The following is a 72089-nucleotide window of genomic DNA, read 5'->3' on the forward strand; positions in this document are numbered from 1 at the left end:
GTATCCATTGTACAGATACAGCACAGATTGTTTATCCATTAACCTATTGATGAACATTTGGGTTGTTATCAATTTATTTGCTGTCTCAAATAAAGTTGCAATAAATGTTTATGTGCAGGCAGTTGTGTGTGAATATATTCGCATTTATTTTGGGTAAATGCCTAAAATTTGGATTGTTGGTCATATGGTAAATGTGTGCTTAACTTTTTAAGAAATTGCCAAAGCATGTTTTCAGACAGTTTTAATACATTTACATTTCAAATAGCGATGCACTCAACTTCCAGTTCCTCTGCTTCCTCACATGATTATGGCCAGGATTTTAATTTTAGCCATTTGAATAGGTATCTAGTAGTATTTGTGCTTCTAATTTTCATTTTCCTAATGACTAATGATGCTGAATATCTTTCCATGTTCTTACTATCCGTATATCTTGGTTGGCAAAGCATCTGTTCCAATCTTTTCCCCATTTTTTAATTGGGTTGTTTATTTTCTTACTGAATCTTAAGAGTTCTTTATATTCCAGATATAAATCCATTGTCAGATATACGATTTTCAAATGCTTTCACTGAGTCCGTGGCTTGTGCTCTCCTTTTCCTAATAGTATCTTATAAAAAGCAGAAGTTCATCATTTTAATTTGGCACAATTTATCAATTTGTTATGAATTATTATTTGCATGGTATACCAGTGAACATTGTCTAACCCAAGATCATGAAGATTTTCTCCCATTTTCTTCTGGTTTCATGCTATGACACTTAGATCTAGGTCTCTGATCGAATGATCGAATTTTAAGTCAATTTTTCATATATGTTATGAGGGATAGGTCGAAGTTCCTTTTTTTGTTGTATATAGATATCCAATTCTTCCAGTGCCAAATGTTGCAGATACTATCATTTTGCTACTGAATTGTCTTTTCCATCTGATAAACATTCAAAGTCTGTTAGAAATGGTTGCAGTATTTTACATACCCACCAACAATGTATTAGCACGTTAGCTCTTCTCAAAATTCTGTAATAACAAGACCCTGCAAATTTTGGTATTTTTTTTTTATGATTTTCATTCAGTTCAAAATTCTTTTTTTTAAGATTCTATTTATTTATTCATGAGAGACACAGAGAGAAGGGCAGAGACATACAGAGAGGGAGAAGCAGGATCCCTGTGGGGAACCTGATGTGAAACTTGATCCTGGGACTCCAGGATCACCACCTGAGCCAAAGGCATCTAGATGCTCAGGTTCTGAGCCTCCCAGGCATCCCTCAAAATTCTTTTTAATTTCTATTTTGAATTTTTGCCCCCTTGACTCCTTAGATTATTTAGAAATGGGGTTATTTTATTACTAAATATTTGGGAATTTCCCAATGTCTTTCTATTATTGATTATAAATTTAACTCCATTTTGTTCATAGCATTTACTTTGTATTTTATTAATGCTGTTATATTCATCAAAACTTGATTTATGGCTCCAGGTATGAGATGATTTAGTAAATAGTCAATGTGCACTTGAATGTGTACTCTGATGTTTTTGAATGGACTGTTCTATAAATGTCAACTGGGTCAAGCTGATTGTTAGTGTTGTTCAAGCCTACTATTCTTGCTGATTCCATGTCTGTTTGTTCAATCAATTTTTTTAAAGGGGGTTATAATCTCTGACTTTAACTCTGGATTTTTCTAACTCTCTGAATGGTCCTTTTTGATTTTGCTTTATGTATTTTGAAGTTCTGTTATTAGATACATAATATTGAGGGTTGTTATATCCTATTCATGTATTGACTCCTTTATCATTATAAAATAAATAAATTTCTCTACCCATGGTTATATCCTCTGCCCTAAAATTTACCTTGTGAGCTAGTCATATATCTATACTCTGGTTTTCTTTTGTTTAGTGTTATCAGAATTATAAAAAATTCTTTTGCATTTAACCTATTGTTTTAAATATTAAACCAATTTTCTCAGAGGTAGCACAAAGCTGGGTTTTGCTTTAGTATCCAATGTAAAAAAAAATCTGCCTTTTAATTGGAATGAGTGAGTCATAGTCACTGATCGCAGATATTTGAAATATTGTTAGAATTACCAAAATATGATACAGAGGCATGAAGTGAGAAAATGCAATTGGAAAAATGGCACCAACAGACTTGCTGGACACCAGCTTGCCACAAATCCTCAATTTGCAAAAGACACGCTATCTGCAAAGCAAAGCACAGTAAAGTGAAGTACAATAAAATGAAGTATACCTGTCCTTTCAAGTGACTGCAGGCATTCACATACAGTATAAAACCTAAAATTGTGTTCTTTTGTTTCTCCTTTCTAACCTTTTTGCAATTATTGTCAAAAATATGCAAATGTTCTAAAGCCCAGACTACAATGTTCTTGTATTTGTTTCAACAGTTGATTATTTTTAAGAGACTCAATTTTTTTTTAAATCTCTAACATATTTGCCTGTGTAGTTACCATTTCTAGTGACCTTTACTCTGTTATACACATTCATATTTCCTTCTGGTATCATTTTCTTTCTGCCTGAGGAACTTCCATTTACATTCCTCATAATGCAAGTCTGATAGTAACAACTTCTTTTAGCAATTTTAGGTCTAAAGTAGTCTTTATCTCACTTTTGCCTTCACAATATTTTTCTGGGGATAGCATTCTAGTGTTAAAAACAAAAATCACTAAGTGAATTTTAATGATCTTATTGGCTTCATTCAATGATTCATGTTGGGCAGCCTCCCATCTAGCAAGTAGAAGGGGAGCTCTGAATTGCTGTACAAAATGGAAGACTTTTATAGGCAGAAGGAGACAGGATAAGGATGCTACTGGGAGAGACTGGATTGTTTTAGGCAAGTTCACCTTCCTTTACAGGACGACAGGGTCTAACTGGCAGACCACCTCACTAGTGCTGACCAGGTAACTTCAGACTAACTGGTTAAAATTACATTCCTGGAAGACGTGGGAATTGCAGTCAGGTTAGGTATTAACTCTTGGTTTGGTAACGTGAGTGTAGCACAAGTGACTATTTGGGAACCTTTATCTTTTCTTTAGCATTAGGTTAACATTTTTTTTTTCTTTCAATCTTTTAAGGATGTTATTCCACTATTTTCTTGCTTGGCTTGTTTCTGACAAGAAATCTGTCCTAATCCTTATTTTATTTTCTACTCAACTTAATGTGGCTATTTTTTTTCTAAGTTACTTTTAAGATTTCTTCATCACTGGGTTTGAGAAGTTTGATCCCTGTGTGCCTCAAGGTACTTTTCCTAATGCTTCCTGTTGCCTTTTCAGTCTTTCAGATAAAGTACTTTCAAATGCCTTGAGAGGAGCCTTAGACTACCAGTCTCATTTCTCTGTTTCCCCTTCTCTTTTGAATGTAGCTTTCAAGATTCTAGCTGCCTTGATGACCACGAGCTCCAATTTTTGTCTGCTCATCCTCATGAGACTGTTGAAATTGCTCCCCGGCTTCTGTTTTTTGCTAGGATTTCTGTGGAGCTTCTCAGCCTCACTCCCAACACACTTAGAACCAATAAATCCTGATAGGTGAAAGGCGAACACAATACATTAATTGAAATTAGTTTGGGTAACTCCATAATACACTACTGGATGTGAGTCCTTATTAAATCAACTGTTGAGTAATGAACAGATGGGCTTAATTGTCCTATCCAGAAGGAATAATGCTCGAGGAAAATGGCCATGCTTTTCTAGTGTCCTTGGTAGAATGATCAATATCAAGTTTTTCTGTTTTTTGTTTTTTTTTAATGCCTTCTCAAAGGTAACAATAAAGTCAAATAGCAGAGAATTGAAACCAGAAAGGAACAGCATTCAAGGTGATTGCTTCAAAATCAAATTTACAGCAAGAGGAAATGTCACAATAGATATGTTATCCAATTAGCAAACTCTCTAGATCCTTCTGCATTTCTGAACCACCTTTATATCCAGTGTTTTGAAATATCTCAGGTCATGATGACTGAACTCTCCAAAGGGTTCTTACACCCAGGGGCTCCTCTGAATGTGGTGAGCGGGGTGGGGGGATGGGGAAACAAGGCAGTCCTCTCCACCGGTTCTCAGGGCAATGTGGAAGCTGACACCTCAGGCATTCCTCTCCCCAGAGGGGGCTCTCTGGAGCATTCTTCAAGGGTGATAGATGAGGCAGTCAGCACCTGCAGATCTCTGCTTGTTAGTTGTGCTTCTGCAGTTTCATTCACTCAGTGTCCTTTTCCCTCACCCTGACCTTGAAATATCTCCACAGCCACTGAATTTGCATACATGTATCACCTGGTTACCATAGCAACCACATCAGACAATCAGTACAGACCAATGGGATTCAGTGTCCATTTGTTTATGATACCTTTACCTGGCTTAGGGTTTCTTAATCCTGCCTTGAAATGACAAGCCAGACCACTCTGCTGCAGGGCTGTCTTGTGCAATATAAGATGTTGGCAGCATCCCTGGCCTTTCTCCACTAGAGGCCAGTAGCTCCTTCAAATTGTGGCATCCCAATCATCCCATACATTCCTGAATGTCCCTGGGTCAGGTGGGGGGAGATTTCACTCGCACTTGGGAAACACTGCCCCAGATAGTAGAAACATATGACCCAACTGGATGGAGTTTTGTAGAGTCTAACTCCCTTCCATTTTCACTAGGAACTCATTCTGAACTTCATCTGGTAGCCAAGAGAAACTAGCACATCTCAGCTTGGCCAGTACCCTATGAATACTTAGAAGGAACTCAAAGCTCTTGCCTTGGTATGTTATTCACTGAGACAGCCCCAATGTAAAAGACTTTTAATTCTTTTTCAAAACCAAAAAGTAGTATGTGCCTCTCATAAACAATTTTAAGAAAACTTTAAGGTGGACAAAGGAAAGAATGAAAGATGGTCTTTCTCAAGCATGTGCTTCCCTCCCAAGGTACATCCTTTCACCGTGCTGTGTCCGTCCTTCTGAATTCCTTGTACATCTTAAAATAGCAGGAGGCAGGCTTAGGACAGGTCTTGGCTTTTTCTTTAAGTGTGTTCCTTCTGCTGTTCCATCCACCCGGAATGCTCTGCCTTATAGGTAGCTGCTGGCTAACTCCCAACTCCCTCCTTTACCCTGGCCTTTGAAATGAGCTCCCTATCAGCCTGGCACCTTCCATGTTTGTGGTCCAGCTCAGACCCAGCTCTCTCATGCATGACTTTACTTCCCTCATGGCACCTGAAATTTTATGCTGTGTTTAACTGTCTATTTCACTATCGATCTTTAATGTCTTCCTTTCAAAGGAAAGCTTCTCTGCCTTTTTGTTCACTGTTGCATCTTCAAGACCTGGAATAGCACCAGCCACAACCCAGGCCCTTGGTAGGCATAGCCTTAACGAAAGGATAAAGGGCACATCCTTGATGGCACATGTGTCCCCACTCTCTAATTCTGCACTTGTGACAGATATTACTGATTGCTAATAGCACTCTCCCACTAGCTTCACAGGTGACACCTGGGTTCTAATGCTGGCGGTGCTTTGGAGTGGCTGCTTGGTATAAATATGACACCATCATCCTTTCTCCAAGACCTGGAACTTATCACTTTAGAAACAGATTGACATGATGATAAGATTATTAAGCATATTCCCTTCACTTCCTTTCTCCTTTAGTATTTATAGGGTAAGCCATGAGGCTTTGCCGAGGAGGCCAAGGTCAAGAACATAGGCTCTCTGCTTTTGTTGCACTTCCAGCTTCACAACTTCCTAACTCCCAGATCTTCAGAGAATGGCTTTACCTTTGTGTGCCTCAGTTCCCTCATCTGCAAAGCAAAGGCAATGGCGGTACCAGCTCCATGGGCTTGGCGATGACTGAATGAGATCATGAGCAATAAATCAATGATGAAAGCCTTCAGAGCATGGCCTTGCTTATTATATGTGTGTGTGTTACAATTATCATCTTTACAATTAAAGAATTATTTTAATGCCGAATACCAAGGATCAGTATTTCATTTCAAATAACATCACCCATCTCACCCATACATGGCTGTCCTCTGCTTTTAAGTATGAACACCAGCCATTTCATGGGATAAGCTCTGGAAACGTGAATGTCAAAATTTGTTTTACCAGACTAAGATACACATTTTATACCACGACTCAGCCCACAATTACACACTTTCACACCAAAGCAGAAGGTTCACACTCTCATCACCTGAAAGGGCTCTGATATTTTGCACCCCCTGTGGTATTCTATCCTGTTGTGCTCTAGTCTTTTCTAATTTTTAAAAGCTGACGCCACCCATTACACTTATTTTATGTCAGTAATACCTTGCGACCAGCAGTTTGAAGGGCAGGCTTCTGGCGAGCAGACCAGCTCTGGGGCAATGAGGATTGTCTTCCATATGCATCACTGCAAGCAGACTCTCCCAGCTGAGGAGCAGGTGACAGGCTTTTTAAAGCTGTCACGGGGGTGGAGTTTGGGCAAAGGGCTATCCTCTGAACCACACATCGCAGTCTTCCCAAAGATGACCACAGTATGATGGCATGGGAAACAGAACAAGGACTCTGCACTGCTCTTCGGGATGCCAATCCAGACAGAAAATACTGCCAATCTCCACCAGCTGTCAACTCTCACCTCTAAGGTATGTGAGCCATCCTTGGGTCTATTTGTTACATTTTTTCATTCTCAGTGCTTCAGGATGTCCCTGGTGATGATAAGCCAACCTGCCGCAGTTGCTCTTGCAAACCACGTACAATAATATACATGAACCACTTGACACGATTTCTGACACAGGCAAGTGTCTAATAATGTGGCTTCTTTTTATTGCTATGTATAATAGCAAATTGTGAAAACCTATCCAAAGACTCCTAAGCAGGAGACTCCTTAATCATGTCAAAACTCTAGAGAAAACATTTTTAGCATCAATAATAGGTTTGTGAAGAACTTGTAATAACATTAGGAAATGTTTATATTTAATATTGAGTGAGGGGAACAGAATCCAAAACATATGTCAGTATGAGCACTGTGTGGTTAAAATGCACAAGGAAAATTAAAGAAATGGACTAATATATTCACAGTGAATATACTTGGGTGAATACTTTCCACTACCTTCTACTTGTACTGCAGCTTAGATTTTTCTATACTGAGATTTATTTTATAATAACAGAAGGGGTTCATATTTTTTAATTTTAATTTATATATATATATATATAAATATTTTATTGGAGTTCGATTTGCCAACATATAGTATAACACCCAGTGCAAGGGTTTCATATTTTTAAAAAGACATACGCTCTCTAAAATTTCAATTGCCTATCCACTATCTATACCAGGAAAAATACAGCTCCCTCTGAGAAGACGTTCTTCCCCCAGGGATGGGAATAGGGAGGAAACCCATTAGCCAAACCAGACCCAGAGAAGCTGTCTGCCAACATTCCAGGCCAGATGACAAGGCAGCCAGTTATGACTGGAGAGGAATAGCATGAGCTCTTTCCCGGGAGAGCCAGCAACAAAATATCTACATCAATTTCCATGTGAAACTAAAGATTCTGTAATTACACCTATGAAAGAGGTGAGCGCATCAAAATAATTCGCGGAATAAGCCCCTGCAAAGGAGAAGGGAAAAATGTTATCAAGTGAATGAAGAGGCTTCGGTGAGGGTTTGCCCTTCTCTACTCCCCACTGGCACATTCCCCTCCTGATGGGGCTGACACCTTTGTTCCAATGAGCTTGATGGGTAGAGGGAGCAGATAATGGACCCAAGGCTGTGAAGTCAGGGAAGCAGACAGAAGGGGGCCCCTCTTGCCATATATTTTCCCTAATGAGCCAGGTCCCACCAGTCTGAAGCTATAAAGGGCTGTGTGGTTTGAACTTGCAAGTAAGTATCACCTGCAAACCACAAAACACAGGTGCCCCTTGTAGGGAGTAACCAATCAATGCCCATCATGCACACGTAAAAACCAGGGCCATTGGATTCCGATGCAGTTCACGTTTCTGCGCAATCAACCCAACTTCATTTGCCATCATAAGTAGTTTTGCTCACAGTCCAGTCTCAGTTAAACAAAGGATGTTTTCTGTAGCCAAATTCAGGGTTTCTGCTGCTCTTGAACATGGGAACAGATGCGATTTATGTAGGAGTTCACTGGGTCTGGCTCATGATGTGAAGTAGTATTGATGAGGTCCTCAGAAGAGCCTGGTGTGTATGTGCAAGCATATGTGCATGCATGTATTTGTGTACAAGTATAAGTGTATGTATGCATATAAGTATGCATGTATTTTTGTGTGTTTGTGCGTATGTGCCTTTGTGTGTAAGTAAATGTGCATGTATGTGTAGGTCTGTGTGTATGTGTGTATGTGTGTCTGTGGGTGTTGTGTGGGTAAGTATGTGTGGGGAAGTGTATTATCGTTTCTTTTGTACAAAGTACTGAGGCTCAGAGAGGTTAATTCATAACTGGATGTAGCCATGGAACTAAAATACAACAAAGCCCTGCACTTAGGTCTATTTTATTGTTGTAGCCAGAGGCCCTTTTTCAATAAAGATTTCTCATTGTGGCCAAACAGTCCATTTGGAAGTTTCTGTTGTAAATGGGATTCAAAACTGGCTGTAAAAGTTCCATCATAGATTTCAGAAGAAAACTCTCGGTCAAGTGTCTGAAAGTTGGCAAATCCCTGAGAGAGGCATCCAAATGTTTGGAAGTAAAACACAATGGCTATCACCTCGCTCTATGGCTGTGAAATACGACATTGAATTCCAGATATCACAGTGGGCAGGTCAGCATACTCCTACCAAGAAGAAAGAAACAAAACAAAATTTGCAAAGAAAATGTGATCAGAGACTTTTGCAAGGATTCCCTCTTCTGAGTTTTTTTGTTCTGTTTATACATGATATAAAAGTTTTCCTATGCATAATAAAAACATCAGGTCTCTTTTTTAAAACACGACTATAATACCATTATCATTCTTAAATAAAAAATATGTCGTTAATATCATCAACTACATAGTCAAAGTTGAAATTTCCCACAAACCTGAGCCTATTTTTAAGCATCTAATATATCATGTGTCGATGTTACACATTTTTCTTTCCATAGATGAGCATGGCAGCTTTTCAATCCACTTTCCCTTCCACCAACCTTAGCAAATCCCATAATTACATTCATCTTTGCTGTGCTCTCTGAGGCTGCTCATTCCCTCATGTCAGTGGAGCTTGGTTTTCTGTAGGAGTCAAGCTAAATAACTGGATTATTGAGATAAAACCAAGCTTAGCTTGGTTTAAAAAATGAATTGCGTTACCAGTCTAGTGGAAAGTTCCAGCATTGGACTGGAAGAAATGAAATCAGCATTTCCAGAAAGAAAAGTGAACAGCAAGCCAAGAGCCATAGTGGCAGAGGTGGGATACAGCCACTGGGGCAACAAAGTGAAGGTCAGCATCTTCTTAGCCTGTAGTAGTTTCAGGGCCATGTGGGCTTACTTTATGTCTAATTACCTAATAGATGGATCCATAGATTTTTTAAAAATTTGTTCATGAGAGACACAGAGAGAGAAGCAGAGACATAGACAGAGGGAGAATCAGACTCCCTGCAGGGAGCCTGATACGAGATTCGATCCCAGGATCCCAGGATCACACCCTGAGCCAAAGGCAAGATGCTCAACCACTGAGTCACCCAGGTGCCCTGAGCCAACCATCTTAAACAGAATAGCCCCGTGCCAGTTAGGGTAGTTTTTTTTTTTAATTTTTTTTTATTTTATTTTTTTTCAGTTAGGGTAGTTTTAGTTGTTGTCAGGAGCAACTGTCAAACAAAAGATGAACTTAGGGCAGTCCTCAGCGGAGCAACAGTTACAGGAACTCCTACACCACTTCCAGGATGCCACTTGGTCCACCTGTGGCTTCAGTAAACATTCTTACCTTCCTACCTTGATCCAAATGAAAGCCCCTTAGAAAGAAAAATAAATGGAGAAACATTTCCCAACACTCTCTCTATTCTGTGACTATTTTGGAATCGAAGTGCTTTGACCCTGCCTCAGAAATTGTCCTGTTGTTGCTTGGACAAGTGGTCACCACACACATGCTCTGGCCACCTGGTCCATTTCTGTTTCTGGAACAAACCAAGCCCACTCCTGCCCCAACCTATGCCTTTTCTTGTCCTCTGCCTGGAGCTCCTGCACCCTTTCTCTTTGAGGATGGAGTCCTCATGGCACCTCTTGGGGGTACCTCCCGGACCTCACTTTCCATGGCACCTCCATCCAGAAAGCCAAGCAGCCATCCTGATGACAGTGGCCCTGGATATCCTGAACTTGATTAATTGTCACCTTCCCTAAGTTTTGCCCCCACTTCCTACCTAGCTCAACTCTTAACCAGTCCAAGCGAGTGCCCCAGCTCTAGTGACGCAGCCTGTGGCCTCCCCAGGCCAACAGTCCCCATTCAGGGGACACCTGAAACCTTCCCTTTATTCACTGTAACTTTCTTGCACATTTGCCTGCTATTGGGTCTCTGCCAAATTCAGGTGACAGTGGCTGTCTCCCTTGCTATAGCAAGCTTCGGATAAATAGCACCTGCCTGTTCTCATTAGTATGGGCTTCATTTATCTGCACAGTTGTGTGGGCATGTGATTCAAGGGGGAGTGGAGGGGAAGGAGAAAGTCAGGTATTTATAGAAAGGCAGAAAAGCAGAGTATTTCAATTTACATTTATGAGCATACTTTATCTGTTAGGGCACATGGATTTTCCTCAAGGTGAGAAATTAACCAAGTTGTTTGTAGTTAATATCCCTCTTTGCTAAAGTATTATGTCCACAGTTAGCTTATCCCCAGGAAAAGTTTATTGGAATCCAAATTAAGATTTGGAAAATTAAGTATGACTTTAATCTTTCACCATTCATGAACAGCAGAAGCATCTTAGAATCCTTTCATTGAATTTTCCATTTCTCTTACGGTTTTCTTTCTGTAAGTATGCATTTTAATTGACACATATTTAAAACCAACAAGACTTTGTTATTGTTATTGGCTTATACTGTGAAATTCATTTAGATTTACCCACATACTCACTCTATTTTGTGTTCTTTGCTTCTAAACAAAGAACCTCTTTGCTATCTGTAATTAAGTGAAGATACTTTATAGTTTTTAGTTTGTAGGGGTCTGTTAGCAATTAATTATACCCATTCTTGTCTTTTAGTACATTTCTTCTGCCTTTTCTCTGTTTTTGTTGAGAATAGAATGTAGGGTGAACAGGCACTTTCAGCGATTTAAAGATGCTCTTCCATTGTCTTATGACTTTTATATTTTTATTTAGATTCAACCATTTCTCTTACTGTTGTTCCTTTCCTCTTGGGTTTTAGTGGTCTTACTGTTAGGTACCTACATATGGTCATCATGGTATTTATCCTCCTCAGAGTTATAGAGATTTTCCAATCTGTGTCTCAAGGCCAGTCATCAATTGTTGACGATTATCACTTTAAATACCTCTGTCTCCTTTTCCCTTTCCTCCCCCCTCTGGCACTTGAAGAGACACTCTGAATATTTTTCCATATTATAGATAGCTATTCTGCTTTTCTCTTCCCTTTGTTTTCTCAGTTGCATCAGTTTCTACATTCACAACTGACACAGCTTGCAAGTTATTCATCCCCTCCTTAGCACTGTCCAATACGATGTTTGCTCTCAATTTAATTTTTAGTTCTAGTTTTATTTGATTATAGGTTAAAAATTCCTCTAGCTCTGTGGGAGCACATCACTTTATCATCTCTTTTATTGAATATGTTTATCCCAGTTAAACAAATTTTCCATCTAGACTCTTCAGTATCTATTTCATCTTGGGGTCGATACTGTCTGTTTTTCGTTGCCCTTGCCCTTTTGTGTGTCAGGTGCTTCAACTCCTGAAAGGTGGTGATGGTAGGGGTGCATTACTTTTTTTCTGTTTAAAACTGAGGATGTCAGAGGCTGGGGCATTACCGGTTTGCCTTTACCTCTGGGGTGTCTCAGAGGTCCCCGAACGAAGTTTGAGTTACTTACCAGCCTTTCCTCCTAGCTGTGTCCAGGATTTCAGCTTTAACTGCCCACAGTGGAATACTCCTGAAAGCTCTGGTTTATTCCCCAGTTTCTTAGGTGGCTATTCTATGTTTGGCTTGTCTGCCTCTTGGCCCCATTGCTTACAAATCAGTGACTGTCTCGAGGGGAAGAACAAGTGGCTCTAAGTGTTGTGTTCACTTCTGTCCTCTTTAGTATGTTGGTTCCTAAGCCCTAACAGCCATGATGGCGGTGAAACTTCTTTTCATTCTCCTTGACTCTGTGCCATGACTGAGCACTCCGCCCAGCTCCTTTGCCTGCTGGCGCCCGTGCCAAGCTTGTCTCTCCCTCTCTCCCCACCGCTGTGGTAGCAGATTGCATTTGCAAGGACGCCACAGCAATCTCTTCCATCCCAAGTGCTTTTCTTCCAACGTGATCTTGAAATGCCTTCCACTGAAAGGTGCAGTCTGTGTCTCCTTCCTCTGAACTTGGGTAGACTCTGTGTCTGCTTCTACTGAGGAATGTTGTGCAAAAGAAGGGCCATCATGTGGTTTCAGAGGCTCAGTCACAAAAATCTCATGGACTTCTGGTTGTATTCTATTACATATGTGTGTATATGTGCATATACATACATATGTGTATGCATTATATACCATATATATCCATAGGGATACAGTACTTATGTTTAAATCAGATTTGCCAAGGACTAGTTTATGTATAATACACTCATTTTAAGTGTACATTTCAATAATGTGATGTAGCTTGGCCTTGGAGGGATCTGAATTTCCTTTCCCTTGGATTTCCAGGTCTCCTTTGGTGTTATTTAGGGCAGAGAAAGGACCCCTGAGGATACAGCAATTCACCCTGCAGACTTTGAGGATGGAGTAGAGTTGATCCATGTGTGTGGAGTCCCCACATGTACCACCACTTGCTCTTGGAAATGCTGACCATGCTATGAAGAAGCGTAAGCAACCCACAGTGAGACCTTGTGGAGAAGAAGTGAGACCCCCACACATAGTCAAGGATCAGGTGACACCTTATGAAGTGCCATCCTTGTGACATATCATCTTGACTCTGGGGTCCCTTCCTCCTCTCTCTGAAAGGGCAGAGGTGAGCCCTCTCAGCCAAGACCAGCTTAAGAATTTATGAACAAAATAAATGATCAATCTTATTCTAAGCAATCATGTTTCATGGGGGAGTGGGTGTTGTATAGTGATAGATCACTGGTAAATCAGCAGCTGCCTTGAGAAGAAAGCAGGTAGAGTGCAATGGTCCTAACTGGGGTCTTCCTTTCATGCTCTCCTTCTCTTGAATCTTCGATTTGGGGCAGCTCTTTGATATCTCAGATAGATATTATTTATTGTGTATATTAAGTAGGTCCCTAAATGTTCTCAGTGGGAGAGTTGGTATTCCATAAAGTTGACTCATCTTGCTGGGAGTGGAAGTATTGAGCATTTGTGTTTCCTAAAAGTCCCCCACACTCTCATGTAAGAGTTGGCCTTTTAAGTTTTAAGATAAATCGTCTTAAAGGCATTGCAGTTTTGTTGTTGTTTTTCTTTTGGGTCCATTTTTTTTTTACCAATATACATCGAATTAAATTTCATTTAAAACTATTATTTTTAATTTTGGGTTTGGCCACATGGAACAGCTTTAAAAAGTGGGGAGGTTATAAAAAATGAGTGAGATCTATTTCTATTCTCTGAGTATTTTCATTCTGGTTTGGGTGACAAAGATAACTCACATGAATGGAGCAAAGACTAATACAAAACAATTATATTTGATTTAGTGCACTATTATATCGAGTGCAGAAACATGTTCCAAAAACAGTAAGTACCACATCTACCATAACACACCTTGGAATTGGTCAAAACATAATTGACAACAGCATTAGCAATTACAAACAAAATTTACTAGGAAAACCGAAATTAAAATACATCTACAGGCAACTTAATTTCACTTTTACAATTTTGTTAATGGAGTACATTTGCATATTTTAAACATCTTTGTGACTCTCGCATAAATATAGAAGGATACGCTTTGGACACTGATTATTTTGGTGAAAATGTAAGGTTTACTCAATTTCATGTACCTTTATCTGATCCTAGCTTCAATTCTTGGAATTACTTCAAAGAATCAATTTTCCATTTTGGTTGTAAATACCTTGGCTATTTTGGCTTGCCCCTCCCCTGCACATGGTGAGCATGGCAGCCTGCAAGATGACCCCAGAGGTCTTGCCCCCTGGTATTCAAAGCAATGTGTGATCTTCTCCCCTTTGAAATGAGCTGGCTTTAGTGACTCTCCTCCAGAGAAGAGTATGGCCAAAGTGATGAGCTATATCTCTTCTGAGATTAAGGTGCAAGAAGATTGCAGGTTTCATTTGAGGTGTGTCTTCTTGCCCCCTCTGGAGGAAACTGGCTGTCTTGAGGCATCCCTAGTGGGGAGCGTATGTGGCAGAGAATTCAGACATGTCAAGTGGGGGGCGGGTGGGGGGAGAAGCTTGTGAGTGGAGTTTATGGTCTACAGCCCCATCTATAGGTTGATTGACCTCAGAAGATTCTTTAGGCAGAACCACCAGAAATAAGACACTCCCAGACTCTTAACTCAAGGGGAACACCTGTGTGCCTTGGGACTTGAAATAAACAGGTACTGAGAGCAAATGTTTTCATGGCTACGTATTACAGACAACACCAACCATACCTCTGAAGGAACAGCCGAGTAGGAAACAGCATTACAAGGAATTACAGGCACAATACCGTCCCCTCTTCAGATAACTAGAGTATTATAAGTAGTGACATGTGACATCTTCGTCCACATGTTCGAATTCCTTCCTTTTTGATTTTTTCCTCTTGTTCTCATTGAGAACGTGTCCACACACATAGAAATATTTCTTGCAGGGCTGTCTCCGCAAATGAGACTTTGGGGCTCAAGTGCTACAGCAGGTTGGAAATGAGCTGGAGTCCTAGGGCAGATAAATGACATGGGCTTGTATGAAGACAGGTGTGGAAGCTGATGAGCAACCGAAATGCCAGAACATCAGTGCATTCTGTAGCCTGAGCAAGGGACAAAGAGATGAGAGAGATCCTGTGAGTGACTCAAGTCACCTTTGGACCATCAGGAAAGGATGCCTCAGGAGGGACATGACTGTGAGCGTCAGTGGCCATGGAAGAGCAAGGAGCTCCTGAGCTCTGGTGTTTTTGTACAAGGACCCTCACAGTGAGTGGAGGTGGCCTGTGGAATCCCTGCCTTGCGTTACCAAAACTGCACACCTCTGCCCTCTGGATTTTATTTTTATCCTGTATATTAAATAAAGCACACTGGCAATGCTATTTTGAAAAGCTGGAATCAATAATGATTGTAGACTTTATTACTATGACAAATAGTTGAAAGGTGAGTGTATGAAGTCATTGGCAGTGTGGGAACAGACGAGAGGCTCCCACGATGCAGATGGTAGCCACAAGGTACATTGAGCCAGGCTGTTCACGTTCAGGCTGATTCTTGGATGACCGTAATACTCTCAATGAGTGCTTACAAAGAACTTATGGAATCATCAGCTTTGAAACATGCAGTTCGTGCCATGGTTTGGTGAATGGAAATCTTTGTTCTGAGTTTTTTCCTTCCTCATTGGACTAAAAGACAGCATCTCCTTGCACAGAATAAAACTTCAGCTTTAGAGATTGACTTGTCTAGCTCCCTCTTGGTATAGACATTTTTGGCCAGAGAAAGTCAGCTTTAAGGAAGGTACTCCTATTTTATGTACACTATAATCAAAGGTGGTGAATTAATTCTAACTAGTGAGCATCCATAACTCAATTAAAGCAGAAAGCATATAAAAGATCATTTCAGGAATGAAAGAGAAGACAATATTACTTTTTGAGAAGTAAGATATTGAAAGGGACATATTCAGTTGGTTAGACTGCCCCCCCCAGAAAGATATGTTGTATCTGAGTTAATAACAAAGGTGATTTTTTGCTCTTCTCTGGTTCATCTTTAACAATATTATATTGCTCATTTAGCTGACAAAGATGAGAAGCAGCAGAGAGCAACCAAGTACAGCCCTTTTGAAGTAAATTGAGAATTCCTCCTGATTATGGAAGTCTTTGAAAAAAAAAAAAAGGAAGTCTTTGCTTTTTTAAAAATAGACGTTTTTAAAATATACTGGTAACAAGTACATTATTATTACAATTTTTTTCTGAATCTACTCTTGGGCTCCCTTTGAGTCTGCGGACTCTGAAGTATTCCATTTCTTTTATTTGTTAGAACAAATTGATGCCATTGAGTTGTTAAATTAGTATCAGACATACCTTAATACAATTTAAAACATGAGAGTTTATTGTTTGCCCTGATTATAGAACAAAACCTGAAATAAGAACATAATTTTATATGTATAATGCTTTTATATATACACATACATAAAAAGATATATGTATATATCCTCACACATCCCTAAATATGTATGAATATATGTATAACAGACATACAATCATAGAAATTAGAACAAATAGAAAATTCTACTTTCAATATATTATTAGGTAAAGAAATAGTAGTTCATATGGTATTATGTTTTATGCATAAGTTCATGTATTGCTGAAAATCATGATTACTTTTCACTTTTGAATTTTTCTAAGTTTTGGAAGAGGAGGATAGTTGAGGTTATTGAACAAAATTGAATACTAATCAGTCACATATACATATCTTTATATATGTTAGACTTTTTATTTTAAAATTATTTTATTGCTGTATAAAAAAATAATAAAGCAAAAACAAAATACCATGAACTGAGTGGCTTAAAATCATAAGATTTATTCATTCCCTCTGGGCTGAGTTAGAAGGAAGCATGTTTGTCTTCTGTCTGGCCAGCTACTAGCCAGGCCATTTGAAGCCTGAGAAGTAAACCTGCTCAGTTGCAAAGAAAGAGGCAAAAAAAAAAAAAAAAAAAAAGACAAAAAACAAAATGACAACAACAAAAACCCCTAAATTTCAGGAAGAGCATGTTGTGGCTATTTGTAGTAAACCCAATCTGCCATATTAATAATGCCCATGGCTGTCAGAGTCCATACCTACCACATAAGCACAAATGTTCCATGCTTTAACAGTATTATGTAATGTGTCTACCACAGTGGTCATATAAGGGAGATCTTATTATTGTTCCCATTTCACAGATGAAGGAAGTGAGGTTTGAAGGGGGAAGTGGCATGTCTACCTTGTCCAGGTAGCAGGTGTCAGAGCTGACATCAAGAGCAGAAATGTTCACAAGAAACGATTTTATCCAGGTCAGGAATGAAGAAGAGAAAGTAGGTACATGCATACCCACACTGCCACCTGTATCCTGTTTAAGAAAAGTCTGCTGAATTCCCATCCCGACAGCCTAGAAATCTATGACACTAATTTCCTCAAGGGCTTTCTCCTGACTCCATCAATGAGCCTCATGGGAAGAGAAACACAACACATTTTGACTCAGTTACCAGCCAAGTCTTAACATTTAATGTGTATAAACAACTGTCTTTCCCTCTCCAGGTCATGGAATAGGCCAGTCACTGGAAGTTCAGATGCCTGTTGTAGGGTCACATCTTCCTATTCCACATCACTCTGTGCCCTAGGTTTCACGGATGTGAAAGGATGCATAGGATGGATGAGAGTCATAACCTCCCGCCTCCCCTCGTTGAATGGGTGATATGACCTTTTGTGTTAGCATGCACTTTTTAAAAGCTGTTTGCTGATGCTTTGGCATCTGGAGTCTTGCTGACTGGGGAAGAACTGCCCCTCTCAGGGTACCTAATTCCTAAAGACAGCAAAGGTGTTTCACACCTTACCTATGCAGACTGAAGAATCCAGAACCATACCCCTCTCACCTCTTCTATGGTTGTACTCAGGGTCACCAGTACCCAGCCCTAAACACCCGAAGGTCAGGTACCAGACCCTGAGGGCAGCCCCTGTAGCCAGAGTCCACTGAGATTGTTCGAACTAGCCAAATCTAACCTGGTTTACCTGGCATTGCCTGTCCCTCCCACAGAAACCACAACAAAGGCTCTCCCTGTTAGAAACAATCTTTCAGTGTCATCCATGTCTTCCCTTTTTGGCCTAATCATCCCTCAATAATAATAGTAAAACCTACATCGTACAACACCCATTGCATAGAACCCTCAAGTTAGCAGAGTTGTTCATGTAATTACCTGCTTACTTTCTACAAAGGAAAAAAAAAACAACAACACAGCCATTGAGCTCCAGGCATATACCAGCATAACACTGGATGCTCGTGACATTCAAAGGGTTTATTTCTTTCTTTTGACCCTTGTAGGTCAGAATTTCAGCTGTGATATATTAATTTATTTTTCACCTGCCATGGTGTCAAAATTGCTGACCGGTTTGCTGACAGCCTAGAGGCCTCCACCCAGACGCCTTTTGAAGAGGTCCCCAATTTCAGAAAAGCAATGACTTTGGAGATCAGGCTAGCAGAAAGACATCCCAAAGGTAATAAATGACCCTTGATTCCTCCAGGCACCTGACAGAGGGAGCCCCAAGTCTTGATTTAATAGCTGTGGTTTGCATTTGATGACACCTCTAGCAGCTACACAGATGTCTCAGAATTTAAAAAAAAAAAAAAAAGTTATTGGTAGAAGTGACCTATCCACTGACCTAATTATTCTCTCTCTCTCTCTTTTTTTTTTTTCTAGCCAAAAAAAAAAAAAAATGGTTTCAAAGAATTTCCATTAGGGAGCATGTGACATAATAAACCATGACAAATTTATTTTTCATTTGTGGAGAAAATAAATTAAAATATCAAGTGCCAGTTGCATGACCAGAATTAAGACACGTTTCTCTGTGTGAACCCCTGGGGGGTAAATTGGTTCCTGAAAGATACAATAAATCCATGCTGGCCTCTGAATTCCAGGATAAACATGAACACTTTTCTTCAGAAATTTCATCTCCGAAATTCCATCAGAAAATGACTTTTGCTTCACCTACCAGCGGGAAAATTATAGGTCTCGACTGTCCTCATTTTTACAATGATTTACAACTGCCACGTTAAGTTGCTCTAACTTGTATCTTACTTAGCTAAATGCTGTTGAAGTTAGAATCATATTTATCCCAAGCACTAATAAAATAGAAATATAATTTGTATGAAGTGAGCACTTTCTTAGTTTTCTAAAATTTTCTAGAATAATTTCTTAGAAGTGGAATTTCTGAGTTGAAGATTTTCCACCAACTTTAAGGCCTTTTGACCATTTCTTTCAGGAATGTTGTACTCATTTGCTCAGGGAATACACAGCCTGCTTCTCCACCTGCAGGTGCTCCCGTGGACAAAAGCCTGTTTTTGTTCCTAGCTGACCACCACTTGGTTGTATCTTATCAACACTTGCAACCCCACAGGCTGTAACCTCAGATAATGGCCAACCCAAGTCTGAGTGAGAAGGATCCCCAGGTAGTATTTCAAAGTCAGCCTTTTGGCTGCTGATAAGGAGCTGGAACTCCTCCCAGACTGGAGACTGGAGGCGAGTCACTCTGACACCCTTCCCCACATGTGAGCTGGACAACGTGAACAAATTCTCATGTTCTTCCATTCTACCCAAGTTCTTTCTTTGTACCCTGCCTCCACCCAAGTTCAGTTTAATGAAAGGGGAAGTATAATCCCTAGAGGCAAATTTATTTATCACAGCAAGATAATATCTTTTTAAGGAAGAACATTAAAAAAAAACAAATAAAACATAGACATTTTGAGATATCACAGGTTTGCCAAGTGGGCAAAGAAGAAGAAATGTGGGCAAAGTTGAAGAAGGGGAGGTAATAGTGAAGAAGGTCCAACAATTCAACTCCCTAAAAACACTGCAGTTAAAGTACAACATCCAGGGTCATCTGGGTGGCTGAGTGGTTGAGCATCTGCCTTTGGCTCAGGGCGTGATCCTGGGGTCCTGGGATTGAGTCCCAATCGGGCTCCCCGTGGGGAGCCTGCCTCTCCCTCTGCCTATGTCTCTGCCTCTCTCTCAATGTCTCTCATGAATAAATAAAAAAATAAAATCTTTTAAAAAAAAGTATAATACCCACATAGAATTGTACCCATATCACTGTTGCACACTGAACAAATGTTTACAAATGCACATATCTTATAACTTGCACTTGTATCAAGAAACAAGACACAAGCAGCACCCAGAACCCCTTTCATGTACATCCTTCCTCTAACTACATCCGCTTTACCCCACCCCACCCCACCCTCAGGGGCGGCTACTCTAATACAGACTAGCTTTGCCTGTGTCTGTATATAAATGAACCCACCAGGATGCATGTGTTTTTGGCTCTGTCTTCTTTCACTAAACATTGTATCGTGTCTCTTAATTTTATCCATATTCTTAGATGTAATTTTAGATTGTCCATTCTTATTGTTGGATGGTGTGCTTTTATATCACATGAAGTATATAAAATCTTATATAATATACAGTGTAGTTTATATAATATATATATTGTAGTATATATTATTGCATAGTATAATGTACATATATGTACACGTGGGGCAATGTACCTACATATATGTATATACACATATATGCACATATACATTATGTATATAGTATAATATATTTCATATTATAGTATAAAATGTATACATATACATATACCACAAGTACCTTACTAATTGGGTATTTGCTTAGTTTCCAGTTTCTGGTTATTACAGATATTTCTGTTTTGAGCTTTTGTACTTGGCCAAAATAGTCATAAAATCCTATCGGGCATATATTTAGGGATGTGATTGCTGGGAGATGGGGTGCACATATGTTTAGCATTGCCAGACACTAGCTTTAGTAGATAGTACTGAACAATTTTACAAAGTGGCTGTACCAACTTCAATTCATCTTTTTAATTTTCTTTTTCCAATCATTTGCTTGGGTAAACTTATTGTCTATTAGATTTTATTACTTTGTCTTGGGTATATGGATTTTCTGGCATACAGTTTTTCCCTGTTTCTTTCCTTTTTAAAAAAAAATTCATTGGGTACTGAATTCTGTTCTTAAAGGAAATGCAATATTCTTTATAGTATACCTATTTGGAGCCAAATTACCTGGGTTCAAATCCTAGCTTGACTCGTACTACCTGGATGACATTGGGCAAGCTACTTGGCCTCTTTGTGCCACAGAGTTTTGATCTCTAAAGATGAGATGGTAATAGCTTTTATCACATACTTTGTTGTAATAATGGAATGGGTTTTTATCATGAAGCTACTGAAGAGTCAATGCATCATGTACTTTTTTGTAAGCATTTGTGGCTATGATTTCTTGAAGGAGTCTGGAGAGGAGTGTTCTAAATGGCAAAGCCAATGAGATTTTTGAATAGTAGAAAAAGGTGAAAAAAAGCAGAGGGTTTTTAAAGAATTTTACAATGCACTTTGAAAATATTTTCCTGTGCCAAGCACAGAGTGGTGTTCGAGAAAGAACCTAAGCATGATGTGAAGAATTTCATTGCCGGGCTTGTCTGTCCAGATGACCTTAGAGAAACCTCTTCCCCTCTCGTGTCCTCCTGGTGTCACACATCCTGTGCAAACACTGACAGGTGCCTATGGAGGGTGAGGCTGGGATGCTGCACATGGCCCCTGCAGCTCCCATCAGGCCCTATTTGGAGGTGAGGATGTGGCAGTCCTTTCCCCCACCCCTGTGCCCTTAGGTTACAGATATGGTTAGGTGCTTAACCAAGCCTTTCCCTCTTTTTCTTGTTTTTGTTAAATATTGAGACGAATGTCCTCCTCTCCAAGCAGGTGGGCCTGGGCCTTAGCAGGTGACTTGCCACAGGCTTCCATGCCCCCTGCTCAGAGTTCTGTGGACAAATAAAACACAACCTGGATACAGAAGAGCTTGCAAGATGGTGGCTTATACTTGGGTTTTAAATTGATTTTTAAGTGTTTTACCCTGTTGAGATGTTGCCATTTCTAGTCATCAGTTAAAAACAAAAGCAGGTATGAAACTGAGCTATAAAGTGGTGGTGTCCCGGAGGCAAGGTTGGAAGCGCCTTGCGGGCAGATGACTTAAGGGAGCTGCGGGCACAGGTGAGGGAAAGGCTGCCCCTGCCAGCCTTCTGCATTCATACTTCATTCAGATTGCCTGTTGTGTGGGGATAATTTGTTTCAAAATTAATCGAGGATCGAAGCAGTCAAACCAGTGTATAATTTTAAGGTTTAAAATACAAGGAAGAGGGTCCTTGATTATGGGGGCTTTGTGGTAGGTGCTGGAGAGAAGTCAGAATGAAAGGAAGGGACTAGCATTCACGGTGCTCAGGGAGAGACGTCAGGGACCCAGAAGAGTGTGTAATCCGTTCATCTCCCTGTGAATTATCTGTATGTTGATTTGATCTTACAGCTCATTTCAAATGTCTGTTTAATTTTCCCAATGACGGCAAAATAAAGCATCTCTGGGGGAAATGCTAAGGGTTAGCTAAGAAGCCATGGGCATTTGCTTAGGGGTCCTTACTGGTGGTCAAATGCATAGTCCCAAATACTTATGGAAATATTAACAAATCAATCTTTATTTGCTACTGGCATGGGATGTGAAGGCCCAGAGCTATGGGAGATTTTCCTTTGGCTTTCATCCCCCCGCAAAGAAAAATTTCACCATCTGTAGACTCTCTATCACTAATTATATTAATATTTGTAATCGTAATATTTGTACCATCATTACTTAATTATGGTTTATTAATTATGTTATATTTAGTACGCATACTACAAAATACGCATACTAAATTTATATACACAACAGGTAATAACATAATTTATACAACTTATATTATATATTATTTATTTATATTATAATTTATATTATATGTTATTACCTATTAGATACATAAATTTAGTATACATACTACATATTATGCATATTAAATCTAACCATGTTAATTAATAGTATAAATATTAATATAACTATATTAATATTATTTAGTATGCATATATTATATACATACTATATAGTATGTATACTAAATTTATATATATGTGTGTAATAACAAGTAATATAAATTATAATATAAATATATAATATAAATTTTATATGTATTATATATAAATTTAATATACACACTGCATAGTATGCATATTAAATATATATTTATATGCATTTATACTTATATACAGTATGCATATTAAATAAATATGCATATAGTGTAGCATGCACATATATATTCCATGTAAGCAAGTTCCATGAAATATCTGGGCCCTACTTGAACTCAATAAAATTTTATTGATGCTCTGTGTATTTACATCCTGCCAGGCCCAGCAACTGTGTGCCCTGCATCTGTCTGAAAGTCAGCCTGCAGGGAGGGGTCTCTGGCAGCACGCCTGCGGAGAGGGAGGGTGTGGAGAGGTGCAGGAGGTGTGTGCCCCAGACACATCGAGTGTCCCATCATCTCTGCTGGCTGCATCATTGGCACCTGGGAAAGAGACAGGAGGGCCGGTGCCCAAGCTAGCTGCCCCCTCCTCCTATTCTCTCCAGGGTCCTCTGCCCCAGCACCCTTCGTTGTTGAAACCGGAGGTGGCCAGAGGCAGTATTTACAGCTAATCGGGACAGCTGCCTCGGTGACAAGAATTACAGCTCTCTCCCGTCTGCTCGGTAGGCCAGCCCGATTCGTGGGCCTAGAGCAGGTGCTGTCTAAAATTTACATCTTTCCTTTCAACTTTATTCAAAGTCTGCTCTTCCTCCACGGGAAAGTGAAAGTCCACTTTCTCACCTCCTTCCTGTTTGCCTCCTTTCTTTTCCTGATCCCCCCGCATCCTGGTGTCTCCTTCCAGCACCTGGAGGATCAGGTCAGAGGCTTCTCAGGAGCTCAGGGGTCAACTCCTGACCTGACATCCATTATGATGATGACTACCACATGGTGCTCTAACCTCCTTCCTGATCGTAGCCTGAACCTGAGCTTTTCTCAGGTATCTGTATTCAAAACAGAATCTTCCACAAGGATCCTCAAGATTGTTCCTGTGTGAGGTCTCCCCTCTCAGCCGTGACAGGTTATTTCTGAAAATATTTGACATAAGACATTTTTTGTTAATTTCCCTGTCAACACAACTGGCACACTCGGAGGCTGTTAGCGAGAGAAAACAAAACAAAACAAAATAAAACAAAAGAATGCCAGACATTTTGTGTTTACTGTGTATTTCCCCATGTGGACTTTCTGAAGCCCCAGATCCCATCTCCACTGACTATTTTTTTTTAAGTGGTGGAGGCTTGTGACTAACTTGAATACTCTGAATTTCCAAATATTTTCCCATTTCATTTCCCACATATTACGAACCAGTAATCACACTCCAGGACATTTTTTTTCCATAGGGAAAAGTGTCCTCACAAAAACCTGCACACCATTGTGTAGAACAGCATTTTTGGTGTAGGCATAAAGTGGAAACAACCACAAATCTCTTCCAGCAGGCGGATGATTGAATGCACTGTGGTGCATGCAGACCGTGGAATACAACTCGGCAGTAAAGAAGAATACACTATCCATACACAGGATAATTTTGATGAATCTCAAGGACATTATGCTGAGTTTAAAACAGTCCATCCCAAAATATGCCATTTGCATGATTTCATTCATAATACAACAGAAAACTATACACACAGATTCTACTATTGTCAATGTATCATTATTGTGTAAAATATAACCCTTGGGGAAAACTGGATGAAATGTACTTGGCTATGTTAGTAACTTCTTGTGATCTATAAAAAATAAAATTAGAAAAATTGTTATAGTCAGTTCATTAAGTCACAAGTAACCAAACAACTTGGCAAGAATGATTATTTCCATTAATACCTGCTATTTACTGGGGGCTGATATTGTAGGCAGTAAAAAAGAACACACTATCCATACACATGATATTGTAGGCACTTCACCCGTGCACATTGTCACAGTAAACTAGGACTGTAAGTACTGTTATTACCATCCTAACCTTACAGATAAGGAAATTGTTGCCCAGAAATATAAATTATTTGTCTAAAAACAACTAGAAGACAGGATACTGACAAGACAAAAACTCAGAAATATCTGTCCATGCTCTATATGTTATCAAATCAGTGTGCAATTTTCCAAAGAATTCCATCAGTTTGGTCTGTATAACTTTAAGTCCTTACATATGACTTGATTCTAAGCATCACTCCAAACCATAATTCCAAAAGACTACAGTATATCAAAATTTAAAAAAGAGGCAGAGTAATTCAATCACATAGGAAAAAAAAAACACACGCCTGTATTTTCTTCTGGATTGTTGTTCTATTTTCTCAGCAAAGGGAGTGGCTGGTGACTACTAGTGACAAAATCTGCTATTTAAATAGAGTATGGTTGTACCTACAAGCTGAAAGAAAAATACATGCCTCTTTGTACAGCCTCTAAATGATAGCGTTGTATAAATACATAAAGACACGGCGAAGCCTACAGAATGTTACAGGAGCCACCTGATCTTTGACTTCTAGTCTTTGTCTTCTGATCACCCTGAATGCACGTCACAGACCTGCATATGTGAGTGTTCACAAGAAATACGTGTCAGACACGCTAGGTGACTGGTCCGTGGTCACATGGCAGGTGGGTGGTGAGGACAGAGAAACCCCAGAGATTTCCTCCACATAATTAGGAAGAGGTATCTGTCCACCTCTCTTCCTTTGGAATGGTGAGTCGCTGGATCCAACACCATCCAAAACTCGACAGTGCTTCCACGGTGGGTGAGCCTCTATGGCAGTCCGAGGGAAAGCCCAGATGGCTGCTTCAGGGGAGGCCTACCAGGGAATGGGCTCTGGTGGGGTAGAGTCCCTAAGTAGCAGGGTTTGGTCCTTAATTGTTTCCAAGTAGAGCCTTCTAGCCCTCTAGCGATACTGGGGAGAAGCCCTGGATGTGAAATGAAGTAAGCTGGTTCAAGTCTGCTCTGCTACCTGGGCAATTCTTTTCTTCTCTTTTCTTTTTTTAATAAGGAACTCTGAAAAAGGACAGATATTTTGATCCTCCAAATTCACCCACTAAGAACTCCTATTTTTCCGTAGCATCTTCCCTTGAATTTTGGAAAGGTGAGTCCCTAGCAAAGAAAACACTTACATGAATGTAGAATAATTGTCATCATCATCATAACAGTGCCGCTTCTTTTGGGGCAGGGGTGGGGGGACACCAGAATCGATACAACTGCACATGTTCCTACGCCCCTGAGAAGGACTAGATCATCTGGTGGTGTTATGAGATGAATGTACTCAAAGTAGCTGTTGAGCCTGTCAAAGTCAATCTGAAAATATCTATAAGAACCTGCAAAATCTGACTTTTCTAGCTAAAGGAGATGTTTGAACATGCAAGCAAGGCATTTATTTACAGAACGCCCAGGCCTGTCCATGTACAGTCTCCTCAAGGTAGTCAGCGCTGAAGGGTGGTCCACAGATGGGCGGCTCACCCGGGGTGGGGGGGTCAGGAAGGGGGTTTCCTCCCTCTTCGATCCCAGAGAAAAGCATGGGCTCCCCGATGCCTTCCATCAATGGCTGAGCTCTGATCACTTAACTCCACCTGGGACCAGATGGAAAAGCATCCATTTCTATCACATCCAGCAAAAACATCACTGTCCTTTCATTGGTATTTTAAGATTGACTCAAGTACAGGGAAAGACAAAAATAAAAAGATGTTGAAGATTTGAAGTCAAAAGACAGAGGGGTGAGGAATGGTTCCCCCGCAAACGCTATGTGATGGTGGCCCTCGGGCAGGGCGCAGGTGTGCTTGCAGACCTAGAAAACGTGTTATTTTTATTTTTCATTGAAATGTTTTGGACATTGACACAGGAGACACTGTATACAGAATTCTGTATTTCTGGTTTCTTTTGAAATCTTCTTTAGAGGATCTGTCGATCCCAGGCCTGACTTCCCACAGCGAAGGACTCCAGGTCCCTGCTTCTCCCCACCTCCAGGTCCCTGGACTTGCTTACAGTTCAGTCATCTCTGCTGCATTACCTGTCCGACTCCAGCAGCGTAGGTGTACTGATTATAAATATATTCACCCAGCACATATTATCTGTCGTGCAATGAGAATTTAGAAAAAATCTTTTCCTTCAAAGATTTTTCTCAAATTTCTGAAGATCAACAGCTTCATTGCAGTGACTGTTTCTGAAAGAAAAGAAAGTAGCCACATGCACTGCAGCAAGTCGGCCATCCGGGAAGCCCCCGGCCCCTCGTCCTGCATTCTCCCCATCCTCTGACCCGGCCACCCTGCTCCGCTCAGCGCACCTGTGTCTGATGAGCACAGCATGTCTCTCTGTAGTTTAAGACAGCAGTAACCTGAGCTGTGTTTCGATGGCCATTTCCTTTGACAGAACCACGGGGACTCACGAGATTAGCCAGACATGGTTAATGACCTCAAATAGCAAACAGTGCAATAGGAAAGACATCGCTAAATATGCTGGAAGTTAAATATTGATTGCAAACCTGGAAGAGGGATAAAGAAAAACATTTACAAGAACACAGTGTTATTTCCAGATGGGCAAATCAGAGAAAGCTTAGTGCAAATCTGCACAGGACACAGACTCTTAAATCCACACAGAACCTGGAGGGGTTGTGGGGTGGATTTGGAAACAAACGAACAGAAGGGTAAGCCAAACAAAATGTTCTTTTGAACATTATATAAATGACACAGAGGGCCCAAGATCACTCCAAGGTCTAAGATGGCTGCTGAAGCTCCAGCTCTTACACTTGCATTCCAGGCAGCAGGAAAATAGAACCCGTTGGTTCATGACTCCCAGTTGAATGATCTCCCTTCAAGCAGCCTTTCTGGAAGTCCCAGATAACACCTCCGTCTCCACCCCGCTGTCCAGGTGTCTCTGCATTTCCCGTGGGCTCGCCCCCCGCAGGGTACGTGTTGAGCAGCACCCGGGAGTCCCGTCCAGCCTCTCAAGTAGTAAGATGATGGACTGAATATTTGCTCCCTGTATGAATATTTGTGATGTGAACAATATCTCCACGTTCAGCAACCAGTGCAGCCATAGGGTGTCTGGGTGAAAGGATCTGTTTCTGAGATGGGGTGTGGACACTCCTGGGGACCCACGTCCTTATCAGCTTCACTATCGTGGTCAGAATAGGCGGGGCTGTGCTCTGGTAGCCCCCCTACCTCCAGAAGCCTTACTGCAAAGGCTTGCTCCTCGGTGTGCGACGTCCCCATCAGGCATTGGGAGAGGGCCGTGGGCCACGGTGGCCCTGCCCAGGACCCAGGCTGTCCCAGCAGATGTCACATTCATCCTGATGGGGAGACAGAACATAGGGAAGAAGGCGTGGGTCACTTTTGTGCTCACTTCCTCGGCCGCCAGGTTCACCAATCCTGTGAACGCACTGATTTTAAGTTTAGGCCCAAGAGGGCAACCCCACCGTGTGCCCAGAGGAAGACGGCTGGCGGGACGTGCCCCACAGACAAGCACAGAGAGTGGCCTCCAGCAGCACACTGCCTGGAGCCGAGTCTCCACCTCCTCTCGTGGCCTGAGTGGGGGGGCCGGCCTGTGATGGCTAAGTGGCACCTCTGGCGGTGTGGCTGCCCTGACAAAGTTATACATAGAAAGACGGCACCCTGAGTTTATTGTCAGGATCCCCATCCTCTGCACGCTGTGCAGCTCAAGTTGGCACATGAAGTCACACTGGCTTTGAGTCTAATGAGGGCACCAGCCATTGTCTCCTGGGCAGTGGTTCTCTGGGAAGGCCAGAAGGTCAGGTGGCCATGAGCAGGGGGTCAAGGCCCTCATATCAAAGAATGTAGATTGGGGTCTTTCATTGCATGGGTTTGAAACAGTGACTGGAAAGGGCTCATGGCATCCATGAGTGTCTGGATGCAAACTTGTGAGATGTGGCCCATGAAGGAAGAAAACAATGGGGATTCCTGCCACATACAGCCATCCTACTAGAAACCAGCCCCACTGAAATTTCGGGAGCCCTGGGCGACCCACTTCACCCAGCACCTCGCTCTGACTTATCAGCAGTAGAAAGTGGTGAGAGCTGATAGCTCAGGCCTGACATCCTACCCTACAATTAAATACAACACAAAGGGAGTATGAAGATGTGATCATTCCACCAGTGGGAGTGAAAGGCGAGCCTCACCATCCCGGGGCTGCTCTCCTTCAGGGAGGGCTCCTCCTAGAACTCTCTGAGCTGCTTGTAGCCTCAGGACGTGCAGGAGACAGTAACAAATGCACCTAGTTATAAAGCTGGCTGTGCCCCCCATTCTGCTCTTCCCAAGTCTACACAACCAGGATACTTGGCCCAAGGGGACCTCATAGTCATCTGTATCCCCTCAAGAGAAGTGTTTGCTGGGTTCTATGCGGGCTTGACTTGGGAGCAACAGCAGGCTCCCAGAGAGGAGGATTCCTTTCTACATCTCCAGGAGCCTTCCTTCACTCTCTCATGGGTTCCTTGGGTTTGGGGTAGACCAGCTGCCTGTAAATCAGGTGCTTCACATCTATTGATGCCTCATACTGTTCCTTCACGTCTAAAATGTCCCATCCTTCTCCCTCTCCCTCTCTCTCCCTCCCCCCCTCCTTCTGCCCCTTCCCCTGTTCATGTTCTCTAAGACAAACAAATAAAATCTTTAAAATGTCCCATCCTTTTTAAAAACTTTGAAGCACATATTGTATATTAAATTTCTTTTCTCAGAGAAGATGTGTAAGATCAAATGGGCAGCTTGAATTTGTGAAATTAAAGTTGGATTCCAAATAAGTCAGAGATTTTGTAAAGGAATCCAGAAAGTCCCGATTAGCTTGGTTGCTCTTTTTTTGGTGACCTACTCTTGGGGTCTGAAGCACTCCTTGTTTCTTTTCTTTTAAATAGAGTCTTTTTTTTCCCCTCCTATAAGAGCTATAGTCACAACCCACACAGAACACTGACCAACCCACATGTCAGTCCCTCTTTCCTGGGCTCCTGTGGTCTCTTTGAAAATCATCAAACAGGATGAGGAAAACAGATGGATATCTGTTTTTAATGTATTTCTTTCTCTGCTCTCATCCTTAATCTATTTCCAAATTAGAGAGAGACACTCTTCCTGTCCTACACTTTGAAAATATTATTTTAGGGCATTTGTAGGCACCTGTCTTAAAAAGCTACCTGCTTCCATTTCTACAAAGTAAAACATTCTTTTAACGTGTGTCTGCACATACTGAAGAAACCCAAAAGTGACCCTAACGTTCAGCAAGCAACCCTCAAAATCATAGGTAGGCAAGTCACACTCCTGTTTGACAAAATTGTGGATAAAGTGTGCAGGATTTTCAGCAGATAATGACTATTTTCTTTGGTGAGAATATATAAGCTGAACGGAATTTGTCAAAAATCTACATGTATGTGTTGGGTGAATATGCAGGTAGTTGAACAAAATCTAGTTTGTATTTAGGTGAAATGAACAAATCTTTTGTTTTATAATGTGTGGGGCTTTATTAAATTCCTCACGACAATCAAAACATTTTGAAAGTCTCTTTTTCTTCAGGGCAAACTACCCAAGAGCTAGAGGGGACAAACTTTTGTTGTACCACACATTGCCTGATATACTATGGAAAGGATGGTCATTGTTAAAAACTGCTAGAATCAGCTCTACAGGTAAGGAGATCTGTTATCCAAGTTGCCCTGTTTGTTTGCCATAGGACATCTTAGTTACAACCTTAAAATAGGAGATGTAGCTTCATCTAGTTTTCTAGACCAATAAAGGAATGACATATTTTGTGTGTGTATGCACACACACGCACTCACGTGCACATGTGTATGCACATGGTATCCCAACCTAAATCAGGGTTCACCATTTTCAAGTGAGCATTGGTGACTTTCTGGGAGGCAAAATGACTTTTGTTGCATTTAGAGGTATTTCTGGATTTATGTGTGTTTTCACATACACTTCTCTACCATGGCCAACCCCAAATGATTTTCTGCATATTGTGCAGTATTGTTTATTATTATTACTATTAATTTCCTCTGTAATCTAGTGGTATGCATGCATCTGTTTTTCCCTGAAACAACCCAATCCTCCAGCCTCCCTCTTCAGTGATGCTTGATTCATGCTGGTGCTGGTACTGTAATCACTCTCATTTGTATTATTTGAAATCATAACACAAGGTCACCATATTCAAATATTAAATATTAAAAACTGAACTAGCACTATCTTGACAGAAGGCACAGATTTCAGAGACAGACTAATGATGTCCATGATTATTAGAACACACTTGTATGGCACGCTTGGGTCCCAGATCTCAGAATGATGTGGCAAGAGATGCCCTATTATCCTGAACCACAATTGCTGTTGCCAACACCACTGGTCAGGGCAGGAGCAGCTCCTGCAGGAGGTAGACAATCTATACCACTTCCATTTGACACTGAGGACAACACTGCTATCAGTCCCTATTTTTAGGGTGCCCTATGGGTTTTGAACCTTTGCCCACTTTCCACACTGGTCACCAAAAACCAAGGCTTTTTGTGTCCTGGGGAAGGAGTTTTTGGGATGTGGTATTTTGAGTGCTAAAACTGGGACAAAACTGGGCGAATTGAGATGTTGGTCACCCTAGGAGCTACAAAATAGAAAAGACCTGCCCAACTCACATCAGACCCTGTTGGGAAATAAGTCTTTATTGTGTCAAGCCATTGAGACTCAGGATTGGTGCTGAGAAAGCGGGCGATGTCCCCCTGACTAATGCCGAATACTTCTTCCCACTGCCTGTCTCCAAACCCAGCAGCTCATGTAGACATGCTGTTAATCAGACAGCACAACCCAGCAACAGGGACTTCATGCTTAAGCCAAAGAGTGATATCAAATAAAGAAAGTTCAAGTTCCAAATTAAGTCTGCGTACCTTCTGAGTGCCAATCCCCGCACCGGGGGCAGGAGAAGTGGCACTCCCCAGGCTAGCTGCGCTGGACTATGTGCACAGAAGATAAGCGGGTTTAATAAATCAAGAAGAACTTTCACCAAAGGTGGCTGTGCCATGAATTAAAGTGGTCCCGGCAGCTTGACATTTCACATGTCTTAAATTAGGAATAACGGGTTCTTCTCTGGTCGTCTACACAATAGATAATATGAAATATTAGATCTGAAATGTGTTTCATACATGACTTAATTCTAATTTCTATAATTTAGTTCAAGCATTTATTGAGTGGCTTCTGTGTTCCAGAGACACAGGTAAGGGGTTTAGAGGTAAATTATACACTGTCTCTTTTCTGAAACCATGTGTGCGGATGTGCTTGTGGGCATGTGTTATGGTAAAATTCACATAACATAAAGCTAACTACAACTTTCAAATGAACAATCCGGTGGCTTTTAGTATTCTCACAATGTTGTGCATCCATCACCTCTACCTGGTTCCCAGATATTTTAATCACTTCAAAGGCAACTCCTTACCCATTCAGCAATCACTCCCCATCCTGCCCACCACCCAACCCCTCCCACCCACTAATCTACTTTCTATCTTTATAGATTTCCCTATTCTGGATATTTCATATAAATAGAATCATACAGTATGTGATCCTTTTTGCATCATGATTGTGAGGTTCATCCTTCTGTACTATGCATTCAAGCAAAAATTTGCAACCAAATATTCATAACAGCACTATTCACATAAGCCAGAAGATAGAGACAGGCCAAATGTCCATAAGCTGATGAACAATCAAATAAAATGTAGTGTATTCATACCATGAATATACTAAAATACCAATATTATTAATATACAAAGAGTTTTAACAAATGAAAAATCTCTTCGTGTCTCAAAGTGACTATACTTAATAATAATGTATTGTGTGCTTGAAAGTTCCAAGAGATATTTAGTGCTCTCACCACATACACACAAAAAATGAAAAATGGAAAGTATGAAGTTGATTGATGTGTTCATTAACTTGACAGCAACATTTCTATCACACATGCATGTATATCAAAACATTAAGTTGTATGCCTTTAACATACATACATACATACATACATACATACATACTTTTTCTCAGTTTTATGCCAGTTGAGCTGGAAAAGAAAGCCCTAAAATTAGGAGGTTAATGTGCATTTTTTAAAAAAAAGCTACTTGCATTTTTCTACATTACATTGATTCATTTTTGTTTGTAGCCTTTATTCTACAAAGCGGCAGAGGCATTGTCAAACTCAAGTTGGGGTGTTCTCAGGCAGCCCAGGATCCAGGGACAGCGCTCTGTCCTGTAGGGCATGGCCTGCATGGAGCTGGAAGTAACCTCAGGTGCCTGGTGCCCTCATCTATTTCCTGAAATCTCCAGGCACCGCTGCTGTTTGGGACCTCGTCCACAGGCACCTCTGGTGCAGAGGATGGCGGAGGCTCCTGGCAGCACGCGGGTGAGAGGAGTCCCCGAGCTGCCCCAGGAGCACCCCCAGAGAGCTGCGTGGGCATCTGCACCCCACTGCTCCTGGGCTGTGCTGGATGGGCCAGCTGAACTCTGGCCATCCTCCACCCAGGTCCCCAGTGCACACAAGTGCAGGAGCCCTTTATTCCTGGACTCCCGAGCTAGGTGATATTTTGAGCACGTCTCACTTCCTCTCCTGGGTGCTCAGAGCCAGTGAAAGAGGGCAGGTGGGGAGACAGGAAGCAGCGAGCTGACTTTTCCCAGGGACACAGAGTGGCTTCTCAGTAATCCATTATTTTCCCATTTTTACTTCTCCCCAGGCAACGAGTGCCTCCTGTTCTGGCTTAAATGAGAGAAAATCATGTGATAGACTAGAAAAATAAATCACCAGGAACAAACAGAAATAAATGACTACATCACTGTGTAATCCCATTTTAATAAACATAAAAAAATAGGGGATGCGTGTTTATTTAATAGTGTTTTCTATCCTAAGAGAAAACTAATAAGCCAGAAAGGAGAACCCACACATATGACTATACAACATTTTCAAACTTCTGTTTATTAAAGTGCATTATAAATATACTTAAAGGCAAAAGAAAACTGGAGAAATACTTACAATAGAGAAGACAAGGCATTTGCATCCTTAATATATAAAGAGCATTTATAAATCAACCAATATAAATGCAAACGCTTTAATAAAAACTGGATCAAGGATACGAACAAGCAAATCATAAATGAAAATAAGAGGATATAGGAAATATATATTTGAGGAAAATATGTATTTGAAAAATCTATTAATAATAAAAATTCAACTTCATCATTAATAAAAAGAGAGCAAAAATCTGCAAGATGTCTCACTGATCAGTCTAGCAAAGAACTTTTAAATACAATCTCTTTTGCTGGTAGAGCATATTGAAATGGGCACTTCCTTAGTAGAAACGTTTTAAAGAACAATTTTGTGATATGGATTCAAAGTCTTATAATGGAACTTCCTATTTGACCCCCAACTTCACTCCTTGATATTTATTTCAAGCCAATAATCAGAGTTGTAAAAACTATAAGGGCTTCTTTATGGTGTAAAGCATTCCCCATTTCAGGAAAGCTTTCAGCAGTGATAGCAGGTGATCGTTAGCCATACTAATGGCATTTTTATGTATAGGAAAAAGGCTACACCAAATGAGCTGAGGATCACGACAAGTCTTAAATTTTATCATTTAACTACTTGATCATCAGAACAGAATAAGTGGAGAAGCCTTAATAAAAATAGTGATGATCACGGTGGTCACAATGGCGATGAGGGTAATGATGATGATGGTAATGGTAATGACAGGGATAGTAATGATGGTGATGATGGTGGTGGGGGTGATGGTGATGGTGATGGTGATAATGATGACAGTGATGGCGATGATGATGATAGTGGTGATAGTGGTGATAATGGTAACAGTAATGATGGTAGTGGTGATGATGGTGGTGACGGTGGTGATGGTAGTGATGATGGTGGTGGTGGTGATTATGACACAAAAGATGGTGACTGTAATAGTGGTGATGATGATGGTGACAGTAAATGAGAAACTTTGTGGGTGAGTCTATAAAATGTGATGATGATGATGCTGACGAATGATGAGGATGGTAACTTATATTCACTGAATACTGATTTTTTTGCCAGACATCACAGGTCGAAACATTTTATGTGAATTAAACCTCATGTAAGCTCTTAGCAGCCTGGTAAGTAGGCTTTATTACTTTCCTCATTGTACACAAGAAAAGCACAGAGGGTTGAGATATCTCTGCCTTTGGAAGAGAAAGATGGAGAACCTGGGTCCCTGGCTGCTGAGCTCTGGCTGTTTCACATCAGAGAACCACGTGCTTCTAAAACGTTCAGTCCATGTTGTGTTGAATTTCTGATGCCTGCAGATGATTCCAATTTCTTACTTATAGGGTAGATTTCAAATATGGTAAAATAGTTCATTGTGAACTGGATCGCAGGTCTGTTTAAGACACCACTTTCCTAGGCCGTCTTCCCTCCAGGGTCCCACAGCCCCTCTCCTGTGCCAGGCAGCTTTCAGTCAGCTCTTCTGGAAATACTGGAAAGAACCCAAGTGTTCAGCAATAAGGACTGGTAAAATAAATACAAGCACAATTTGTAACAATAGCCACAATTATTGAGCACTTACTAGGATAGGCACTATGAAAAGCATAGCCATTCCTTATAGAAATTCATCATTATTACCCAAATGTATGCATGGGTGCAATAATCCTTAGCTCTGCAAACAATATTTAAGTATTTTAATTGACATGATAAGATGCTTTATTTGGCAGATATTGCTGCAAAAATGCTGCATAAGCTTCAATCCCCAAAGATTGATGCCTCAAGCTCTCACTTGCCTAGTTTACAAGCCTCCGTGTTAACAGTGACCAAGTGCTGTTGGTCCTACCTCACTCCCACATGCTGCTTATTTTATTTGGGCCAGAAGCTGTGTAGGACCTGCTTTTCTCTTGGCGGATGGCAGAGGTACACAAAGGCTGGTCACACTAACCAGTACACTTAAAGCTTTTGTTCATGTTGGCATCACTACCATCTCATGCGTGGGACTGAAACATGTCATGTAATGAAGCCCCAAGTCAATGACTAGCAGGAGGTACCCCAAAGTCACAGGGAATAGAGGCCATGATGTGTATTTTTATTTGTGGGAGGGAGTGAAAAATTGAGAACAGTAGGGTAGTCTACCACAGATGTTTACAACATCATTTTAAAGAACTAAATGTGCATTGGGTTTAATGCCTTCTGTATCAGAGAAGGATAAACATTATATGGTCTCATTCATTTGGGGAATATAAAAAATAGTGAAAGGGAATAAAGGGGAAAGGAGAGAAAATGAGTGGGAAATATCAGAGAGGGAGACAGAACATAAGAGACTCCTAACTGAGAAATGAACAAGGGGTGGTGGAAAGGGAGGTGGGCAGGGGGTGGGGGTGACTGGGTGACGGGCACTGAGGGGGGCACTTGATGGGATGAGCACTGGGTGTTATGCTATATGTTGGCAAATTGAACTCCAATAAAATTTTTAAAAAATAATCCTTTCTGTGTACATGATCCATCTACCTGATGTATACGTATATGCACATATTGGAGTAAGGCTTAGAGTAGAAATATATGAGTGCTAAATATTATCTCAGGAAGGATGAGTGTTCTGATTCTATTTTTAGGTAATCTATATTTTCAGGGTTTTTTGTTTTGTTTTGTTTTGTTTTGTTTTGTTTGTTTGTTGGCAATGAAGCTAGATGAGTGACATTTTATTTTTCAAAGAGGACTACGTCATGGGTCAGAGTCTGTGCCCTGGATGGCACAGCATCTGTGCCTCTCCTTTGCTCCTGACGACCCATGCATATCCAGGGCAGGAGGGTGGGCTCCTAGACTGTCTTCTCCTTCTAGCCTTGGAGGAGCCCTTCTGTGGGGCTGTCCTTGGCCTGCCTAGCCCTCAGGGTCTCCGTGCTCCAGGGCAGAGTGGAGTCCAGCAACCCAGGGCCTGGCCTGGTTCCAAAGCCCCCGCACTCACTCAGGTCTGTGAGGTTTTCATTGCCCTTTCCTGGAGCAGGGACAGTCAAAGTCAGGCTTCTCCTTATTTCTTGGGTGAGGGAACCTCTTTAAGTCTTTGGTTCATTTAAATGCAAATATTAACAAGATGAGTTATTGCAGGTTCCTGCAGCAAGCAGCAGGCAGTCATATCAGACATGGGATTCGAGTGCAGTGGTTTCAAATCCAGCATGGTATCCCTGCCAGTCCCTGCATGCTCTGCTGGACAAGTGAGTCATTTGCTTAAAAACAAAGACAGTGGCACAAGAGAGAAGCGATTCCTGGGAGTTGACATACTTGCACGGAGGGCAGGCACTCGGAAAGCCCTCTCGTCCTCAGCAGCCCTCTCCCGAGGCAGCCTCTGTACAGATGCCTGGCCGGCTGCCCTGGGGCCAGTGCTAACGGTGTGCTCTGATGAGCCAGGCAGGATTTCTCAGTCACATCAGGGAGTGTTCAGCACAAGCAGGGAGAGCGTGGATCCCACATAAGCCATTGAACAATTCTGCTGGGCATCTGCCAGGGGCCCAGCAAACAGGCCCCCAGAGTGCCCAGGACTCCAGGTGAGCAGCCTTGGCTCAGCAAGCAGTGCGCTTGGAATGACTGGCGGGAGCTCTCGGTCATTAGCAACACAGTCAATGAAAAACTAAATCACGATGTGGACCAAAGCAAAAGAGAAAACAAGAAAATCCAAATCAAGTGAGTCTGTCAGCCCCTCCAGAACTGCCAGCCTCAGAGATCTGTGTTCAAACTGTTCTCCCTGCACGCTCAGTTATTCAGTCAATGAACAGACACGTGTCAAGTGCACAAGGTGTGACAGTGGATGTGGGCCCCTCGAGGCCAGGAGGGGAGTTAATCCGTGCTAAGAGCCCTGCTGCTCAGGCATGGGAGCACGGGCGGGGTGGGGGGAGCGGGGGACTGGAGCCAGGACGGGCACATCTGGACACTGGGAGGGAAGGTTGGTGTTTGCCTCCATCGTGGAGAGGGCAGGGAGCAGGTGGGTCCTCCCTGGACCCTCCTTGGGGTGCAGGGGGATTGGGAGGTGGGCAGAGGGGAAGGCAGGGGGCTGCAGAGGGGTGTGTTCCCATCCTCTATCCAAGCAGCAGAGGCCAGCAGGACGGGGGGCCCGTCCGAGGTACATCAGAGGAGCAGGTGCCCAGGTGCGTGGGATGAGAACAATGACAGCTCTAAGCCCCGTCTGACTCATTGTGTCACAGGTTCCCGGACACAATCTCCTCAGCCCTGCAGCGGCATCAGAGTCCCCAGGGCTGGTGTCTCCGTGTCCCTATAGTTACCAGTTGCATTAAGGTCGGGGCCGAGGGTAGGGGTCGTGTGGCATCACTGGTCAAAGAGACACAGGTATGGAGGCCGGGAGGAAGAGGGCAGCGCTGAAGCCCCCAGGGTGACTTCTAGGGGCCGTGGAGGGTGTTGCGGTCCAGAGGCCCCGGAGGAATTCTTTCTTTAGGAAGTTCTTTCTTTCGAGGAGTTGCATTTGAAGTTAGAACAGCAGCCAGACATTGGATGTCATCAAACACTGGGCTGGAAAAGCCAGCTTTGGGGGCCTGTTTCTCCCAGAGCTGAGGCAGCAGTTCTCTTCTCTCCGGCGCCAGAAGCAGCGGGGGTCTTACACGGAAGCCCCGACGCAGGGGCCATCCTATCCCTGAGCACCAGAACCGCATGCAGCCCTGTGGGGCGACGGCTGGGGCAGCCAAGGGAGAGGGAGCCCCTGTCTGTTGTCCCTTCAGACCACCCAGCCCCGTGTGAAGGGCCCAAGGGAGGGCAAGCCAGACTGGGGAGGCGTAAGCCACCAGGGGCTCAGGGACGCCTGCGGGGCAGGCCCGGGAGGGCCCCGCACTGGCTCCGAATCGTGCTAGTGCCGAGGCCCGGCTCCTGCCCTCCTGGTGTCTGCGCTGACCGCTGCGATGGGGATGGGTCCCCGCTCACGGTCACCCTCCCCCTGAGGACCAGTGCTCGAGAGGAGACAGGAGATCATTTGCCAAGAGGGAGAGGGCTGGAAGCCCACTGCCGTTCCTTCTGCCACTCCTGCTCCTCCCCACTACCCGGGCTGCCCTTCATTCCTGCAGGAGGGCACAGGACCAGGCCCCCGGGCCGCGGCAGTGGCAGTGGTGGCGGCGGCTGTGGGCCTCTCCCGCAGGGCGTCCTGAAAGGCGCTGAAGGAAGAGGACACTTTGCCGGCTGCTGGCCTCAGATGTCTTGTCTCAGTTACATGAGACTTAGAAAAAGAAAAGGTTGTTTCTTCGCAGTTCTCTGGTCTCACTGAGTGTGGCCAGGTCCAGAAACAGCAGGGTCAGAGTCTGAGTCAGTTCGTGACCTCTGGACCCTGTCTGCTGTCGCTCCAGGGCCTCCTCCACAGACACCCCTTACCCCGTGGCAGCCGGACTCTGGGGCTGTGCACTTGCAGTTCACCTTCCCCATAAGAATTGCTATCACTTTTTATTTCCTAAGCCTGGAAAATAAAAACTATTTGGACATAAATTTGATTGTTTTGTCTCTCCCACACAAAACAAAAACAATTTAAAGGCAATGTAAACAACATATATTTGTTGTTCAAAAGTAAATAAAGTTCTTTCCCTAATAGCTTTTCAGTTCGAAACAATGTTTTAGTGGACCAGAAGAAGGCAAAAAAAAAAAAAAAAATCAATGGAAAGGAATAGCAGGTGCCTCCCTGACTTCTGTTTTTCTGGTACACTGAGGTAACTCAAAGTCGAAGTTACCCAAAATAGCTGCTGGTGCTCCAGTCATTACATCCACATTCCAGGTATCAAGAAAAGGTTGGAGGCAGGAGAACCAAATGGGTCACACTTCGCACCTGCATCTGCTCCATTTAGGGAGCCTTCCCAGAACTCTCGCTTAACATTTCCCTTATTCACCACTTAATAACAGGGTATATTTGATTACGAGAGATGTTGGGCATAGTATACCTGAATAAGACTTTTTTTTTTTTTTTTTTTTTTTTTTTTTTTTTACTTTAAAGAAGAAACAGAGTGGGTATCAGGTGGACAGCATTCTCCGCCTCCCCTCTCTCTGTCTTGCACACTAAAGGGCTTCCTTCCCCTGGGATTTATACTGGTATCTGCCATACACATGTGGATGGACACACAGATGCTCCAGAAATTCACTCAGTCACACGTCTTGGCTTCATTCTGTTTGACTGACTTAGGTGATGTGCTCCTACTTGGACCAACGACAGTTGCCATGGGAATGACAAGTCTTAGTCTTATCCAACTAAGGACGTGAGCCTGGGGCTGGAGATGGAGTGGGCTTCCTCTAAACGCTGCAGCTGTGAGGAACAGGAGGCACCTTAATAACACGAGGGCTCTTTTAGGAAGGAGACAGGGGCTCAGGGATGGAGGGCAGGCACCTGACAGTGTCCACTCCGGAGCCCATGCCTGGTACAGTGCCTGGTGTTCAGAGGATGCTCTGCAGGCAGAGGATGAAAGAATTAAGTCACCACCTCCTCTTACCTTTTAGCGCCCTATTCTTCTTCCGTGTCCGTTCCTCCCTCCCTGAGCTGACCACTGTGGAGCCTGGCACGCAGGGCCCACGGCCACCTGGCTGCCAACTCACACGTGCCCGAGGGTTAACTAGAAAGACGCCGTGCTATCCCATCCAGCTGGAGGAAAACAAAATTTCTGGCACAGCACAGGGGGTGGGCAGTGGGCACCTGCCTGGCATTGCTGAAAACACACTCACGGCTGGGCTCCTGTTTCGTTTCCCATTGCTCACTGTCTGGAATGGAAGAATGACGAGTTTCCAGAACGATCTATTCCAGTCCCACATAAACTCCTCAGATTGTATTCTAGAAGGATCAGTCTTCCTGTGGGCAGATAAACACCGATAGCAGTGAGAAATACGCATCTGAATTCATCGTGTGTGTAAGTGTATGTGTGTGTAAGGATGCATAGTACTCAATCATATGTTAAGAACTGTCACACTTTCCAGTTTAACCCATTGTGAAATGTTGGAAGCAAGTTCAGCCTACAGAAGTCATACTTTTAAATATCAATCTCCATGCAAGAGCTAATAGTCATGGTCTAGTCATTACATATTATAAACATAGTTTTGAAAGCTCATGAAGAAACCCCCTTAATGTTATATATCCTAATAACTAGAAAGCAATATTTCCTTTTTTTTCTTTTGATGAGAAAAAAAATGCCTCAGAGGTATCTCTTTTATAATACAGTGCCATTTTTCTGCACCATTTGTTTGAAATATCTGTTCCTATCATCAAAGATCTTTTTGGAACTGTTTGTGCTCCCACCTCAAATATTTATGGTTTTCAGGCTTGAGATGACTTATTTCTATTTGCTTTTAATTTCCTCATGCAATGTTTCAAATGGCACCGCAAGTTGTTATGAATGGTTTCGAGTTAAATTATGTAGAGGTGCCACAGTGCTTCCGATTGCCTGCATTTGATGAAGTTATTAAAACAGCGGAAATATAAATTACCATAGCAACAAAAGCATAAATTCACAGCCTGTTTCATAATCTTGGGCCTGAAGGAAATTGTATAGGTCTTAACAGCTTAGGCATGATGCAACATGAACACTTAGACACTGAGTCATGTGGGGCTCAGAAATCCATCAGAGTCAACGAATATTGAATCCACGCAGTAGTCAGCAGTGACTAGCCTGGATCATTTCTTTTTTACTTTCCATGGGTCGGAGAGCCCATGGTGTACACAGGAATCCCCCCCCTCCCCCCCACACAGACACAGGGTATGTCCCTGTGTCCACCGGAAGCAAGCACTTCCTGAGATCGGATCGAACGGTCAAGAAAAGTAGCCTCCCCCGAAGAAAAGTGTGTTCCCTCTCACTTGTGCATTCCACGTGCTTGCCCTATAAGCGGTGACATCCTTGTCTCCAAAGTAGCAAATGCATATCAAGGAGAGGAAAACATGTAAGAAAAGAAAATAATGGGGATCAAGACATTACAAGTCCCATAAATCTATGCCTAGAAAATGCTCAAGACATCAGGATAGTGTGGGTTATCTTGTCTTTGACGGACAAGGCGTGTAATTTGCTTGTTGTCTCACTTGATAATAACCCAGAGATTAAAAAAAAAAAAAAAGCAAGGTGTCACCTATGTCCTTACACGCTATTTGATAAGCTTGACTGCTGTCAGCTGAGTAAGTGCGCCTTTGATCGGGTGTTCTGTGCTGCCCCTGGAGGCAGCAGGAAGCAGAGGATGAGATCGATTTCGTCCGGATTCTTTTTTCCAGCTCTTGAGAATTTTTCTAGAGTAATCTCTGACTTTGATCTATTGGTGTTTCTGGACAGAGTTCATGTTATAAAATTGCCACGTGAATAGGAATGTGTCTTCCCTAGAGTCCATATTACATCAGTAAGATGACTATACTGTATCTGGGGCCTGGGAACTGAGCAGGTTGCTACAACACAATAGGCTGAGGACCCTAAAACACATCAAGTGTCTTGAATCTTCATGGCAGGATTTCAGAAAGCTAAAGGAAGATCACCATACTCTTCACAATCTTTAGAAGAAAAAAAATGTAAACTGGCATGCTGTGTAAAGGGCTAATTCATTCACCCTGTAAATCTTTACGGAGCACCTAGTGAATAACAGTGTTGCTGCAGGCACAGGTAGCAACCATGAACCAAAGGCACCAGGCCTTTTCCTCAGCATGTTGGCTTCCTGCTGGGGGCAGGGAGGGCTGCAGTTGGGGGGCTGCAGAAGCCTCCAGAAGGGAGCTCAGTGAGAAGCTATGGCAATAATCGTGGCAAGAGATATGAAGGTGTCTTAGACAAGGTTATTAGTTGAGGATGTAGGTAGTTCACTTCTAGATACATTTAGAAGGCAAAGCAATGGTCTTTTCTGATGGAGGTAGCTTGTAAGTTAGTGAGAGGAATCAAGGAAATCAAGGGATTTTAGCCGGACTCACTGAATGACTCGGTGTCATGGGCAAGGTGCAGAAGACCTTCTTGAGGAGTGGGCAGGAGGTGGGGCATTTGATCTGGGACGTATGTACCTTCAGCACATGTTAGGGATATGAGTGTGGGCGCCCAGTGTTCTCCTGCAGGCTCCACTCGCTCGTCTTTGGTAAATGGCCTTATACTAAATCGAGTCAGCATTTACTGAGTGCTCTGTATGCAGCACACTGTGTACCCAGCACTTCATATTTCTTTTCCACATTTAATTATCACAAGCAACTTATAAGGACATTCACATCATCATCCCCATCTCATATATGAGAAAACTGAAATTTAAAAAAGATTTGAAACACCCTGCCCAGGGATTGGAATGGAAAACCTCTTGAAGATGCTCCCTTTGACAGAACATGTTCATCTGTGTCAAGAGAACTCATAAACTAGGAAGCATCACATCCTCCAATCCGGACAGAGCCCTACTGCCACCTATAAGCTTCACAGGAGGCCGCACTATATTCCTCTCCAAAACTCCTGCAGCACTGATGCTAAACACTTGCTTATTTGATACAGGTCCCCTACTGGAAATTTTCTTGGCAAAGAGTGAGTTTGGAAGCCTACTTGGAAGGAGGGAATACTCTGCAGGAGCAGGTGTCCTATTATTAATTAATAAATGAAGCATCCCGGCTCCCCAGAGTCAGGAGGTAAACATGTCATCTCCGTCACCTCTATACCAGCAGCAAACCTGGGCAGCAGGAAACCAGATGCTGCCTAGTGAAACATGGTCTGGAAGCCCAGACCCTGAGGGGGATCACTCTCATATCAAGGAGCTTTAAAATAATCAGTTCACATTGTTTTAAAGTGCAAGAGAAGTGGATCTTTCCAGACCAAACCAAAAACCTATATTTTTACCCATAATATGACCCTGAACGACTGGAAGAATTCAGAAGAGCCAGAAGGGTCCAGAAGAACTTCTTACCAGTGAAGAAAAGAAAATAAGGTCAACACATATTTGATGGCTTTCTTGACCATTCTGCAAATCAACCAGATATTGAGCTGGAGAGAAACAAAACTACTCCATGAACACCTTTCACTGCCTGTTAGTCAGTTCTGACCTGCACATCTGGCCTTCAGGCACGTGTACAAACGTGATGCAAGTGTGTCCCAAGGGAGCCGGATGGCACATCTTGATGCAGGAACCCTGCCTATGCAGACGACGTCTTCCGTCCAGTCCACACAGCCTTGGCCAGCAAGCAACCCTCCACAGAGACTTTGCTTTCCTACTGGGAGACGTAGGGGTTTTTTGGCCTTAAAAGATCTGCACTGCTCCTTCCCTCACCCCCTGTGAGCTTACCAAGACCCTGTGCCTGAATCAGGTTCCTGCATGGCAAGAAATGACTCTCCCTCAGTACTCAAGATTTAGCTTCCAGGGTTCTTTCTTCTGTAGCATCATCTGCTTTCGTGAACTAAAGCATAGGAAGGCAGAATCGGGAGTTGAGGTTGACTGGCAACAGGACATAACTGGGAGACCAAGAGACGTGGTGTCCTGATGAAGAACAGAGGCTTAATCCCCCCACCTACGAATTTGGAATAATAAGAAGAAGAATAGCACATCTCACAGGTGTATTGTCATAATTGAGTGCAGTGAAAAAAACGAGAAGAGGTCAGCGTCATGTGTGGAATTTAAATACCATTCCATAAATGGTTTCATTATCACCACCATCATCATCATCATCCAGAAAGAACTCCATAATAAATAAAAGGATTGGCCACACCAACAGCACCAGGTTCCTGGCCTAGCATGGCACTTTTAGGGAATCAAAAAGAATGAACATCTCAAAGAAGACCCTTGTACATGAGCTTGGCTTTCAGAACCAGTGACCCAGTCAGCCCAAAGGTTGGCCAGCTATGGAAGGTAAAGTGCCATGTGTTGTTTTTGTTTGACCAATCCCTCTACCCCCTTGTCCTGGGAATGGAACGCTGCTTTCCTGGGAGCCATCTCTTCTCTACTTTGAGTCTTTGTTGTTAGGAGTCCTGACCTTCTGGCTCTGAGCCCAAGGTTCTGCTAGTCAATGTGTTCCATCCCCCTGCCCCTCCTGACTGGTCCTGGAAGAGCCCTATGACTCAAGATGGATAGGCCTGTGAGTCTCAACCCTGGGATTTTTGCTTGAGTCACCAAACTGATTTGGAAGTGGATACTACTTAGAGAGTGTGAGTAGAGAAATCAGGAGTAGATCAGGAACCGGATCTCCCTTAGGTTGTGCCTGAGAGTTCCTTAACACACCTGCTCTGATATTTGCAGCGTCTGAGTATTAACTGTCTAATGCCACGGGCACTTCCAGACCCCTCTCCTAATTACCCACGCTCTGATTTACTTTTTATGGGTAATAGGCATATCAATTGCTCCTGCTTAGGATTGTTTTCACCAAGCACTTTACATTATTTATCAGATTCTATGAAAAAAATACAGTTTTCATTAACTAACTGCTATTCCAAGTGCTCCTTGTCATGCATTAACATATGGGCAGGCTTTAGATTTCAGACTCGTAAATGCCAACAACAGATGACCTGGTTAGGAGAGCTAGTTTTCCCATGAAGGAGAAACCATTCGATAACAATAAACACAGAGCAGCAGATGAGCTCCAACAATGAAACCATTTGTTCTTAAGTTACTGAATCTGAGACCATGGCGATGGTATTATTACTCTCCAGAGACAGGCGGGTGTGAAGGTGTTCAAGCCTTCTGTTCCAAGGAAGCAGAGTTTTGGGGCATTTGAATACTTGCCAGATGAAAGCCAACAGCTTTCAGATAAAAGGCATTGCGGAGTGTGTCCTGCTTCAGCAAGAATCCCGAAAATCAAGCCATCATGGGATTGTTCCATGAGGAAGGGGTCATTCAGAGCCCCCATGTCCACATTAGTAAAAGTGTCGAATCCTGCAGGACACGAAGTAGTGGTTTCATGCATTAGCAGTGAGCGACTTACTGCTGGAGCAATCTGTGGGCTCAAATCCTGGGGCTGCCACCTACTTTGTATGTCATCAGGGAAAACTCTTCATATGGGAGATGGGGTGATAATGCCACCCACCTCCAGGGGCTCTTGTGAGGATTAGATGGGCTCACACTGCAAAGTGTTTGCAAGTGTGTGGGTACTGGCCGTCACTGGTCTCACCTCCATTATGCAGTTGCCGCGTGCCGGTGCGCCCCCCGCCCCCTAAACTGGGGCCTCTGGGATCAGCAGCTGTGTCAGGTTTCTGGTTCTGTCTACTGCACCAGGGATTCTGCTTGGCCCAAAATTGATCCTCAGAAAACATCTGTCAGGGTCATGAATTTTCGAATGCAGGCGGCCTTGCTACAGATTACGCTTTGTCACACTAGGCAGTTGATCTCAGAAAAAAGATGTAATACGCTTAGAAGGCTCCTGACCTGGCAGTTGCCACCTTGCCTTCTGGTCTTGGTCAGCTCACCCGCTTCTAGGGATATATTTCTCACCTGTGAAGTGCAAGGATTTCATTGGATTATCTTGGAAATCCTTTCAGATAAGTTAACACAGGGTTACTCCATGCAATGGCTTAGTGACTTTCAGCCCTATAGCACATGGCAGTCTCCTGGAGACCTTTTAAAGATCAGACTCCAGCCACCGCTGCATACTGTGTGGTTGTGGCTGTGCAACAGTAGGGGAAAGGCAAAACTATGGAGATAGTAAAGAGATCAGCGGTTTCCAGGGCCCAGGGTGGGGGGTGGCGGGGTGAACAGTGGAGCACAGGTGATTTCCATATGATATGGTCATGGTGGATACAGGATATAATGCATCTGTCAAAACCCCCTAGGACTTTGCAGCACAAACAGTGATCTCTGATGAGAACCCTGGGCTTTAGTTGGTAATAGTATGTCAGTATCAGTTCATCAGTCACAACAAATGTACCACACTAAGACAAGATGCTAATAACAGGACCAGTTGTGTAGGGGAGGAGATAATACATAGGAACCTTCTGTGCTTTCCCCTCAATTCTTCCTTAAGTGCAAAACTGCTCTCAGATTAGATCTATAAATTTTAAAAATATCTACTCCCTCTCTTCACCTCTAGGTATCCTGATTTGATTGAACTGGGGTGATCCTGGACATCTGTATTTTAGAGTTCCTCACATGATTCTGATGGGCAGTGGTGGTGGAGGAAAACCTTTCTAGAGTGAAGAGTCAACAGGATTGATGGAGGTAGACACAAGGGTGATGAGGCACAGGGCAAACATCTCTAGACACCCCAAGTCTCAAAACCCCGACACGCCCTACTTGCATGCTGGTCTGTTTGGCAGCCTGGGTATATCACTGAATGCACCCCAGACTCCAACTCTCATTGCCTTGATTTTCTGTGAGCTCTTGGAGAGCAGTGTGACTTCTCGTGGCCCCTCTGATGTCTGGCATGTGCTAGGAGAAGGCAGGTCACAGTCCTGACCTCTTGATTGTCTTCACTGAGATACGTAGGGGAGAAGCCTGACCTAACCCCAACTTGACCCCAGGTAGAGTGACCGGTGCACCCAGTGGTGTCCTGGCAAATGTATTCTACAATCTTGCCTTCTTATACCTCAAGGCTCCACAATATGGCTTTAATTCTCTTTTTTAAGATTCACAAAACTCACTGAGCTTTTGTCTTTCAGCTACTCTTCCCTTCACATCTCCCGGGTGGCAAAGGGGAAAAATTCGGCACCAGACTTCCACACCTTTCCCTTATCTGATATATTTGGAGAAGCATGTCCCAGTCTAATTTGCAGGAGGAAATTGAAAATGCATCTTTCTCACCTCAAGGGATGATATTCAGGAGCTTTGGAGAATCTTTAACTAATTAGAGAGATAGAAGCAGATTAATGGGTCTGCAAAACAGAACCTCCATCCCACCTCGAACGGCCTTTTCCAGGGTGTGCAAATTGGTACTTGTTGGATCCAGCTGGGGAAAGAGGTATCTGACCATCTTGACATTCCCGTGACTGTGTATGGAGAGGAGTGGGGTATCCCAGACGGTCTGCCACGTTTTCTTGCCCTTTGAGATATGGCACAGTCTCTCCTGGCAAGTGCAGAATCTGATGAGAATTTACCACTTTATGGACAAGCGAAAATGACACTTTATTGAGGAGCTCACCTATACACCCAGGAGGGAAATATGCCCTCACTCTAGAAATGCAAATCTACCTTGAATTGTACAATATACAGGGGTCACAAGCGTTAGCTCTAGTCATCAGGCTTGACATCCTCTTTAAAAGGAATAAGAGGGGCACCTGGGTGGCTCAGTGGTTGAGCGTCTGCCTTTGGTTCAGGTCATGATCCTGGGGTCCTGGGATCGAGTCCCGTACTTGGCTCCCCACAGGGAGCCTACTTCTTCCTCTGCCTGTGTCTCTGCCTCTCTCTCTGTGTCTCTCATGAATAAATAAATAAAACCTTAAAAAATAAATTAATGCAATGAGAGATAGACAGACCTACATGACTGGCACCTCTCCTGCCCAGACACAGGCAGGGGCTGAGGATAGTAGAAGTCTCCACCTGTGTTCCCGGCCAGGGGAGAGATGCTCTGCTCAACCTCACACACGGGACCCAGAAAGTACCGAAGAAGGCATCCAGGGACACAGAGCTTGACTGCCACACCATTTGGAGAAAAAAAAAAATCCAACTATACTCTATATGAGTTTCTCTGGCAAGATGCACTGATGGTAAAAGTGATCCTGTAAGTGAATAAATCGAAGAATGTGTCCCAGTTGTGTCAAAAGTGAAATGTTCGTATTTGCTCCAGGTGAGGCATAGAGTTTAACTGTTGACACATCTGCCTGAGGAACGAGGATATCTGCAGTTAGATTTATTAATACATTTATGAACAAATGATGAATCTGAATTGTCTGTCCTTTAGATCCACATTTCACAGAAGGGCAAGCCTGCATTTAGAGGCCATGTCATGGGGCATTAAAATATGTCTCTCAAATCTAAGAGCAATGGTGAGAAGCAGAAAGAGGCAAGAAAATCAGCAAAGAAAAGTCTCAGGATCATGAGGCTATCTCTTCAGATGTTCTTGCATGTGGAATAAGCTGATTAGAGTTTCACAAGCAACTGGGAGTTGTAAAACACAGTTGAGGAGGGTGTGATCATTAAGAATGAGATAAAGCCTCCATTGGGCACTCATTTTCTATCTTCTGAATGTGCTTTCACCTACTCCTTCTGGCCACAGTTGATTTGGAGGTTCTTAGGCATACACCGGCGTGCATGGAGGCAGACACAAGCACATCTATCTACATGTAAGTGTGTGTGTGTGTATTCTGTGGATGCAAAATAATGGGTGTGTGTTACAGAAATAAGTAAACAAGTATAATGGGAAATGTGACCTCCCTCTGACCCTCTCACTAGTAAATAGGGACATCTTGACCTGGGGTAGGGACATATGGCATCCCTACCCTGAAACCATAGCCAGGACCTGAATCCAGCTTCTCCACTGCCCTCCGACCATGGTTTGAAAATTAAATTATAAAATGTATGCAGAAACATAGTTGTCCCTGGCACATCATATATGCTCAGTGAATGGTATCTAAGGAAACATGCTCAAGGCACTTACATGAAAAGATGTTCATTAGCATATAAGAGTGAAATTTTAGAAACAATCAGGTATCCATCAATCAAATGATTAAATAATCCTATGGTATAGCTGTTCTATAGCAATTATCCCAGAGATTCCAAATAATGAAGTAGGTATCTTTACACTCATGTTAAGTGACAAAAGGCATACATTGTCAACAAAGCTATAGATTAATATAGTGTACATTATTAAAGACTACGAACCATAATCGTCTATTCTAGCATATATATTTATGTATAATATATGCTGGGCAGCCCTGGTGGCGCAGCAGTTTAGCGTTGCTTGCAGCCCGGGGTGTGATTCTGGAGACCTGGGATTGAGTCCCGTGTTGGGCTTCCTGCATGGAGCCTGCTTCTCCCTCTGTCTGCGTCTCTGCCTCTCTCTCTCTCTCTCTCTGAATGAATAAATAAGTCTTTTAAAAAAAAAAAATATATATATATATACTCATCTGTACTTTTTGTATGTAAATTTACATGCCTATTAACTGTGATAACAGTGATGGTTAACAGAAAAATACTTATAGGACAACATGAGGATAAAGAGGACTTCTGCGTGTGTGTGTGTTCATTTTTCACAGCTGGATTTCAATCACATATTGCCTGTTTACTTAACAGACCTAGTTTTCAGCTCTGGCACTGATTAGTTGGAAGACCCTGGAAAAATTACACAACTCTGACCTTTATAGGTGGGGGTAATGTAAATGAGAGATGCGGGAATCATGAGGATCCCAGATGACTCTATGGAAAGCATCAACACAAAGGCACCATGGATGAGGTGCATGTGGAGGGACCAGAGTGCCTATTGCTCCTTGTGATTACTTGTTTGTCTGATTTTAATACTGCATTAAGTTTGCGCCCCTTTCTTAAAATGTTGAGAATTAAATGGACCAATACATATCAAATGTTAATAGAGAGCCTGACACAGTCCGTAAATACTCACTCATGGAAGCTACTGTAAAAAGCTTTCTTGTTTTGTGGCGGTTACATGAATGCCTTGTAGACTATTTGAGGAGAACACGTATTTACTCTAGAGATGTTTTGCAAGGTCACTTAAAGATATTAATATTTAAAATGTTATTAATCATTTTATATTGATATTAATATTTAAAATGTCTGCCAATGATACTTTGCAGCTCTGTAAACACCAATCCTAAAACAAGAATCGTGTATCATAGCCCAGAGCTGCCAGAAATTTCAGGCTTTGTTTCTTATTGCTACCCATGAGTTTATATTTATTATTTGCTTGCTTTTATTTTTATTTGGCCATGTTACGAATGCTAGGTGGTACATCTCATTTTAATTTTTGCAAACTCCAAAGAAACTCATAGGTAAAATAATGCAGTAGAGTAATTCATCGCTGTCATAACAATGAATGGTGTGTCAGTAATAATAGCTCATTAAAACACGGACATCATGTGAATTATTGAATTCATAAGTGTATTTCAATGTGTTTCTCTCCTTTTGAGAAGACATTTTAGAATGTTATTATTATCAGATGGGAGTGGGGAGGCAGTTTTGTTCCCAAAGGGACAATGGGTAAGTCTCCTATGTCCCAAGATGTCTCTTTTGTCACAGTGTAGTAAGGGCTGTTACTGGCTTCTAGGAGTTCAAGGCCAAGGATGCTGCTAAACACCCCACACAATACAGGGCAGACCCACACAGCACAGAATTATCTGTCCCCAAATGTCAAGAGTACTGATGTAGAGAACTCCTGTTATAGGGATAATTCTGCTCAAACAAAAGTTAACAATCCCCAATCTTGAGCATGAGAAAGTCTACTCTTCACATACAGTGAAAAGGCAGACATGAGCAAGCACTAGTAAGTCTCTGCTCTGCCTCAGAGGACTTGGGGGTCCCAGTATTCCATTAAGAGAACAAATAAGCACACAAGAGGGCAGCCTGTCCCGCCTGAGGGTTCCCCTGTTGGAGCCTCTGCCCGGGGAACCTCCTCACCTTCCTCCTCACACCCCACCTGTCTGGACATAGAGTGTGCAGCTCAGCCTTGAAAAGCTTACTCTTCAGAGCTGAGCCCCACCCAGGTGGGGGCATTAGAACAGGGAGGCCCCATCCAGGATCTCACACCTCCCCCACTGCACTTTCTCAATTTCCATACATTTCTCTTTTAGGGTTTCTGGGAAACACCTTTTTCGGGGGTGGTACTCGAAACAGACTTTGAAACCATTGCTATAGGGAAAGGCTCGTAGGGTTGGAATCCCACATTGACAAGGTGGTAAAGGGAGTCTTAGCCTCCAGTGTCTCCAGAGCCCAGGTGGTCCTATAAATGAGAACGAGGCCTCTCAGGCTGGGAAAAACGGAGATTCAGGCCTCCCCGGGGGCAGGAGCTGTTTGTTCTCACCACATGCGGTCCTGCAGGTCTTCCAACATTTAAAGAGAATCCAGGACTCCATGTTTTATGATAAGAAACCTCATATCTCTTCAATTGTGACAACACAACCAAACATTTTTGAAACCGCTTCTAAGAATCAAAGAGAACACAACAAAACAAAATGAAAAATAAAATAGAGTGAGCCACCAAGCAAACTAAGGCCCATATGTCTGGCACAGAAGTGGCCACAGAAGACCAGTTTGCAGTGCTTGCCTGACCCTCTGTCCCTTGACCACCCTCCGTAAAAAATGGGATTACACGTTTAGTAGCTAGATTTACAGAACTCACAGCACAACATGCAACACTATCTTCCATACAGACCCTGGTGATTACTCCATGCTTTTCCCATGGATTTGTCTCCATTGAGTGGGATTCACTGAAAACAAAATGTTCTTCGATTTTGTTTGGATTCAATGCTGTATCTTCCTGCTCAAGAAATTAAACAAACAAAAAGACCATGGTTGGAGGAATAGCCCACACCTTTCTTCTTCTCTTCCCTAGCAATGACAACCTGAGCCTCCCAGGGAGCAGGGATTTTCCTATATTTTTTATTGCAGGACTTCATCTGCAGCTGAGCAGGAAATCAACACTCATACCTGGGCAAGAAGCAAGGGAAAAACCGTCTTCACTGTTGCCAACTTGAAGGACCTAGAAGTTACCTGAAGTGTCAAGTGAGCCAAGAATTACAACCAGCAGGCACGTGAACAATACTGTCTTTCTCTTATCTGAGCCATATAATCTAGAAGCCACTTGACCCTTTAAAACAGAAGAGGAAGTGGAAGTTCGTAATTTTGATCAGAATATGGCCCGATTCAAAATAATCCACAATGGAGCTCATTCCAGCATTGCACAAGGAGAGCATTTCCCACTTGGCATCTTATATTTCTGGCATCAGTAATTTCCATTCTTCTTGTTCTGAATTCCACAGAGACAGAGGGAGGAGGGAGGGAGACGGGGGAGAAAGAAGACATAAATTTATAAAGAAAGAAGAAATTGAGAAAGAACTCTTGTCTAGTGGAGTTGAATAATCAGATTTTTCTTTGACTGTGATTCCACTCAAGAGTAAAGCTCTAATGGGGCCCAGGGCTGGCACTTTTCTAACTGCTGGGAGTTGCACAATAAACAGCTAACCTAATGTATATGTGTTGGGGTAGAAAGCTAATATGATACAAAAAAAAAAAAAAATCCTAAGTGCCCAGAAAACACATAAAGCAAAATAAGACTTTTAGTAGGTTGCCACTGGTGGTGGGTGTTCTAATTCTAACAGTCCCTGTTAGAAACTCTGAGAAGCTGACCTCTGAAAGCAAGATTTAAGGGAGGAAAAGAGAGAGCCAGGTTTCGGGGTGGCAGGAGTGTGCCAGAGAGCAGCCAAGGTGGAGGCCCTGAAGCAGATGTGTGGGGTGTGACTGAGGACTTGGTCTCTGAAGAGCCCGAACACTGCTGGCCTTGGGGGAGGGCACAAGGAGGCAGAAGTAGGACAGGACAGGCCTTGCTGTCTGCATCTGGGTCCTGTTCTGGCTGCAAAGCTCTAGCAGGGCATGGATGCTGCTCCTGGGCACCGCTGAGACCCTGGGTCCCCTGCCAACCGTTCCCCTCTGCTTCTGGGCTCAGGGCTCAGGGTTTATTAAAGAGCTCCATGATGCGGTGCTCCCTTCGCAGATGATGTCATTCTGAAGGCGTCTTTCCTGCTTCCTGCACACGGAGATTTGTATTCACTCCTCTGCTCCTCCGCATGCTGGGTTTTGTATCACGGTGGCAGGAGGAGGAGAAAGCCTGCACTGTGAGTTCCTCTCTTCTCTGGGCCCAGGAGCGGCCCGCGCCGTCCTCGGGGGCAGGTGCTCCCGCCCGGGCGTGGGCAGATCCCGCTTCCTGGGCATCCAGGCCTCGCTCCCGCCCACACGACGAGTCAGTCACCTCCTCCCACCTGTGACTCACGTGTGGCTTCCGAATGGGCCCCAAGACCTGCTCCACCAACGGGGCTTCCTTCCCAGAGCCGCTCTGCTCTGCCCGGATCTCAGACCACAGCCCCCGGGGGCGTCTGAAACCAAGACTCCCTTTCCTGGACCTGGAATGTGGCTTTGCAGCCCATTAACAACCCCGGGGCCCTGACAGCCAGGGAGCAGGTGAGCCACGCCTGCAGGGAGGGGGAGCTGGGGCGGGGACTGCCGGGGCCTTGGGACCACTTGGCATTCTTTTTTTTAAGACTAGTTTTTTAGAGAGGTTTTAGATTCACCACAAAATTGGGATGAAGGTACAGAGATTTCCCATGTTTCCCTGTCCTACGTGCATGCACTGCCTCCCCAACCATCAACATTCCACAACAGGTGGGACCTTTGTTAAAATGACGGACCTACATTGACAGGTCATCATCATCCAAAGTCCGTAGCTGACATTATGGTTCACTCTTGGTGTCGTATATTCTGTGGGTGTGAACACACACATAATGCCATGTAGCCACCACTGTGGTCTCATATAGAATATTTTCACTGCCCTAAAAATCCTCTGGGCTCTGTCTGTTGATCCCTACTTACTCACTAACCCCTGGCAACTGCTGATGTCCTTACTGCCTCCATAGTTTTACTTTTTCCAGAATGTTCTAGAGTTGGAATGATACAGTATGCTGCCTTTCCAGCTTGGCTTCTTTAGCTCAGTAATATGCTTTTAAGATTCCTCTGTGTCTTTTCATGGCTTGATCGCTCATTTGCATTTGGAGCAGAATAATATTCTATTGCTGGATGGACCACGGTTTATCCATCTGCCTACTGAAGAACATCTTGGTTGCTTCTGGGTTCAGGCAATTATGAATAAAACTGCTATAAACAACTGGGTGCAGTGTTTCGTGCAGATGTAAGTTTTCATCTTCTTTGCATAAATACCAAGGAGTGTGCTGCGGGATCATGTGATAAGAGAATGTTTGGTTTTATAAGAAGCTGCCCATCTACCAAAGTGGCTGCACCCTCTTGTGTGCACCAGCAGTGAAGGAGGGTGCCGGTTGTCTGCATCCACGCCAGTATTTGGTAATGGCCAGTGTCCCAGATTTTGGCCATTTTCACAGGTGTGTAGTGGCATCTCCTTGTTTTAATGTGCATTTCCCTGGTGACACATCTTTTCATGTGGCTTATTTGCCACCTGCATATCTTCTTTGGCGAGATGTCTCTCAATATCTTTGTCCGACTTTTTCACTGGATTGTTTTCTTATTGCAGATTTTAAGAGTTCTTTATATATTTTGGGTAAAAATGCTTTATGTGTCTTTTGCCAATATTTTCACCTTTGTGGCTTCTTTTCTCATTCTTTTGATAGTATCTTTTGCAGAACATTTTTTTTTTTTTAATTTTGAAGTCCGGCTTACCAATTCTTTCCTCCTGGGATTGTGCTTTTGGTTTGTATCTAAAAAGTCAATATCTAACCTAAGTTCATCTAGATTCTCTTCTCCTAGAAGGGGTTTCCCAAGGTGCTCTCGTCTCAGGAAATCATAGCCCTGTTGATCTAACATCAGTACGACCTTCAAACACATCCTGACGGTGGATTTGCTCAGTCTCAGCCACTGGACCCTGGTGTGGGCAGCACTTCCCCATGGGATTCTTGCCACCATCTCCTACGGTGACCCCCAGGGTTCACCTTTGCTCTTCCACACCTCTTCTTAAAAAAGAGCAAGAATTTTTTTAAAAAATGTAACTCAGGAGGTGTTGCTATTTGGCTCAGTATCCTGCAAGAGCTTCTCAATGCACTTGGAATCAAATCCAGGGTCCTTTTGGTAGCCCATAGGACCCTCAGTGACAGGCACCTCTGCCTCTCTGAACTCCTCTTCCACTGCTGTTCCCCACTCCTCGTGCAGCAGCCACACCAGCCACGTGCACCAAGTACCTGGTCCCAGCCCCACACCAGCCTGTGCACATGCTTATCTCTTCCTGGAGCCTCCCCCACTCTTGCATCCCCCTCCTCTCCTTCCACCCTCCCTCCCCACCCCCCCTTCTTTCTTATGTCCCTTTCCCTTTCTCTCCTGGGGGTGTGCACATATTCCTTCAAAAAATGGTCATAACATTCTTTTAGAAATAAACAAAAAAAAAAAAAACAAGGCTTCCCTTCTTTCTAGGCCCCAAGGACAATATTTGGCTTCACTCTCAGACCATAATGAAGCAGGGAAGGGGGCATTGTTTGAGCTTCACAGTCATTTCTCTGGAGCCCAAAGAATTGGAACATAGAACTAGAATTTGGGTGAAGGCTGCACTATGCTAAAGAGGAATTAATAAGGAGTTCTGTTAGACCCCAAGGAGGATTGTGGCAGATGGACTATTTCTAACGGCTTTAATTGGGGTTGATATAGGAGACGCTGCAAGATAGGCCTAGACCAGCCAGATTATGGCCGGGTGGTGGGATGCAGAGGGCATACCTGAACTTGAGCTCTAAGCTCTGATCCATGGTGCATGGTGCTCGGTGCATTGCCTCTTACATCTGAGACTCAGTTTCCCTATCTGTACAATGGGGTGTATCTGGACAATAGAGCATTTCTTACAAGGCTGTTGCAATGATTGAATAGGATACTGACTGCAAATGTCTTAGTATCTTGTCCAGTGCATGACAGACATTAAGTCAGTTATTATTATTACAATTACTACTACACCAGGGGCACCTGCGTGGCTCAGTCGGTTGAGTGTCAGTCTTCGGCTCAGGGTGTGATCCCAGGATCCTGGGATCAAGGCCTGCATCAGGATCCCTGTAGGGAGCCTGCTTCTCCCTCTGCCTGTGTCTCTGCCTCTCTCTCTGTCTCTCATGAATAAATAAATAAATAAAATATTTTATTTATTTTTTTATTTTATTTTTTAAATTTTTTTAATTTTTTTTTATTTATTTATGATAGTCACAGAGAGAGAGAGAGAGGCAGAGACACAGGCAGAGGGAGAAGCAGGCTCCATGCACCGGGAGCCCGACATGGGATTCGATCCCGGGTCTCCAGGATCGTGCCCCGGGCCAAAGGCAGGCGCCAAACCGCTGCGCCACCCAGGGATCCCTAAATAAAATATTTTAAAAATTATTACTATGCTATCATTATTGACAAACCTCACAAGGTAAATACGTGCCAAATCTAAGATGAACTCAGATTCTCTTACTTTCAGCCCATTTTCTTTTCCTGTTCTAGGACTGAAAGATCAAGCCAATGAAATTGACATTCTTTGAGTTTCCAATCACGCATTTATAAACTATCGTGTTTGGCAGAGAGCAAGAATTAAGAAATGAAAAAATTAAGCAGATAGTTGGGAAGCAACACTGCCACCAGTTTCTGCCCTTTGTACAGAAGCTACCTGGGTTCCGTTTGGAGGGCAGTGTCATTTCAGAGCTGCTGATGGAGGCTCCGAGAAGTTTTGACCCACTTGGGGTCTGTTGGAGCTGCTATACATAAGTCGGCCAATCCCCTGGGTTTTGGGTGTGCTTTTCTATGATATATCTCTGAGAAGCACACAGGAACCATCGGAGCCCATATAAATGATCCCATATGTGTGGTGCTGACAGACAAGTCCAGGGGGCCATCGCCTCAGCTGGTGAAAGTTGCAGTTGAGCAGGTGGTGAGCCTGGTCATCATTAGACAGGTGGCTGGGAAGCGGTAGATGGAAGACGCATGCCTTGGCGGTGGCGGAGCTGACTGCTCTCCTGTAGCATTGCACTGCTAGGAAACTTCCTGAAAAAGAGAGAAAAGGCAACACTTGTAAAAATGCCTTAAGAACAGCAGCATTGAGCACATATATTACCCATTGGTGGACTATTTCTCTATGTGCTTACCTACCTACGGCTTTGACATTGTAGACTCAAGACAACCCATGACCCAACCCCTAGCCCAGAAGAGTTTATCATGATGACATTTGGAGTTTTACAGTGGATTTTCATGGTTTTACATGTCCCCAGTGTGGTTGGCATGGCCCTTCCCACAGATGTGTGCGTGAGAGTGTGTGCACCCCGGTGGGAGAAATGCACACTTATTCTCAGATCTGAAAACAAACATAGATCCTGGGAAAGTATTATCTGCAGCTGGGCTCCCCCTCCCTTCTCTCTGCTCACCAAAATCACATGGGATGAGATGGAACAAAAATCCGCAATCATCTTATGCGACAGGGTGAAGGTTGGAATGTGAAGCTGGAATGTCCTGTTGCATAAAACAGATGCAATTGTAACGCTCACCAAAGATCCCCAAATCAGCCTCTTCTGAAATTGTCAGCACATTAAATACCATGCAGACGTCCACCCCAGGTGTTTCCCTGGAGAAAATACGAGAAGAAATTCTCATATCACCATCCCTCCTTAAATTCCCAGAAGACTCTCAAGGAAACAAAAATCTGCCTCCTGAATTTAGTCAGCAGATTAGTATTTGGTGAGTGCATTTTCCCAAACTCTCGTATCGATGAGTTTCCAGGGGAAGGGAACATCTTCCAGGAGGGAAGGGGACAGTGAATGGATGTTTTGATGTGGAAAATGGGAAAGAAGATGTTCCAGATACTCTCAACTGATTTCTTTGGAAGGTTACTTATTATTTTGCAGTGCTGATGGCCTTTTGCTTTGGGTAGTGTGGGTTATGTTTCTGAGCAACACTTTAGAATGCAAGGGAAGGACATTTCTCATGGAGGGAGTGATGAGTTCTAATCTTGACTCTCAAAATGTCTGTATTTGGTGGTAGAAAGAACCTACCTCGTGTGTTGCTGCATTTAACTGGGTCCAATCCAGTGGTTGGCAAGTTTCCTCTAGCAAATATACAGCTAAAACGATACAGCAGTGATTGACATCTCAACTTTCCAAGAGTGGGCTGCAGGATCCTGTGGGTAAAGCATGTCTTTCTACTGGAAAAAGGAGAAGAAAATCCCTTTCATTCTGATGACGAATTCGGTCACTTACATACATGCCTGGGGCACAATTTGGAAAGCACAAGATGCCTTTCATGCAACAACATCTGGGCAACAGTCTGTGGCAGTTGCTGATATAAATAATTCCAGGGTCACTGTTAATTGATTCCAGGGTCACTCCTGAAATGCATACGCCAAGTTGCAGGACAGGATGATGTGCAGTGCACAGTGAGAGTGGCGTAGACAAGTATTCCCGTTCACCCTCGTGGCTTGTAAGGAAGAGATGACCCAGGCTCTTCCTGATTCATCAGCGAAGCAACTCTATGTGGATATTTATCAGAACTGTGGGCACTGGGCGCTTCATCTTCCAGATGAGGATGAAGACACTACGATGTTAGTCTGACAATGACTTGTTTCTCCAATGGTCTGTTTCCAATGGAAGCTTCTGAGTTGACAGCTATATAGCTGAAATGACTCAATCCGAGATGTGCCATCACCACCGGGGTGTCGGGAGTTATTGTGAGGGTGGGACTCAAGAGTTCACTTTGGTCTCCTGGCCATTCAGAAAATCATCATGTCATCGTGTCGAAAGCTTCACCCGCATGCATAAGTGACTTAATTGTCAGCACTAAGTCACACCCAATTTGTGTATGTCTTCTTCATTTTCCTGTGTAGAAACAGGAATCAAATATGCATAACCCTAGATATTTCTCGACCACTGAAAATCTTATATTTCTGGTTGCTTGTTTCCCCACTCCACCCTTCCCCCAGAATAGATTCACAACCTTCATACATAGATGCTTGTTGAAAGTATTCTTCACTGAGTTTCACACAGGGTTAAGGAATCCACTCATGACATGACTAACATTTTGTTTAATGCCTCTCTTGCTCCCTGGTTGTAAAATCAATGAGGGTTTTTTTGGTTTTGTTTTGTGTCCTGGAAAGAGAGAGTTGGAAATTTTTTTTTATTGGGCAAAATTCCTGCCCTTAGGCAACTGACATTTCTGAGGGGGAGAGGTAGTCAGCAGATAATGCATAATTAAGTATGTAATATCTCAGGTGATGGCATATACTAAGAAGAAAAACAGAAAAAATGAAAAACAGTATGTGAACAGAGAAAAAGTCACTTAGAATCTGATGCAGAAGTAAAGCCCACAGGTAGGTGAGAGATTAAGTTCTGTATCCATCCAGGAGGGAGAGGGCAGAAAGAGTAGCTCCTGCAAAGGTCCTGAGGCTGGACATGTCAGGTAGCTGCAAAGCACAGCTCAGAGGAATGCTGAGCAGGAGCAGGAATGCTGGGTGAATGGGAACTGTTTGAGGACTGACGAGGGTGTGGTGCCTTTAGGGGCCTTTGTAAGAAGGTTGGCTTTTACTCTGAGAAGATGTGAGGCCACTACCCCTTGCCAGAGCGGAGGAGCCTGGGATCTGAGTTACAGACGCCGTAGCAGTGCTGTCTCCCTCCCATGGCTTTGGAATGACCAGGGCACTGTCACTGGCCTTTCATGGTCCCACCTACACTCCTGTTTTTCTGGGTCCAGACCCACACTATCAATTTACACTCCCTGCCTGGTCTCTGTAGCCCTTCACTTTGACAGTCCCAGGGCCAGTGCAAAAGGGTGGGTGTGCAAGAGGCAGTGCTCTCTGGGAGCGAAGGGACACGTTACCTGTGGGTGGTCACTTCACAGAGCCCCCCTCCGTCCCCACTAGTGCACTTTACAACTCAGAAGAACTCTGAATTTCAGTGTTACCACTTTAAAAGGAAATACAGGACAGGCAAAACAAAAGTCATGAGCAAAAGGTAAGCATTTTTATTTGCTTTGGTCTTGAGCCATGGGAATATCAACCCACAGGACATGAAAGAAATGGGTAACAAGACCCACTGTTCTTTAGAAGTGTCCTGGTGCCACTGCTGATACAAGTTGAAGATGTACTAACCATGTTTCACAGATGAGAGAAAGCTGAACACCAGGCACTCCCACCTTTACCCTCCAGTACTGACCTTGGCTTTGCAACCCTCTCCCCTGGCCGCGTTTGTTCAAGTTTGACAGCACTGTGTCAGCCAGCTCATCAGGACCGGGCGCTGAGCATCCTGTGTGTGCCAAGCACCGAGCTCAGAGCCCATTTCCTACCAAGCAGTACCACTGGTGGGACCCACTCTGGAGGTTTGCAGTGGCCGCTTGGTGGTGATGATCCTGACCTCGCTGGCCCTCTTCCCATCCAAAACCTCCAGCTTCTCAAGTTCTCTTAATGTGACCTGATTGAATCTCTATCCCTGGATATTGTTCTCTGGCTTTTTATTACTTTTCTTACCTCTGAGATTGACTGTAACAACCTCTTGCTTTATGTGGTTCAGCCACACTGCCTTCCTCTGACCTTCAAACGTGCCTACTCATTCCTGCTGGACGATCCCTTGGATGGAGGGTGGCTCTGAAGCAGAATGGATGTGTCTGGCACACGGATCTAATAAGGACTGCTTGCCGCATGCTTACCAGTGCTTGGGAAAATGCACATGGACATGGAGGCATCTGCACATTTAGTGACAGGGGACAAGCAGTGCCAGTTTGTCCGCACCTGTTTGGCTTGAGCCAAACCGAAATCCCCCCCTTCCCGGGAGCCTGCTCAACCTGAGTTAATTGGGACGGATAGTCACTCTGCATTTAAAACTCCCAACGAGCTCACCAGGTGGGAGCCAGTTGTGTCCCATGTTACAGATGAGGTCTATAGAGGTTACAGAGGTTACACGATTCACCTGATGCCCCTGCATCACCCCGGTCGCAGAATGTACAATACAGTGTAGTCTCCAAATCCTCCCACCAGACTGTCTAACCGGCCCCCACTGCCCAGCAGATTCTCTCCATTAATTGTTCAGAACTTAGCTTGGCCATGGATGTTTTTAAAGAGTGGCTCTAACGTGTGACCCAGCCACCGAGGGCCAGTGGCAGAGTTAAGAGCACAGAGGGGAGCTCACCTGTTCGGTGGACATCCCCTTGTTGACTTTATACAACTTGGCAAGTTACTTAACCTCTTGTGCCTCAGTTTCTGCATCTGGAAAAGAAGGGTCACTATAGCACCTGCCCCTTGTGTTTTTCAGAGAACAAAATATGTAGGCATTTGTGAAACTCTTAGGGCGTGCTGGACAAATAGTAAGTGATGTGCAAGAGTACCTATTATAAGATAATAATCTTGAAAATGAGAAAAGTAATGTAATATAAAGATTCAAATGGCAGAAGACCTGTATTATTCATTTTCAAACAAAATGTTATTAAAGTTTAAAACATTGTCACGGACTCCAATAGCCCTTTCTCCCTCAGCACTTTGCACAGGACGCTTGCCCTGCTGGGAAGAGATGGGAGCCTCGGCTGGGGCTGCTGCTCTCATTAATTTTAATACAGACACGACTACCTTCTCATCCAAAATGTGAAACATAGATTTTAATTCAGTTCCACGGATTCCTGCAGGACTGATTTGACACACTGGAAAATATATCAATTAGGCGTATTTCCCAGGAGGAGAGACCAAGCCCTCCACTGGGTCCAGGGTAGAGGAGCCCTGGCTTAGAAAATGACCAAGGGACGACGGTGCTCCCTGCACCCCTCTCACCGGGAGGCACTGCCCGCAGTCTGGGAGGCCTGCTGCAGGTGGGGGAAGATGGGCTCCGAGGCCTTGGTGACTATCCGTCTAGTTGCACATGGCACCGCGTAGCCGGCTCCTTCGGATGGAGCATGGCACTCTGCCTTGGCGCCCAAGCCCATGGACCCTGAGCTCCTTTGTGGGGTTCTGCCCACAATAAAACTGCTTGCGTTCTCTTCATGCTTAGGGTCTTTCGTTTCATTTCTTCAGCAGCGAAAATTCAGATTTTGACGAAGGTCTGCAGGACAGAGTTCACCTTAAAACCCGTTTCAAAAGAGGCAATACTGGTGAATGCAGTGACCTTATTAAAATAATTGTGTTTTAGAAGAGACTGGACTAGTCCAGCTATCCAGCTTTTTACTTTCTCTTATTGTTGGGTTTCGGGTTTTGTGTGTATGTGCTTATGTGTGTATTTTTGGTTTTATTCCTAAGTGAGTCCTCTGTTTGTTAGGGGCTGAGTGGCTAGACATGGCTGGAGCCTGGGGAGTAGAAAAATACAAAATTCAGGCATTTTTGAAAACATGCTTAGGTATTTCAGTATGAGGTTGTGGAGTCTCATGCCTGGTACCAACAGCAGCCACGCTGCACCAAATGGCCTTAGCATGCACTGCTGCTCTGCTCTGGGTCCACACTTCCAATCAGGCTTACAATGCTGATTTTTGCTTTCTAGTATTATTTTCTGCATAATTATCTAGAATTTTCCTCAAAGAAATGAAACCTTCCCTTGTCTTTCTTTTTAATCTGTAAATTAAGAGTATTAATAGGATGGTGGTGTTGCATCTGATTCTGTTGATTATATTCTGAATTCACTGGAAAGGCACAAATAAGACATAGTAAAAATCACTCTTGGAGACCACATCAATGGTCCTGCTATCATCAAGGTCGTGGCTCTTAGAAACTCAAGCTTAAGATGTAACAAACTTATGCTCTCCCTTTCTTCATTGGAGCTGAGCGTGGGGGCTGGGGGAGGGGCGAGGAAAATTTTGGGAATCTGTCTTTCTCCAAGACAATGTACTTTTTTAAAAAAAGAGTTTATTTATTTATTTATTTATTTATTTATTTATTTATTTATTTATTTATGAGAGACACACACACACACAGAGGCAGAGACACGGGCAGAGGGAGAAGCAGGCTCCATGCAGGGAGCCCGACGTGGGACTAGATCCCAGGTGTCCAGGATCACACCCTGGGCTGAAGGCGGCGCTAAACTGCTAAGCCATCTGGGCTGCCCAGACAATGTACTTAAATTGTCTAGTTAAACGTGTATCTATGCCATGTCACCTTTCTACCCTAGAGGATTTCTAAAAGGACCACAATTATTATAATAATGCATATATCAATATCTTGGAAATGTAAGCTTTCACTACTATTGGATCACCTGGCTCACTGCTTTCCACCAGGGCCCCCAAATATTTCAGATGAGTTCCCTTGTCCTCTCTGGCATTGTCCATCTCTTCCAAGTCTCCATATCTTTGAACTTACCTTCCATCTTCCTTCCCACCCAGCCTCATCCTAAGGACTTGCAGAGATCTTCCCCAGAAAGATTCCTCCCCCCCATTCTTGCCCTGGGACCATCTCGCTCCTCCTGGCACTAGGTACACCTGTATCTCATCCCCTCTCCGAGGATATGGGCTGTGGCTCCTTTACTTAATGGTGTCCTCCAGGGTCTCTAGTGTAGGCTGGGGTACACAGTAAGGGTTAAAAGCCCAGGCTAGGGATGCCTGGGTGGCTCAGTGGTTGAGCATCTGCCTTCAGCTCTGGTCATGATCCTGGGGTCGTGGGATTGAGTCCTGCATCGAGCTCCCCGCAGGGAGTCTGCTTCTTCTACTGCCTGTGTCTCTGCCTCTTTCTGTGTATCTCTCATGAATAAATAAAATCTTTAAAAAAAATTTAAAAACCCAGGCTAATTATATAATTGATTAACTATCTCCTTGTCAAATGTACATTAATTGCTTCCCTCTCTAAGAGTATTGCTGATGTTGGATAGTGTCTATATAGTTACTTAACAAATTGAGTATCTGTGAAGTATCTTTAGTGTCTCTGTTGTTGCCATTTACGATGATGATGATGATGATGATGATGACGACGACCACAATGGTGATGATGTGTGTGTGCCTTGTTTACTAAATGACACTAAATGTTTTTGCAGATTTGCATATGACAGCTCAAGCCTTTTGGAACACATCTCTAGAAGCAGCCCCATGAGTAGAAAAAGCTCCGTGAAGTTCATGCCTGCTGGGCATCTCCCTGTGACCCACCACCTGCAGCCCCAAAACTAACTAAGCTGCCCCTGAGTTTGGGCATACCTCCTAGGATTAAAGCAGTTGTATCATTCATATTTTAAAGACTGTTTGGTCATAGTCTTACCTACAAATGGTAGTCTCTGGGCATCTGCGTATTTTCTGATGCTGAGTTGGTGCCAGAGGCCCAACTTGCCTCCCAAGTGCTGCCATTTTTCTCCATTTACTTGGAAACAACCTCAGTATGTTGGTACTTTGTTGAAACAAGCAATATTACCTGTTATGTCAACATCACAAACACAGCCGAAGTGGATTTGGTGAACCAGGAATTGTTAGCAGGAGCAAGAGACAAACATGGATATTTACTAACTAGCATGGTCTGTCTTGTCCAGAGTACTTCTTGAGTTTGGAGGCTAGGCATGGCTCCTGGTTTTTACAAACCTGTTTCTGAAGACAAATACCTGTGTTAGTTAAGACAGTTGCTGCCATTGAGCTTCTGGGAAGCTAGTTCTACACATTGTGGCCTGGACAACTGTTGCAGCATCAGGGTGATATCTCTCATCAATTTCTTCATGAATGTCATTCTTTCTGAATGTGCTCACTAGCATGGCAGCTGCTTGAGTGGCCATATGGCTGAAGGAATCAATATGGTGAATACCTTGACCTCTCCATAGAGACAACTCAGCTCCTTTTTTTTTTTTTTTTTTTAACTCTGCTCCTTCTTGAAAAACCTCCATCATTTGGTTTCGAGACCTTGGTCACTTCTGGTTCTTGTCCTAACTCACTGCTCGCTTCTCAGACCCCCACCCTGGATCTTCCATATCCCCTGTTGCTTTCCAAATTGGAAAGCCCCAGATCTCCATCCTTGGACTCTGTCTCTACCTACACTGATTCCTTGGAGGATCCCTTCCAGTCCAAGGTGCTTCAGATAACCTTTTCTGGCTGGTAATGGATAAATTCACTTCCAGCTAATGTCTTTATTATGCATTCCAAACTCTATGTCCAATTGTTAATTGGTGGTCTCCTCTTGGGTGCTAGCGGACAGCTCACACTTAATGCCCAAGATTGAGTTCTAGGTTCCTCCCACCCAAACCACCCCAACTCTCGTTTTCCTTGTGTCAATGTATATTCACTTCATTTATCTTGCAACTCAAGGAAGAAAAAAACATAGGTCCTTTCTCTCCCTCTCTCTCTCTCTCTCTCTCTCTCTCATTTCAAATGCAATGCATGAGATTTTACTAGATGTTTTACTAGATGTTTTCTCGAAAATATGCGCAGAACCTAAACAGCTTCCAAACTCCTCTACTCACATACCATCTCTCATCTTCATCACCTTATCTCTCCTCTGGCTTGAGACAATCTCCTATCTGGTCTGCCACATACCACCTCTTTTAAAAGCCTTGCTCCTGCTTCAGCCCTTTATGAATATAGCACCTAGATTAATGTTTTGAAAATGTAAGTCAACCATGTTACTCCTCTACTCAAAATCCTGTAATGCCTGAAATTTTATTATGAGTGAAAGGCGAGGTCCCTACAGTGACCCACGAGGCTGGAAGACCTGTCTGCCAACCTCTCTGAGCTCAATCCTTCCCAGCCTCCCTGGGATCTCTGGGCACCAGTCATACTAGCCCTGTTGCTCAGGGCCTGGATTGCCTGGATTCTTGGACTTTTGGCCACTTTCGGTAAACCATCTGTGGGCAGGAATGATGAATTCTTGTGTTCTGGTATTTTGCTCCCATGAAGCCAAATGCATGACTCATAGGCATTCACAGACTTGACGAGTCATTGACATCATTAAACTGATATTTAAAAATCTACAAGTCATCAGCTGTTCTCACAGATTGTGACAACAACCTGCATTTCATTACTCATCCCTGTGCAAGATCAGAAGACGAAGACAGGCAACATCTATTGACACATTGGGAATAGTGGGCCTTCCTGCAAAGCTTCTCATGTGCCTTATCCTTCCTATAGTTAAACTTAGCCCAGAGCCATAACTTATGTTCCTGTGACATGGAGGTGTCTTAGAACCAATCTTTATCATCAATAGCCTAAATCCCCAGTGCCCAGCTGTGAAGGACATGAGAATCAGCACAATGAAAGCCACTTATCACACACGGGTGGGATGTTGCCTTCTGCCTATGACAAATGGCCCCAGCACAGCGCACCTTGCAGTGTGTTTGTTTACTTCCTCCCTAAAGATTTCTGCCATGGTTAGCATGCCTCATCATGGGAGCAAGTCTCAATAGTGTGGAGGCACCAGGCTACCCTGACATATATCCTCATCCCAACAAAAAGTCTTGTATTGCAAATATTTCTATGGTTGGGCTGTAATTCTCATCCCAAGCTACACATTTGAACCACCTGAAAAGAGCTTGTTAGCTAATGTTGTTTGAATAACACAGATGGCCAGGTCTCATTCCTAGCAGGGGGTCTAAGTTTCAGAGGGGAGGGGCTAGGTTTCAGTATTTCTTGAAACTCCTGAACTGGAGCCGTGGTGGTAAAGCACTGGATAGACCAAGTTAAGAGAAAACAAAACACAAACAAGAAACCCAGAGTTAGGTGGATTTGGTTTGTAGGCATGATGTCTGTTTCAGAGCTCACTCACTGTGTTACCTCAAACATCAATAATTCTGTAAAACAGCCTACACTCATCAATCTCTGGACCCTGTGCCCATCTGAAAATTATAGAGAAGGTCAGCTAAGAGCTGCCAGGCTCCAGAAGGCCAGGTCTTCCTCTTCATGGGACATTGTCCAGGTGTGCCAGCTTAGCAGAGGCTGCAGGTGTGCACGCTCCTGTCCACTCGGATGCTTTCCCCAGTGTGTGCAAGGCAGCATGTGCAGAGTAGTGTGCACAGGGCAGAGGCAAGCATGAAGCTGACTGCCCGATTTTAAACAACAAAAGGGCTCTGATCGCCAGGCAGTAGATTTACTTCAGAGAAATCTCCCCTTCCTCTAGGGGCAGGTGTAGTTTCTCGGTTCCTCTCCAGCATGGAAGCCAACTGTGTTCCATGAATAATCAGCCCAAATTTGGCCAAATGTTGCCAAGAAGACTTTGTGTGGTGTGATAAAAGTGCTAGTTGCCCCATTTCTAACAACCGCACCACTGACTCTCTCCCTCTTTCTCTCTGTCTGCATCTCTGTCTGTCTGCTCCAGGACATCATGTTCCTGGATGCCATTTCCACGTGTGAATCATTGGTTGCAGTGAGATAGTAGGTGAATATGAGAGAACTTTCCTCTTTACCTTCTGGCTGAGCACTACTCCCCCGCCCCACACACACTTTGTTGAACATATTAGATCTACTTTGATTTTTTTTTTTAAAGACACATCTCTGGGGTGCCTGGCTGGCTCAGTTGGTAGAGTACCTGACTCTCGATCTTGGGGTCATGAGTTCATGCCCCATGTTGGGTGCTGAGTTTACTTAAAAAATAAATTAAATGTTTAAAGAATGTAAAACTTTACATGTTAAAAAAAAAACAGAGAGAGAGAGAGAAGACCCATTTCCAACTAACATTTCCATAAAGAAAGAAAGAAAAAGAAAGAAATAAAGAAAGAAAGGAAGGAAGGAAAGAAGGAAGGAAGGAAGAAAAAGAAAGAAAGAAAGAAGAAAGAAAGAAAGAAAGAAAGAAAGAAAGAAAGAAAGAAAGAAAGAAAGAAAGAAAGAAAGAAAGAGAAAGATAGATGACTTATGGGAAAAGATCCCTTCTGTAGAAAGCTAAAAATAGGAATTGCCAAAAAAAGTAGCTTTTGGGCACAAGAAAGACTATGAGTTTAGGATCCACATTCCCTGAGTCTTAGGCCATTTTCCTTACTAAGTGTCTTTCAAATGACTTTCAGAAAAAAAACCTTATTTTGGCAAAAGCATTTGTTTAGAAAAACAAAACAATGCAAAGCTCATTTCATTTCACATAATGTCTTCCAGGTTCACCCATGTTGTCACAAATTGTGGGACTTCCTTCTTTTTAAGGCTGGAGAATATTCTATTGTTCGTATACACCAATAGCCACGATGTGGAAACAGCCCAAAAGCCCATCAACAGAGGAAAATGTCTTCTGTTACCAGCAAGACTCAGAAGCTCTGCAGGAACTGGATGGTGACAGTGACATGGCAAAGGGTAGGGACTTCATCGTCCGGCAGACCTGAGTTCTAGCCCCAGTGCAAGGCTTCCTCCACTACTTGAAGCTTCGAGCGCCCCAGGTGGCCACGGGAGACTGCAGAGTCTCTCACAGGACACCTTCCACAGAGTAGGCGCTCAGCTCCCATAAACAGATGAATGTCAGCTTGGAATTATTTATGACTTGTGGACAGCAGGGAAGGCAGGCAGGCTGGAGGGATTGCCAGGCAAAGATGTGTCATCGGAACACGTTCAGCTACTAGAGTGACATCTATCATGTGTATCTTATGGTGACCAAATCTCCAGGTTAGCAACCATCCCAACCCAGCAAAGGCCCAGAACCATCCATCCAGCTGCCCCTGTGTGCTCTGTTGATTGATGGGACAGATGGCACCACTTAACAAAGTGACATTTGCTTTTATTAAATATCACAAGCAAACTGTTCATTTATTCCCGAAAAATGAAAAGCATGTAGAAAGTAGAGAGTGAACATAGCCAATTAATTTAGCTTTTACTCAAAAACCCTCTGACAATGATTGACACTCAAACATGCTTAATTCATTAACAATCTTGGGATTGGGAACAATATTTTGTCAGCAGGAAATAATTCACTTTTTAGTAGAAAGCAAAGGGAATACTTTTGGCTAATGGATTGCAAACAGACATGTCTTTGGATTAGTGTTATTTAATATTTTACAGTAAAAGGTTGGGGGGAGGAGAGATTTTTTTTTTTCAATGAAACGTTTAAATCTACAGATGATGCTTCACTGTTCTGAATTGGAAGTTGCAAGAGAAAGTGGTAAAGCCAAAGGACGCTCTCACAATATGGAGAGGGAGAAGACGAAGCGAAATTGTACTATTAAAAGTGTATATTGTTTCCATTTAAATCAATAAATGAGGGGCACCTGGGTGGCTCAGTGGTTGAGCATCTGCCTTGGGCTCAGGTCCCGATATCAGGTCCCGGGATCAAGTCCCACATCGGGCTTCCTGGAGGAAGCCTGCTTCTCCCTCCGCCTGTGTCTCTGCCTCTCTCCCTGTGTCTCGCATGAACAAATAAACAAAATCTAAAAAATAAAATAAAAATGAATAAAGCAATAAATGATTCCCTCTCATTCTCTTCCTCCCCTTCCTTTCTCCTTCTTTCCTTCTTTTTAGTTATCAAATAAACAACCATGTGTTGACATCAACAGACACTGATGTGTATGTGTGTGTATGTGTGTCCTGGAAAACATTTAAAAGAAAACATGACTTTTCACCAACATCTGCAACCTTACTCTGTCCCAGGCACTGTTTGGAAGCACTATACCCCATGTCACCCTCTGCACAGTCTGGAGCTCTTGGCGTCATCATTATGCCCTTTAGCGAATAAGAAAATGAGGCTCAGAGCACTTTAAATGATTCTCTGAAGGTCACACAGCTACAAAAAGCCAGGACCCAAGGTGTGCTGCCTCTGACTGCACTCTGGGGCAAAGAAGGGGCAAGTGGACACCCTGTCTCGACCTTCAACCTAGAGCAGGGATGCCCTCTCACTCTCCACAACCCGAGGGACAGTGGTTCCTCTTGTCTCCTGCAACCCTCCCTTGTCCTGTGGGCACAGCCGCCAGGTGGCACCTTCCCTGCACTGCATGTCTGGGAACCTCCCGGCAACGACTAAATTAGTGGCAGGGTGCAAACCAGAAACAAAACGACCCTTCTAGGGAAAGTAGCTTTCTTCACCTTCAAAAAAAAAAAATATATATATATATATGTATATATATATATATGTATATATAGATACATAAAAGGAAACCTGTTTTCTCAGTCTGTGGTGTGGGAGGTGCCAGACTCACGTGACGTCCAGAATACTGCTTAGCAAACCCAAAACGAGCATAATGCTTTTGGGCTTCCTTCGTCCCTCTGGAGCCTGGTGGGCCATCTGCTGTTTCTGAAATAATCAGTGGGTTGCAAGGGGGGAGATGGGCCAGGAGGACCCAAACTCTGGGTTTTTCTATATAAAAAGATGGAAATTTCCATCGCATCAGCAGTTATGTCTACCTACACGTGCATATATACCTGCTTTTTCACATCCACATCCTATAACAGAGACTGCGCAGGTCCTGAATCAGCTATCTGGGGAAAAACCGTCGTGGAGAAAGGAATCCTGTTATAGTGAGAATTCCCTTCATAGGAATGTCTTAAATGAGATTTAAGTATCATATGAGCTATTAGATGAAGGGTGATACCAACAGCCATAGTAATATCTCATAGGTACTGACCCCATACTATGCGTGGCGGGCAGAGTAACGGTCCCACAAGGATGAGATGTCCATTCGAATCCCAGCACCTGCAGGCATGTTAGCTTCCAGGCCGCAAGGAGCTCTGCAGGTGTGATTACTTTATGGACCTTGAGGTGGGGAGAGTATCCCAGTCTATCTGGATGGGCTCCATGTAACTGCAGGAACCCTTAAAAGCAGAAAGGTTTTTCCTTTTCTTGAGCTGTGTGCCCCTGCTGGCTCTGAGGTGTAGGGGCCCCATGCCTGGGCTAGAGAGAGTGGGGACAAAGAGTGGCCCCTGGCTGACAGATAGCAAGAGACAAGGACGTCGGCGCTGCGCCTACAGCAACTGGAGCCTGCCTACCACCCGAGTGTGCCCGGAAGAGGCTTGTCCCCAAGCAGGGAGCAGGACCCAGGTGGCCCACAGCATCACCTCAGCCATCTGAGACCCAGAGCAGAGAAACCTGCCAGGTGGACCTGCAGAACCCCAGAAAGATGGCAAAATTGCATTATTTAAGCCACCTTGCCTGTGAACACTTGTCACAGTGGTCAGAGAAAAAAGATGGGCCACAACAGAGGCTCCATGCAGGGTTTCCGCTGTCACGGTCACCCTCACGCCTCACCCCTGTGCTAAGATGTAGGAACTTCACGACCCCTTCTTCTCCAGAGCCCTTCTGGATCAGATCATCATGGCTCTTTACCCAGCTCGGCTCTTTCCATCTTTGTGACTTTGGGCCATATTTCATCTCTGGGCTTCACTTCGTTTTGTGCAAATGATTGGTTTTCCAAAAGCTTTGTGTAAAGATTAAACGGTAGATGTGTGCAAACCCTCTGCACACTAGCACCAACATGGTGCTCGCATAAGCGAGGATAAGAACACGCCTGAGACTGTGGTGCATCTCAAGCCAAGCACAAGACGTCCCCCAAACCCTAAAGGCAGTGCTGTGCTCATCGCCCCAACTTTGTAGGGGAGCAAACCAAGGCACAGAGGTGAGTGGTGGAGCTAGGACTCTCACCCAGGTACCTGCCCTCCTAAGGGTACAGCTCTGTGTACGTGAGAACGTGAGCCTTGTGCCCCTGTGGACCGCTCATTTGTAGGAAAATGAGCCCCCTGGGTGGATGGAGAGGTGGCTGTCCTCTCTCGTGGCTCTCCAGGCCCTGCTCTCCTGCCCCAGGAGGACTGATGCGTCAGACTGAGTGATCTGCCCTGCATCTCTTAGACTCAAGTGCTATCCCAGGACGGTGACCCTTTCACAGCCTGGGGTGGAGACCTTGCCTCCCAACTGGCTGGAGTGGGCAGGACAGTGCAGCACCACGGGGCAGCAAGGCTGGTCCTGCAACTGGAGGCTCTG

This window comes from Canis aureus, chromosome 27 (assembly GCF_053574225.1).
Source record: "Canis aureus isolate CA01 chromosome 27, VMU_Caureus_v.1.0, whole genome shotgun sequence".
NCBI classification, from domain to species: domain Eukaryota; kingdom Metazoa; phylum Chordata; class Mammalia; order Carnivora; family Canidae; genus Canis; species Canis aureus.